Below are 72,089 nucleotides of genomic sequence, written 5' to 3'. Positions count from 1 at the left end.
TTCTTGAATGGTGAACAAGCTATCAAAGTTGTGAAGTATAAAACCAAGAAGAATTGAAGATTAAACATAGATTTGTAATTTGCAAGAGAAGTTGTAAATTGTATTAGATCAAAGCCTTACTATTACTCTCTAACAATTGTATCAGTCTAGGGTAAATCCTTTGGATTAAGGTTGACCTAAAAGTCATTTGTAGATAATTTTATTGGGTGACATTCCAATTGAATCATCTAAAGTCCTCTAACAAGGCTTACTCCTATAGGTTGATTGAAATCCTTTAACAGGGTCACATTTAGTAGTGTGTATTTTAACCTTTAATAGGATTGGCCTTTCATAGGGTATCACTTTAGAAGAGTGAAAAGAGTAGCATGTTACTAGTGGGCTTTTCCAAATTGGGTTTTCATGTATATCATTATGTCAAGTGTGCTAATGAGTCTATTATGTTTCATGCTTTACATTACTAAAAGTTGATTTAGTAGTAACCTACAAGTTTTAAGTGATTACATAATATTATGGATGCATGCATGAGCATAAATATTTTATTGGTTCACTAAGCTCTGAAAAGTTTTATTTATACATCTAGACCTTGAATAACTGATTATGCCCTCCTCTTAATTATTCTAAAAGTATTCCAACAATTGGTATCAAAGCTTCATTTCTTGAGAAAACTAGTTTAAAGGTACTAGAAGCATAAAGATCAAGACGTCAAAAAGAGAAGTACCCAAGCTCAATAGAGATAACTTTCCTGCATGAAAAAGTTTGATGAAGCTACACCTTGGAGGACTTGGAGATCATGCACAATCTACCATTTCTTTGGAGCATGTGGATCTTGTTGGTGCCTCTACTGTTGAAGATATGTGAAAGAATAAATAACATAACCAGGCAATGCTAGATATTCCCTCTAGCCTAAGTTATGTTGAATTTGATGATATCAAAGGTCTTGATAGTGCAAAGAAAATGTGGGATGCCCTAACCACTATCTATGAATGAGATGAAAATGTTGTAAGAGCCAAAGTTGAAAGTCTTAGAGGTAAGTTTGATGATATGAGAATGGAAGAAGATGAGAATATTGCTCAATATGTTGAAAGGATAAAAGAAGTTGTCAATGTAGTACGAGGAGCTACTATTAATATAGATGATGAAACTATTTTAAGCAATTTTTTGAGAACATTATTACCTATATATGCTATTAGAGCTTTTGTAATTTAAGAGTTGAGATTTATACTAGGGAATAAGCTAATACTTGAAGGTCTAGTAGGTAGACTCACTACTTTTGAGCTATCAAACTTTGATAATTACAAGCCTAAAAAGATTGAATCTTCTTTCAAAGAAAAGGTATCATTGGAAGAACCTAATGAGAAGAAGAAGAAAAAAAGGAAGTATGTGTCCAGTGACAATGATATAAATGAGGAGGATGTTGAACAACTTGAAGCACTACTGGCCAAAAGGTTCCATAAAGGTAAAGGCAAGTTCAAAGTTAAGTTACCCATCATTTTTTTCAATTGCAATGTAGTAGGTCATGTTGTTGCTAGATGCCAAGAGAAGAAGACAATAAGGATTACAAATAAAAAGGAATAAAGTCTTGCTATATTGATGAAAAGCAAATAAAGCATGATTCTGATGAAGATGAGGCAACTGCACTTGTGACTTGTGTGAAGAAGAATGATAGATGGATTATTGATAGTAGATGTCCACATCACATGACTAGAAAAAAAATTAAGTTCATTACCCTAAATTGTTATGATGAAAATATTGTATGATTTGGCAATGATGCACCATGGTTGTAAAAGGAAAAGCTTCTATTAAACTCATAGACAAGATTTTGTGTGACAATGCTTACTATGTTGAAGGACTTAACTATAATTTGTTGAGTGTATTCACAACTAAATAATTTGAAATGTAAGTTTGAGTTTGAAAATAATATTGCTAAGACATATGACATAAAAGGGAAACTGATTGGAAAGGGTGATCAAACTAGAAGTAATCTATTCTATCATGACATAGAGGATGCTACTTGTCTTGTTGTAAAATTTGATGATGCATGGCTATGGCACAAGAGGTTATGTCATGTTAATTTTGATAACTTGGTTAGTATTAGTAACATGAGGAAAGTCAAAGCTTTTCCTAAGTTGAAGAAACCTAATAATGTAATGTGCAAACAATGTTAGTTAGGAAAAATGACAATGTCAAGTTTTAAGAGTAGAACTTATACCTCTAAGGGAATACTAGAGATTGTTCATATTAACTTGTGTGGACCAATTGATGTGAAAATCTACAAAGGAGCTAAGTACATAATGCTATTTGTTGATGACTATTCTAGGATGATGATAGTTATATTTCAAAAATAGAAATCTAATGCTTTCCAAATGTTTGAGTGGTACTTGGCAAGAGTTGAAAAGGAGAAATGTAAAATCTGAAGTATTTGAGATCTAACAAAGCAAGAGAATTAACATCAAATGAGTTTGAGATGTTCTATAATGATAGAAGAATCAAAAGATAGACATCTACCCCTAGAACACATCCACAAAATGGAATAGTTGAAATAAGAAATAGATGTATAATGGATTGTGCTAGAACACTCGTGATGGAGAAGAATGTTTTTCTAAAATACTAGAGAGAAGCTAGAAGCAAGACTATCTATACCATGAACTATGTGCAAATCAAAAAATCTATTCATTCAACACCTTTTAAAATATGGTATGGATATCTACCCAATGTAAAATACTTTAAGGTTTTTGGAAATAAATGTTTTATTCTTAAAGATGTTAGGAATGACAAGCTTGATGCAAAAAGTGAAGAAGGTATATTGCTAAGATACTTCACAAGAAATAAAGATAATAACTGCTTAAATACTATCACTAACAAAATTGTGGAAAGTGAAAATGTGAACTTCGATGAAAATATAGTAGTTTATGATGTTGAACCTATGAAAAAGATAGAAGAATATAAATCATTTGTATACTTTTATGAAGGAATGCCTATTGAAGAAGATGTTATAAATTAGGTTACAAATCAACAACAAGTTTTAGTGACTACCAAGTCACACCTTATAAATGCTAGGTTGTATTTAGGAACCAAGCTACATTCAGATGTTGAGTTATAGAATGAATTAAATGCACATTTTGATTATGATATTGGTGTACACAGAAGAGATGCTAAGATACCTATCAAAGATATAGATAATGATTCTAAAGTTGAAAGACAAAGTGACGAAATAAGAGCTAAGCCAAGATTGTTCAAATATGTCAAAAGACATCATCCTGTTACTCAAATTATTGGAGATGAAGATGCAAAACTAATGATAAGAAATAGATTGAGAAGTGAAACATGTTTTTTGAGCATGAAGGAACCTAAATCAGTAAGAGATTCACAAGAAGATGTTGAATAGTATAAAGCCATGGAAGAAGAGATTGTACAAATAGAGAAGAACAAAACATGGAGTCTAGTTCCTAGACCAGAAGACAAAAATGTGATTGCTACGAAGTGGGTATTTACAAACAAGATAGATGAAAATAGTGAAGTCATAAGGAAAAAGTAAAGATTAGTTTGCAAGGGATATGCATAAGAAGAAGGAATTGACTATGAAGAGACATTTTCCCCTATTTCTAGATTGGAAAGAGTAGGATCTCTACTTGCTTATGTTGCATACACTGGTTTCAATGTTTATTAGATCGATGTTAAATCTGCATTTGTAAATGGTATATTAGAGGATGAAGTTTACATAGAATAGCAAAAAGGTTTTTTTGATGTTAATAATAAGAATATGGCATGTAGGTCAAAAGGCTCTATATGGTTTGAAACAAGAACCAAGAGCATGGTATGAGAGACTTCATAATTATCTTGCAAAGATTGGATTTGAAAAGATTGATAATAAAAACATTCTATACATAAACATAGATAAAGGAAAAGGTATTTTGTTCTGTAAAATATTTGTTGATAATATCATATTAAGAGGTTAAGATTCTTTATGTAAGGACTTTGAAAATTAGATGAAGCAAGAATTTGAGATTTCTATGTTTGGGGAAATCAATTTTTTTTGGGCTTACAAGTATATTATATGAAATATGGTATATACATCACTTAGTAAAAGTATGTCAAAGAAATATTGAGAACTTTTGGATTAGAGGATTCCAAACTAGTAAGTACACCTATGGTGATAGGATAAAAGTTGTCAAAGAAAGATGATTTAGTTGAGGTGAATCAAATATTGTATAGGTCTATGATTAGAAAATTGCAATATGTAGTAGAAAGCAGACCCATTATTGCATTATCTATAGGGATAGTTGCAAGGTTCTATGCTAATACTAGGGAGAATCACTTAATGGCTATGAAGAAAATAATGAGATATCTGAAAGGAACAAAAGAGTTTGGTCTATACTACAAGAAAAATGAAAATTTTGAATTGATAGCCTACACTGATGTTGATTGGGATAGAAATATTGATGGTAGAAAGAGAACTAGTGGAGGAGCATTTTTCTTAGCCAAGAGACTAGTTACATGGACTAGGAAGCAACAAAGTTGTACTTCACAATATACTGCTAAAGCTAAATATGTTGCTACTATTGTAAATTGTACAAACATTGTGTGGTACAAACAAATACTCAAAAGAATGAAGTAAGAAATCACAAAGCCAGTGATACTTTTGTTGACATATTAGTCAAGTATGTTATTATTGACATACACTCATTCAAATTGTATATAGCTACCAAGCTCATTGTACAATTCTCAGTATTTTCATGTAATTTAGTTGTTCACCGAGTTCTATAGCTACTACCAAGTCCTTTGTACACATCCGAGTGGTTATCAAGTAGATTTTGTTAATGTGAAGACTAGTGGTGTAAATTGTACATTTTAGTTGATGCCGAGTTTATCAATGGTTATGGAGTAGTATAGTGTTCACCAAGTTTGTAATGTATTTGATTAAAGTCTAGTGTTAATCAAGCTTCCCAATATTAACCAAGAGACTTAGTTTATACTGATCTCAAGGTGAGAATGTTTACTAAGTCATACATCATAAATCAAGAGACTCGGTATATATGATGAGGTTTACAATGTCTACCAAGTCACCAGTGTAGACCAAGTTTAGGACTACTTAGAAGTGATCAATATGGATTGAGCTTCTATCTATTGAGTGCATGATGATGCCAAGTATCGATAGTGGATGCTGTGTATTAGAACCTCACTAAGTCCATTTTCAAAATCTGTATGTCTTCATGTGGGCAAACTTTGTAACATTTTTGGTAACTAGTATGATGGCCAACTTTTTAATCTATAGAATTGGATTGATATATATGTAATGCATTGTATCATATCCAATGCATGAATGCATGAATGCATGCATGTAATCTAATTTAATGTGTCAAAATATGAAGACGTGAATGCAAATTACATTACAGAAAAGTATATGGAGAAAATTGTAAAGGCCATAATAGTAGAAGGAGTAGAAAAGACATATCTATGACAGGAAGGTGATCAGTATACAAAGGAATCTCATTTGACAAACTATTTTGTAGATCAGAGATCTACTACTATTTCATCCTAATAGGTGGATCAGTCAAATCCTTTCACAAGGTAGACCTAACAATCTTTTGTAAACATCTTTATTTAGTGCATACTTAATTATATGTTAGTAAATTCTTTCACAAGGTGGACCTAGCAGTCCTTATTGCTCCTAATAGGGCAGATCATCAAAAGTGGTCAATGTAAGCTTTAATAGGCTAACTTTATACTATAGTACTAAAGTTGTGGGTATCATCCCCACCCCAATTTTACTTTCTATTTGGAAGGTTTTTAGGTCACCAAATCTTTTTTTCTTAGTTTTATGAATGTTTTGAGTTTCTTATGCATGCAATTAGATCAGAATTTATATGTTGGATAAATGTTAACTGAATGGTTTGTTTAAACATTTAAATTGTTGAAATTTTAGAAGTTATTAATTCACCCCTCCTCTCCCAGTAACTTAGCTTAGTCTTGAATATTTCCAACAATTAGTATCAGAGCTTTTTGGTTCTTAGGAGAAAGCTTAATAGCTTGAGAAAAGATTAAGGCCATGGAGATATTCTGACTTGAAAAAGCCATTGAGAATGAAAAGTTGGATTTAGAAATGGTCATTGCCCAACTCAAGAAAGTAAAGGAGCAACTCTCTCAATCCTTGAAAAGAAGAAAAGAACTTGCAATTCAAATGAATGATCAACTCTAAATTGAAGAAAGAATTGAAGACCTTCATTCAAGCAATTCAGATGAAGCCAATGAAGGAATTAAGGAACTCCAAGAAAAGAATGGTACCTTGCAAGAAGAAGTAAGAAAACTAAGAAGAGAAAAATAAATTTAGTTAGTATGGTTATGTGAAGTCTTGGAGTAGAGAAATGAGATAAAAGAACAGATAGATGGAAGGAACAATGAAATCTAGCACAAATCCCTTTAGCAAGCAGACCTTATTGATCAACTCTCCAATGAAAATGAAGAAATCATGAGCCTAAGATTTGAAAATGAAAGAATGAGGAATGATCTAAATTTTGAAAGGCAAATCAATGAAAGAATGAAAAATTATCTAAAATCTAAAATACAAATTAATGAAAGATTGACGAATGATCTAAACTCTCAAAAGCAAATCAATCAAAGAATGATGAAATCTCAAGAAGATATGAATCAATTAAATAAGAAAAACCTCTATAGGAAAAAAGGAAAACTAGGAATTAGATATACAGAAGAAGGGGAATAATCCAAGCAAGGAGCTCAAAAGAACCATAGACCTACTTCCAATCACTATGGTAAGACAGGTGATACATCAAAGAAGTGTTGGAGTAATGGAAAAGAAAAATTCAATGGAAAATGCTACAATTGTAATCAGTATGGTCATAAGACTAATGAATGCAAAGAGAAACCAAGATTTGAAAGAAAATGACACAAATTCAACAAACATGGACACAAGTCATTAGAATGCAAAACCAAGGTATTGAATCCAGTAGTGTAGATTATGAAAACAATATTTGGATGAGACTACAACACCTAGTGTAGACATCATTACTATCGAGAATTTGGAGATATTGGTATGAATTGTGTTAAACATCATATGAGGAAAAGAGATACTACTAAAAGATATTTCATTTGTATAGAACTTGGTCGTTGTGCCAAGAACTGCATGAATACTGGTAGAATTAAAGATGAAAAGAAGGAAAATGTTGATAACATCCAAAGGTAGATGAGATAACAATGGGTTCCTAAGTCTACCAAGGATACAAGTCTAAGAAATGATGGTCAAGTCACTCAAAAATCAAGTGACTCTACCATTTCTAATTAAGTTCTCATAAGAGAATTGAAACTAGGCTATCAAGGATAGCATCTAAATCAGTTCTAGTTTAAAGGTGGCAAATATCTAAATCTATATTCAAGATACAAAGGGATCATTGAGTGAGATCAATATTAGTTACTACCAAGTTACTTCTCTACTAAGTGAGGTCAAGAGTAATAAAGATCCATATGGATACCAACTCATGAAGACTTCAATGATTGTTCAATGCCAAGTAGTAGATGATAGTTTGTCAACATATCTACTTTCATACTAAGCATTAATGGAAAAATTTCAACAAAAGGCATGGAATCAAAATCATTTCTTACTGTAAAATTTCATGTGCTATTGCAAAGAGTATTTTTAGTGCAATCAAAGTTATTTGAGTGAATTTCCAGCAAAAGTCTTTCAAATTATCTGAAACCCTACTGAGTGAAATGGTATCTAGTAGTAGCAAGGTTAAGTGAGGGTCTGACATGTTGGTTTGTGGAGTTTAGTGGAAGGTGCCAAATTTCAAGCTCACTCTTATGGTTGCTAAAACCCTAGATCCAAGTGGTGCACAGTCCCAAATTCCTCCCAAGGTACTTCTTATCAATGATATGCACACTCATTTCAAATGCACTATCCAAAAAATTGGTACACTAGAAATGGATGATGCCCTAGGTGAGCTATGTGTGAATGGATTCCTAAAACCTGAGAATCAACATCTAGAAACCAAAGGGTTGACACACATCCCTCACATACACTGAGAATTTCAAATCAAATGGATTAGGTTTATTCTCAATTAGGTGCATAGTGGGAAGCTATGGCTAGAACAACCAATTATGATAAATAAGAAGATGATTCATCAAGTCACTAGCCTCCCTATACTAGCCAAAGCCAAAATGACAAAAACCCTAGGTCAGGCAAAACTGGAAATGAAAATCTTAACTAAATGGGATAGTAGTGGAATGAAAATCAACAGTGTCATAGATGTAGAATTTAAGTTTTTTATTCATGTCATTGCACACAAGATATATAGTTTGAGCAAACTAAATAGTTTTTCATGCAAAGCCATGCACTTAGCTTAGAAGGTTGTCAAGAACAATCTATCATATGACCTTGCTAAGCTATTATTGAGGCAATTCAACAAGAACATAGAAAGCATAATAACTTCAAAGAACAATCCATGTAAGTTTGGTTCCTTGTTGACTTGTCTATTCTTTTATGTACATAAATTCTTTCCTTCTAAAAGTGCTATAGTATGGAGAAAATATGTGCTTGTTCTCTATCAAATCAATGAGTATATTGCAAAGATGGGTGAGAACTACAATAGTATCATGGACAACTACTTCGATGTATTTAAGGAGAAAATGAACAATAGGTTTAGAATTCCCAAGAAGCTAGTTAACAACTACAAAGATGATATATGTTTCATGGTGAATAGCGATAAGGTGTATATTCAAGCAACTAAGCCTAGAATTATGTGGTTTAAACCTCTTGGTTATGAGGTAAACATTGATGAAGCAAAGGATATCATTGAAGCACTTATCAATGAACTAGTTGATCCTAAGGCTACATACTTTAGAATGTATGATGAAGAAAATGTTAAGATTTGACTTCAAATAAAGCTCCCTTAAGTGCTCAAAAAAGGGAAAAGAAGGATTGCAAAACTAAAATCAAGTTCACCCTTTTTGTTAACTGAGGGAAAAGGTAAGGATGAGCAAGATGAAGATGTAGAGGATGAGGAAGAGTCTGAGGAAGAAGAACCTTTAAAGAAGAAATGCAAGGTGATCATCACTAGGCCAAAAAAACCATCCATTGCAGTATTCACCAGGGGGTCAAGAAAGAAAGCTAACAAAAAAGGAGGAGACATCATATTTAGAAACCCTCCACCCACCTTCCAAGATAGATTAAAGAAATCAGAAGAAGAAGAAGGCATAACAAATATTAAATAATTAAAATATAAGATTAGGATAGTAGAGGAGTAAAAGAAAGTTGAAGACTTGGTATTACATAAAATGGGTAAGTGGAAATACTCACTAGATCAACTTGCTTCTCAAGTTCCTAGTGAATTATTAGAAAAGATAAAGCCAAGATGTGATTTTTCTATGAAAACTATCAGGGAAATATATGGACAAACCTTGAGGTAGTTGTTACTGAGCATATCAGATGTTGAGGTAAAAGAGTCATTGAAGAAAAATGAAGAAAAGTTGAATCCGAAGTTTAACACTTGTCTAGTTTTGATCAAGGACATTGAGCATGTTGTTTTGAATGCAACAAACACTTGGAAGAATATATATTTGTTACATAAAAAAAGTGATTTTATAGTCAATGTCAAAGATGATGATAAAGAAGAAGATAAGGAGAAAGATGATGAAGAAAATGTTGAAGAAGTAACTCAGTTTGACAATGAAGAAGATGAAGAGGATCAAGGACAAGAAGCTGTTGACAAAGAAAAGAAAGTTGATTAGGAGATTGATCCACTCATGATAGTTATAGTAGTGATTGCCTCACTTCCTCACTATCCAAGCAAGTTAGTGTCAACATCAAGTGTGAAGACATCATTAGCAATTTTGTTTGTGACCACCAAGGTAAACTTTCAGAAACCCCCTGCCAAGAAAAGATATAAATTATTAGCGAATCATTCATTATTTTGAAAAACCAAATTATTTTTATCAATGAATCTCTCAATTTTTTAATTTTAAATATTATTAACATTCACAATTATTTTGGAATCATAATTTTTGAGTATAAAATATTGATGAATTTCAATAATAATAGGAAGTTTACTAATCATCATGGAATATTACAAAACAAAATTGAACATGTTTTATCTCATGAAAATTAAGAGGATAGTTACATTATATTTTAAATCAATAGTTAAAACTAAATATTGGTAATATATCGCTAAAGTAACTAATAATTATGATAATTATTGGTGAATTAATTATAATTTCTTTGATGATATATAATATTTAGGTCAATCAAATCTTATCATGTATTGAATATTGTGGTGAACCTTTGAGTTTAATTTTTTTGATAAAATTAGTTGTTGAGCAATTTTAAATATTTTAGAACAAAATTTAATAAAAATGTGGTGATTAAGGTTGCATTAAATCTTAAATGATTAGCCAAATTAGTAGCACAATTTTTTTTAAATTGACAAAATTATGAATATTCACCACTAAAAGGCACCTTAGTGACCACTAGCGATATATCAAATGTCTAATCACTCTTTGTTCCCACACAACTCAGAACATCACTAATAGAAGTAACTATCACTTCATCCACCAAACTGCAGATTCTTCCTTCATCTACCATGTTAAGTACTTCAATTTTGACTTCTCCAATTTTGACTTCTTTAGTTGTAAGCACACCAATTTTGGGTTCCTCAAGTATTTTTGTAAGTATTTCTTTAGTTAGTACATTATTAGTTTTTGCTACAAGCCCTAGTATCTCTACCATTATTTCTATTCCATATATAAAAGCAATAAGTGCAATGACAGTTGAGCCCAAGGTTTAACCAAGCACAAAAATTTTGGGAAAAGGAAAGGAGATAGAAGAAGACATTGATTTAGATGAGGCAATAGTATTCCCCAATTGGGATATTTACAAGCTTACTCTAGACCAAATATAGACATTTGGTGAACTCCTCCAAAAGAAGGCTAAACATCAAAAGCTAAGAGAGGATAGAGATAAAGTGTATAAGATAATTGAAGATGCTAAAACCATTTTGGCAAAGGCTATAGGAATTGAGATTTATTCTTCTCAACCTATTTTGTATCAGCTAGTAGAAGTAGTCCAAAAATTCAACGAAGACATTGATGGACAAGATAAGCTAGTGGAGAAGGCTAAAAAGAAGTTTAACAATAAAGTGCTAGAGCACATTTCTTAGCATATTACCATTCACCAATTACAACTCTCTACAATTTTGGGCAATTTAGAAACATCATGTTTAAATGTGTCATCACTTTTTGGAATGGTATGTGATGTTTCTAGTTTTACAAAGGAAATAAAGGATAAATTGTCCAAAATAGATGAAGATCTAAAGGCTAGTGCTCAAGAGCTACAACTTGACCCCAATTCAAGCTCTACACACTTCAAGAAAATAGGTTTCTTGTCAAAAATGCAAGCAAAATTGCTAAGGGAAGAATTAAGGATTAGATCCACATTGATTGACATACAAAACATGATCCCAACATAGATGCACTACAAAAACATATTGCATATTCAAGAACTATAATCCATGAAAATAACTTCTCTATTGCGGACCATATGATAGAACTGTCATTATAAGTACAAATTGCACTTCATACATGTAAGGTCCTACAAGAAAATTGAGATAAAACTTTGGCAATAATTCTTAATGTATATTCTAAATTTTTGTCTCATTTTGATGTTTCTATGTAAAAAAAAGAATAAAGCTTTAGCATTAACGTGAAAAAAGGGAAGAAAAGATATATAGGAGAAAGCCATATGTTATGCATAGAGACATACATAGTATGAGGAGAAATATGCTATGGGGGAGAACTTGCAATAAGTAAGACATTTTGTATATAGTAGGAAGATGTATAGTATATTGTGTATACCTTACAAAATCAATTTTGAAAAATCCCAAAATAGTATACTCTACCGAGCCAGTATCACATGGTGATTGATATAAAGTATTAAGTTTTGGCTAATAAGTGTTTTTGTCACTAATGCCAAAGAGGGAGATTGTTGACATATCAATCAAGTTTTTTTATTAGTGACACACACTCATTCAGATTATATATAGCTACGGAGCTCATTGTATAGTTCTCAGTATTTGTCATGTAATTCAATTGTTCACTGAGTTCTACAGTTGCTACTGAGTCCTTTGGACACATCCTAGTGGTTATCAAGTAGATTCAGTTAATGTGAAGACCAGCAGTGTAAACCATGCATTTTAGTTGATAATAATATTATTAGTGGTTACAGAGCAGTGCAATGTTCACCAAGTTTGTAGTGTATGTGATGAGAATCCAGTGTTAACTGAGCTTCCAAATATTAAACAAGAGACTTAGTTTATACCAAGCTCGAGGTGAGAATGTTTACCAAGTCATATAGTGTAAATCAAGAGACTCAATTTATATGACAAGTTTCACAATGTCTTCTAAGTCACCAGTGCAAACTAAGTTCAGAACTACATAAAATTGATTAGTATGGATCAAGCTTCTATGTCTACCAAGTGCATGGTGATGTTGAGTATTGACCATAGATGCTAAGTATTAGAACCTCACCGAGTCAGTCTTCAGAACCTAAATGTCTTCATGTAGGCTAACTTTGTAACATTTGCGATAACTTGTATGATGGCTGACTTTATAATCTATATAATTGGATTGATATATATGTAATGCATTATATCATATCCAATGCATGAATGCATGGATGAAATGTAATGTGTAAAAATATGAAGATGTGAATGCAAATTATATCAAAGAAAAGTAAAAAGAGCAAGTTGTAAAGGCCATAGTAGCAGAGACATATCTATCATAGAAAGGTGGTTAGTACACAAGGGAATCTCATTCAACAAGCCAAGTTGTAGATCAAAGATCTACTATTGTTTCATCCTAATAGGTGGACCAGTCAAATCCTTTCATAAGCTAGACCTAATAGTCTTTTGTAAATCTCTTTACTGAGTGCATACTTAATTGTATGTTTGTAAATCATTTTAGAAGGTGGACCTTTTAGTCTTTATTTCTCCTAATAGGGTAGATCATTAGAAGTGGCCAATGTAAGCTTTAATAGGCTAACTTTATATTGTAGTACTAAATTTGTGGGTATTATCCCAACCCTAGTTTTACTTTCTATTTGGAAAGTTTTTGGGTCACCAAATCCGTGCCTAAGTGTTATGAATGCTTTTAGTTTCTTATACATGCAATTAGAGAAAAATTTATATGATGGATAAATGTTAATTGAATGGTTAATTTAAAGATTGAAATTGTTAAAGTTTTAGAAGTTACTAATTCACCCCTCCCCTCTCAATAACCTAGCTTAGTCTTGTATATTTCCAACAACTTTATTGTGATAATACTAGTGCTATCAATATATCAAAGAATCTAGTGATGTACACAAAGACAAAACACATTGCAATCAATTATCATGACTTGAGAGATCTAGTTCAAGATAAAGAGGTGAAGATGGAATATGTCAATACAAAAGAAAAAATTGTTGATATCTTCACAAAACCACTACCTAAGGATGCTCATGAGTATCTAATAGATAAATTAGGGGTGATACCCCTATCAAAGGCTATTTATGTAACAAGAGGAATGCCCTACATCAAACAAGCTAAAGTTCATATGTTACGCATTAGTGCAAAGGATAATACTTTAGGAGCTACCTAAAATAATCATAGAGTTGAAACTCAAAATCAATCACAAGCAAGGTAACAAAGGAAGAAACTAAGAGAACCTAACAAGGTATATATCTGCATGTTAAGATGACAAGTTTTTGGTATATATCTTTGGCATTGTTGTCAAATGTTGAGAGTTTTCTGATAAGAGGAGAATCAAAAGAGATATCAAGAGATTGTTGTGAAAGAGATAGAGAAGAATATAAGAAAGAGGGAGAAATCCTAATCAACCTAGTCAGAGGGAGATATAGTAAGAGTGGGTTATAATAAAGAATTTTGTAACCTAATTAGAAGATGGAAGCTATTGATGGAGGGAGAGGTTTCAATAAAAGTTTTCTTTTTGGTATTGTCTTACTATTTTAATATAGTTTTGGTTGAACAAAGGTGTTTACCATTAGGTTGATTTGGTTGATCAGTTTGGTTTGCCATCAAATCCAAAGAGGAAGATTATTGAAAATAGATTGAAAAGATCATTTTTGAGAGAGATTATTAAAATAGGGACATTGTTGAAGAAGACTATGTATTTCAATCATTGTTTTGTCATCAATGTCATACCTGCTATTTGATGGTAATACATCTTCTACAAGATTCAAGCACTATCACTTATTTGATTGATGAAGAGGATTTGAAGATGTAGAAATAGCACCTAGAGGAAAGGTTGAATTATGATTATGTAGAGAAGTACAAGGATCAGTTGAGACAAACATGACATGATCTATTGATAATCTACTTAAGGTTACAAAGGCTAGTTACACTTAGAAAGATTAGAAGAACAAATTACACAAAGTTCATCTACTAAGCTTGATTTAATGGATAGTAGGTGCTAGGTAAAGTCAGCACAAACCAAGTAGAAAATTAGTTGGAGCCAAGTAAAAGTTCATTCTAGTGTATTTTGAGAAAAATAGTTGATGCCAAGTAAAGTTTTGTTGATGTTGAGCACTAGTAAACTTTAGTTCGTGCTAAGTAATTTCATAGTAGATGCCAAGAAACATAGTATGTGCTAAGCATTAGAAGGTTGATAATGCTAAGTTAATGCATTATTAAAAGGATCATGAATTTGATGAATCTAAGTTTACAAGTTTTCTTTCTTGGCTTGTGCAAACCAAGTGGAAGATAAGATTGATGAGCTCATGGAATAGAATTCAAGGTAAATCATTTATAGGTGAATTCAAATGGATTCTAGGAGAATATACTAGAAGAGATATGAGTTATGAGGTGGATACATTATATCCTACCTAATTCATCTAAACCCTAAATTGGATGATGGAAAATGAGTGGGAAAATATCTTAATTTCCATTCTATAGGGATGGATGGTCATCAAGAAAGGTTGTCATGTGTGAGAACCTAAGGGAGACAATGATTCAAGAGTTTTGCTTCATCTAGTGACCTAAGAGAAGAGTCTACAATGGCATGCTAAGAAATAAGGCTTAAAGAGATAAATGATTTAAGGCTAAACAAGCTATTAGAGCTATGAAGTACGAAGGCCAAGATGAATTGAAGACTTAATAGAGATTTGTAATTTGCAAGAGAATTTGTAAGTTATTTTGGATCAAGGCCTTACTGATACTATCTAACAATTGTATCAATCTAGGGTAAATCCTTTGAATTAAGGTTGACCTAATAATCATCTATAAATCCTCTAACTAGATGGCATTCCAAGTGAATGGTCTTAATTTTTCTAATAAGACTCACTCCTAATAGGGTGATTGAAACAATTTAATAGGGTCACATTTAACAGTGTTTATTGTAACAATAGGGTTGGCCTTTCACATGGCATCATTAATAAGAGTGAAAAGACTAGCATGTTACTGATAATTTTTTCCAAATTGGGTTTCCATGTAAACCATTGTGTTAAGTGTGTTCATGAATCTATTATGTTTCATGCTTTATATTTTTGCAAGTTGATTTAATAGTAACCTATAAGTTTTAAGTGATTGCATAATATTATGGATGCATGCATGAGTATAACTATTTTATGGGTTGACTAGGCTATGAAATTTTTTATTGATACATCTGGACCTTGAATAACTAATTCACCCACCCCCTTCTTAGTTATTCTAAAAGTATTCCAAAAATTATAAATACACTTATGTATATCTTATGGCTTGTGTTCATTGAGCTCTTCATGTAATCTAACCTAAGTATCTAGTTCAGTAGGAACTTGCCTAAGGAAAATAATAAACTTCCAAGATCTAGAAGCTCAAGTCATTCATTGATGACCATACTCTAATATATGTTTGAGAATTATATTTAACTTTAATCTCTATGTATGTGCATTAGAGATTCACTTTTCCTTTGAATTGTAAATATCTAAGCTTTGTGTATGTGCAATAGATATTTGGCTTTATTTGATAATTGAATCATAAATATTTATATGCATCTTCTTTAATAATAAATTTTTAAGTAAAATCCAAGAAATTAGAACCAAAGTATAGTTATTTTAGACATAAATTAACTTACTATGAAGAATTTAATAGGTTATTTATAGTATCTAAGAAAAAAAAATGGTAGTCATGATGACATCCTTCTTATTCCTATCACTTTCTTAGGGAAGACTTCAATTTATTTTACAAAGTATGGTACACCAAGCATGATATGGCCACTAGTAATAATAAGAAGTAAGGTCATTAGTACTATGTCAAAATTAGTTGCTGAATAATCAGATCCAACTACAATAAAAGGACATTTCATACCCTAACTCCTAAGGAATAGATCTATAGAATGAATACACATGATGGACCTTAAAGATTTTACCTTAGCAGGAATGACAATCAATAATTAATAAAAATTTTAAACCTCAGGAGGAATTGGATCAATAGTCCCCACCAATATATTAAATCCTTAAAAGAATTCAAAAATTTTGATAGAAATCTAGAATATAAATTAATTTTCAATAGATATAGGAGACAATAAATTCATCTAGGGGCTAAGAATATTCACTAATCTAAGATAATTACGTTGATATAGATGGATTAGACTTATACACTCCTTTCAATAAGTTAATATTGTTAAAAGAATTCCTTTCATGACATAATTTTTGGAGACCCTTAGTAAGGCTATAATAAGAGATATGTAGGCAATGTTATCCTAAGGAAGTAGCGTCTCTATTTCCCAAATGGGAAGGGTGCCATTCAGGAAAACCTAACCTTGTAATAAGGGATCACTCCCCTATAATATCAGGCATCATTTTACCTTTGGTCACCCTATCTATGTTAATTTTAAACCAAATCATAGGAATATATTTCAACATCACATTATCTCTAAAAATTATATAAATTATAGTAAGGGGAAAAGATCACACAAAATATGCCAATTTATATGCCTCAATTTCTCACATTCCAAAATGATAAATTTGGGGATAGATTGAGGTGAGAAAGGGGTACCAAGTATAAAAAATTCCTTTAGAACAAGGGACCAATAGATGTAAAGAGAGTGATCTCAACTGAAAACCATCCACTACACACAACCTTTATAATAGTAATTTTTGAAAAGAAACTATAAATTATTGATGACAAAAGAGTGCAAAACCTATGACATATACTTGCTACCAAAAATCTTAATGAAAAACATTGTTATCCTTATCTTCAAACAAGAAGAATATTTTTTGGTATGATGAATACACTTTTGAAAATCTAATCAATCATAAAAATTTCACAAGGAGCATGGATATAGAAGAAATAATAATTTTGAAAACTAGATTTTGGTTCTAGATTAGAGACCATGAAGGAAAAGGTGACAACATGCTATAAATTGAAAAAAATTGAAATAGAACAATCACCATTTGAGGACCAAATCCAAATTACCATAGCCTATAGTTTTCCTCAAATTATTGTCAATAGGTTGAAAAAATTATATCATGAATGATATGAATGGTTATAGTCCCAGTGTTTGGACTTTCTTTAGATGTTATTATTTTTAGGTGTGGGGAGTATTTCTTTGATGGGGATCATTGTCTTTGCATTTTTTATTAAATATAATAAATTATTTCATAGATTAAAAAAAAAAGTTATCCTACCATATATAAGTCATTTAATAATATGTACATAAATTATTACATAATAAGTTGTATAATTTTACAAGATTGATCAATAATATTAAGTTTTATAAATTATTGCATAAAATTATTAATAAATCAATAATTTATAAGCATCCTATAAAAATATTTATTTAGATCGTAACTCATAAAAAAATGTCACCCTCAACTTTTGTCACCTTCAACTTTGATGCCCTCCACCTCCTTCCTAGCTCCATGCCCTCTTAGCATTGGGATGGATGCAAACCCCATCGACCTCTCCCCCCATTGGAACCAACCTCTGGTTGCCCAGATTTAGAGCTAGTCATGAAATTTGAAAATAGTTGTTTCCTTCTTTAGGAGGACACTACTCTTCTAATAGAACATATTGTTGTTTCTCATGACTATGCTTTTTTGGGTCCCAAACCCCTAGGTGGTCCCATGATAATGGTAGCTCCAAAGTAGAACTAGTTGCATGATGTTGTTGGATCTAAGACTCTTGTAGACTCTAAAGCAAAACCCACATTCTACTTAGGACCTACTGGACCTCTAATTTCCTTAATTTTGTGGTGGATTAAACTTCCTTGAGGTTAACCTTGAGCCTTTATGGAAAGTTGGTCACTTTCTGACCTATGGTAGATATGGTCAACAAATGATGCTTGAAAAAGAGGAAACTAATGAGTTGTGTATCCATATATGTGATGGTTTATGTCCTCTTCTTTTTTAACATGATGGTTGAAAAGGATTGAGATTCAATCATGGCTTGGTCTTGGAACTTTGGTAAAAACCACTTGATGCTGGTGAAAAGGAAACTGGGTTTTAACACAAAGAGTGACCTTTATAGGTCCACTGAAATCTAGATATGTTTGCCTAAGCTCCCCTTGGAATTTTAGGATGAGTGTTTTTTCATATGGATTAGTAGCTCCTTTGGGTATTTCGTAAAAATGGACTCAATGACTAGCTCAAAGATTAAACTAGCTTTTGCTAGGATTTGTGTCAATGTGGAAATGAATAAACCCCTAGAAACTATAGTGGATCTAAAGTCCAAATGGGGAACCTAGTCATAATTGTTGGTTTATGTGAATGCTGCTACTTTCTACCAAAAATGTAATAGCTTTGGCCATCTATTTCTGGAGTGCTTGAGCAGTGAGAAATTCAAGAACAAGGTCTCATCCCTAGGTATGGAGGTGGTTAAAAGTTTTTAAATAGTTGAAAGGGCTATTGTACCCAAAACGCATGAAAACATAGAACTGATTGGTTCCACCAAAACTTATATGGGGGATGCTCAAGTGAATGGAATCCCTTGCATTGATAAGAGCACTAGAACCCCTAAGAAAGAGAAGGTTGTAGTACAAGATGAGGGGATGAATTTTTTAATAGATGATACTACTTAGGAAGAGGAGGAGATTGTTGACATGCAGATCCTAGAAAATCTGCATCTAGATGATGGTTTATTGGACAAAGAAATGGTTCAAGAGGGGGTTATGAATTACTCCAACTATTAGGATTAAACCATGTATAGAAATAAAAATTGCATGCAAATATAAATAATATCAGAAAATAATAGATCACACAAAAAATAACATGAGACACTAATATTTAATGTGGTTTACCGAATCCCTGGGCTACATCCACCAAGTAACAAGTCTGATATTATTATGATCCAATGATTACAACTTGATTATAATACATAATCCACTTACATCTCAATATCATTTCAAGAACCAATTTTCACATTGCAACAATAAAAAATATCCCTAACCCTAAGCCCTTTTATACAAGTATTTTTACCACTTTAGGGTTATAATTAATAATTACATGTTAGCCCAAAATCCCAGTAAAATATGGCCCAATTTTTAAAAAGAATTTATGAAGTATGTATAGTACTTTCTTAATCAGTCACCATAAACTAAAAATGTCCCACTTGGGGAAAAATTAGGCTCCACACTAAATAACAATCTCCCACTTGGAGACTAATCTTGCAGCTATGTCGCTACTCCATGAGGCTACCACTAGATCAAACCACCCTACACTTTGTTGTTCTCTTATTCATGGTTAGTTTAGAAGACCAACCAAAGCTGAAGAGTAATTCATCTTCTCCCTTGTCACTACCTTTGTAAACATATCTATTGGATTGTCATTTGTATGTATCTTGTCTAGCATTAACTATCCATCATCTAAAACTGACCGAATGAAATGGTACTACAACTGGATGTGTTTTGTCTTTGAATGAAAAGCTGAATTCTTTATGTTGACTTGATTTTTTGCATCGTAAAATTTCCCTAAGCCTAGTTACAAAAAAAAAAATTGAATCCATTAATAGACATAGGGTTTCTAGTTTTTTAGTCTTCTAGATTTTGTTTTCCTTTGAAAACATTTAAAACCCTATGTCTCAACCCTTTTAAAACTTTCAAGTGTGAAATCCTTTTAAAAGTTTTGTGAATATTCTATTTTCATTTAAAAAATTTCGTGCCCCCAAGTGGTCTTTTTCTCTTGTGTCCCTCACTGTCCGATTCTGATGAGATCTACGGTAATCGCTACTTTGCTATGGTGTGTTGCACACTTCTTATGTATAGTGAGGTAGCGAACACTGCAAAATTAAAGAATGGTGCCATAAAATGGAGATGCAGTGGTCAAAAAATATGTTGTGTCTAAAGTTTTGAGTGACATGCATTTTTTCAAAGTTGTCAGAAGCTAGAAAGGAACCCAATAAAAGGTGGGTAGAAATAATCACTAGAATAATGGTTTCTCCAATGATTTGATACTTCATTATTAGAAAGTTTAGGCATCTCACGATTAGCAACATAGTGAATAACTAGGAAATATATGACCCAATGGCCTCCAAACTTCTCGATGACCATAAAGATTTCTAAGTCGTAATGGTGAGTAATGACTATTATGTCAAAAGCATTTAATGAAGGAAATTATGTCTTAACTTGCTTTTTTTCTTCTAGCACCAAGTTTTCAATAGTCATTAGAGCTCATTACTTCGCTATCAGAAAAATTATGCATCTCATCATTAGTGACATAGCAAGCTACCATGAAATGAACACATGGTGATACCCAAGCAACATAGAAAGGTGACTAGGATTAGAATATGATTTTAATATGCCAGCTGTGTAGGATTTCTCATGTCATCAGTATCTTGGATCCATGACCCATTCATAAAACACATGAGGGATTTTGATCATTAGATCAAGCAGGGATCAACAATGATTGCTATCTCGCTATAGAAAGATGTGCACTTATTACTCTATGTGACAAAGTGAATATGGGACCCACCACATCTTAAGAAGCTTATGTAGTTTCCACACCATCATATCAAGTTCAAATCTATAGCCACTGGTATCTCACTATAAACTGTTGCACGATGTTTATGTATAGCAAGGTAGTGAATGAGGGACCCACAAATTTTCTCTTAAGAGTTGTATCAAATGTCTTCCACATGATCAAAGTAGGATCAATGGTTGTCACTACTTTGCTATAGCAAGATGCTTGAAAGTTAGGTATAGCAAGGTAGCAACTTAGTGACACATGTCCCCAGTCATCAGTGGGTCTAGATTGAAATGTAAATAGTGAAGGAAAGGTATAGATGGAAGTGTCTCATTGGTTTGACTGCCAACATGTTAAGAGGAAAGATGAGTTAGCTTTTTTTTTATCCCTGGATTGTAGGATTTTTAAAAGATCAATGGCGTAAATTTAAAAGGAAAGATGATGCCACACTATTTTTTCCACTCTGTGCATTTATGAACCTTGAAAGCTTTGCATGCAAAAGAAAATAGAGAGTATAATACTAAAGATTTTCTCAATCTCATCACATGCAAACAAAGATTTCAAGCTTTTCCTGAGCATAAGCCATTACTAAGAAGGTTGTCAACTAGACAAGAACGTGAAATAGATTTCTAGTGTTTGTGAAGACATTGCAGAGTTACAGAGAAAAATAAGCAAAGAATCAAGTAAGTATATAAACTATAATATTTTTAGTGTCTCAGTTCTACAAATTACAATTCAAAATTCCTCCAAAGAAGGGATTTTCTGGTCTAGAAAATTACTTGGACAAGAATGTCCATGATGATTTACTAGAGCTACTTCCCAATTCCACTACTGAAACTGTGTAAGTCAAAAAGCTTACTACATTAAACCCTAGGTTGAACATAGCAGATGGATTGTATGACAAGGGTAATTGGGTCAGGGATGCCAGTACCTCTAAAACTAGTTTAGATTTTTTTTTAAAATGGTTTTCAAAGAGGAACCTTTTTACCCCACATGCCAATATCTAGAATTTTGATCTAGGGAAACTAGTGGTTCCTATTATTTTCATGGATTATGATCTCCTCAAAGTTTTGGCCAAGAACTATGACCTAGAAATGGGAAGAACAGATGGCCAGGTCTTAATTACAAGCAACCTAGATGAGATTAGGGAAGTTTTTGGTTTATGTCCTCTCACTGATTACCATGTGCCCATTGATTTGGAAGGATTAGAAAAGGAATATAAATCCAAGAAAGATACCATTGGGCAAGGTGCATTGAAGGCACATATAGGTAAAATTGGAACCCTACCAGCAATAACAATAGCCTCCAAGGAACCTTTCAAAAGGGCATATTTCAATTCTAGGGCTATAGAGATATATAGGACCCTGTGCAGAGTTTTTAGGATAGATGAAGAAGAGTTTATGCCTATGTATTTTACGTATATGGTTGTTCAGACTTCATAATTGTGTGTGGACATCTTTCTTTAGTTTGCTTCTTAGTAGCTGAGGAAATTCACAGTGGACTGGTTGGGATTGCCAAGAACAAGGTGGAAAAAACTTTTGGTCATTAGTTTTTGTTGATGCACATGTTTTTGTTTAAAGGAGCTACATATTTTGGTAAAGAAATGAAATTAAATAGAGAGAAGAATGGGGAAGCACTGCTAGTCCAATTATGGAGTACAAATATGACTTGGGATGTAGAGAATGCTAGTTCTATCAGGTTTGATAGGTATTTCACTTCCAAGCTAAGATGCCTTTTATTGAGTGATAATCCTAGAATCCCCAAGGCACTAACGGGTCTCATTAGGCCTATGGATAACCCAAGTGGTTTGAAAGTTTCACATAATTGGGGGGATATCATCCCATACTCTATTTCTACTATTTTTAGAATTAATTTTTTTAAGAGAATTCCTCATGTACTACCTTATCAAGTACCCTTGAAGGTAGGAATAGCTGAATTTTTGTGGCAATTGGGAGGAGTAGAGGAAACATTTTTGTTGAAAAGCTCAAGAAGGTCAATTTTTCCAACTTGCATAGTAACCCATCATTTTGTAATCAAAAAAGGGGGTTGGCTTTCTTTGAACAAAATTTTTGATCGATGCAAAATGGCTATTTCTCACCCTCATTTTTATGATTCTGAGGGATTTTTTTGTTTTTCTCTAAGGTGTAGAATTAAGCTTGGACAAATTGAGCATGAATTTTATTTCCCAAAACATATAATAAGGAATTAGTACTCCTTGTAAGAGTTGGAGACAAGAAAAGAAAAGTGGAGAGTCTTCTCTGAAATTTTGGATTTTATTCATTGTTGTGATCCAGATTATAGTCCTTTGGATGATTCAATCACAAATGTAAATAAGACAAGGAAACTTTTGAATACTTTTCTTGAAATAATAGAGACAATGAATGAAAAGAAACAATTCTTTATTGGATTTAACCTAAATAAGGCCAGGGAAGTAATGAGAAGATTGGATTTTACTACCAATATAGGGGTAGGTCAATAACCTATCTAGAAAAGACTAGGGTACACTCTTATTTAGAATAAAGGGGTGATTGTAGACAAAGGAAATCAAAAAATGGCATCCAGTATTGTTGCTGTGGAAGAGAGGCATTCTGAACCCTCTCTAAAGAGGAAAAAGATAATAAGGGAAGAGGATCCTCATGTTGAAGAATACTCACCCCCAAAAACCCCTTTGAGAATTGAAGAGGAGCAGCTCACTAAAGATAAAATTGAACAGATGGGATCACAAGGGGATGTTTTTGTCACACAATAAAAAATAAATGAAGGAGACCCTGAAGAACTTCCAGTACCAAGTTTTCAACTAACAGTTCCAAATTACAGAGTGAGAAAATTGGGCCTTGTGCTAGAATAGACAAGTCATAAATTTTTGTCTAATGTTAGTTTTGTAAAATCAAGGGCTTTCCATCAATTTGCATGGAGGGCAAATATGAGAAATTTTGAGGAAAGATGCAAAAGATTGACAATAGAGCATCCAAAAATGGATGAAGCTTCTATACAAAACCAAATAAAGGAAAAAAATATTCAAGAGTTTAAGATAATAACCGCTGAAGAGGGTAGGAAAATGGTAAAGGCTTCTAATATACTATTCTTGCCCAATTGGGATATTGTAGATGCATTGATTTTAATTTTATTTCTAATAAATTGGAATTAGAAGAATGCAATAAAAAGGAGTTTGTAGGGACTTCATTTAGTGGAGATCAAGTTGCTTTGGTCATGTGGTCATTGAGAAGGGGATCTAGGGCTATTTCATCATAGCCAGATGAATCAAGACTGATAGGAAACATCATTGTGAGGAGGGTGGTTGATACCTCTCATGTATAGGCAACACATTGGAATGTGGATTCATCCCAATTTGTTTTGGCCACTGCTAAGAAGGAAGAATAGGCCATGTTTGAACTACAGAGTAAATATGAAATAATTATGGAGGCCTACAATAAAGAGGTAAAAAATAGAATTGAGTTAAACAACAAGTTGATGGGGAGGTCCACAAGGCCAAGAATAACATACCCTCACCCCCTAGTTGAACATTTCAAATCGACCCCCCTTGAAAAAATACCAAATACACCCCAAATGCTAGAATACTACATAGAAAAAGATTTTGAAGAAGAAAAAAGCAAGGTGTGGGCATTACATGTGGAGTTGGAGGCAATATATGAAGATAATTTAAGAAAGGCTCTCACATATTTGGGGGAAAAAATTGAATGGGCACTAGTTTATGATCAATTGGCTAGGGTGATCATTATTTGGGAGGAACTAAAAGGAAGTGATGAGGTTTTAAAGCGTATTGTGGCTAAGTGGGTAAGTAGGAGTAAAGAAATGAAATTTTTATGCTATTCTATCATAAAAACCTTCTATGATCAAATTGAGAAAACTTTTGATATTGTTTCTAATCTTTCTTATTTTGACAATAATAGAATTCATTCACAAAGAATAATAGTACACTAATTGAACAAGTACAAGAGCCAAAAGTTTAGTTTTTTTCCCTTGTGCCCTAGATAGGAGAAATCATTTGAAAATTAAAGATAAATGGGCCAAAGAGCTTGATGATTTATTTTTTTTAAAAATGAATAGAATTATCAATGAAACAGGCCATGCATGGTGGGCTACCACAACTAAAGAAATAGTAAAATCCCAAAAATTATTTTATTCTTTGAAACAATAATTTGTTGATATTATTAGGGAGGCAGAATATTTATCAAAAAACAATAGGATATTCTACAATTTGATTGGCTAGATGATGCACTTTTTGACAATTGGATGAAGGATATTGCTTCTATTGAGCAACAAGAAGAAGATGAAAGTGATGATGATGAAATGCATGAAGATGAATTATAAATCATCAATCCACCTCCATCAGTACCTATAAAAGAAGAAGGGAAATCATCTCATGTGAAGGATACAATGGATTAGTTAGATGAATCAACACATGTAGAATCAAGAGTAACTATCACCTTGATAACACATGATGACATGAGTAAAAATGCTAGAGTGGAGGTGAAGTTACATGAATCAAAGCCTAACACATCATTGGAAAGTCTAGCAGCTACATATGCCAATGATTCATAATGAATAAAGGACCAATCATCAGATTCTCAGCATGTGAGGATGTAATAGAAAAGGGGGCCTACCAAGAATAATATTATGTTACTTTCCTCTTACTTAAATTTTTTTCTTTTATGACATAGTGTATGTAAATATCCTTTAAGTACACTTGTCACTTCTCTAGGCCTGAAGCTTGTTGCATCTCACATGATATAATTGAGATTCCAAGGCTAGAGAATGATCTAATTTCTAATGCATCCTAGTTTTATACTTAGTTTCTTTTTGGTCCAATAATTTGAGCAAGTTTTATGATGTATCTTCTCTACAAGTTTTCTAATAATACATTAATATGGAATGATCTCTGTGTTTCTTTCTAAGGTCATTATGATTTTACTCCAAGTGTATATGATTTTCAAGGAAAATGAATACAAATTATGATCTGTCCCCATATTAGTTCTTTTTGAATTTTGTCTTCATTTAGTTACTTAGTCATCTTGACATTATATGAGTAAAGCTTGTGCAATTGAATGCAATCCATTTAGATTGTATGTCTTTTCATCACTGCTATTAGTTCAATGAATTAAGTAAAATCTTTGATGAATTTGATTGGGTTGCTATAGTAATAGGAAGGATGTTTTGAATGATAAATTCAAGCAAGAATTGCTAATGATATTGTTTGTAAGGGAACAAATTAGATCCATGGAATTATAGTAGACTCTCAACCCCAATGGATTAAGAACTGGTCAAATTAATTCAATTGGTAGATAAATGGATCATAAGATGAGCATCAAATGCAAAATTAAAATCAATTTTACTTTTCTTTTCCTGAAGATTTTCGAAGTTGGTCAATACTTTTTTTCCTATAATACTTTAACCTTAGTTAGCCACTATTGCTGATAATACTTGCAAATATACAAAACACTTTATGACCAAATCTACTATATGGGATGTATCTTGTTAAAAATATCAGAATTAGGTGTGTTTTTTGAGAATTGAAGATGAGAATCATAATGAAACTAATATAATTCACATACATTAGCAATCAAATTGAGTCATCCTTTAGGTATACCTACCTTAGTTTTTGAAAGCCTAAAGAGAAGGAGAACACTTTTTGTTTTGTTGATGTTGGATCCAAATGGTTTACATGTGTAAGTGATAATAGGAAATGGCTAATCCTTAGGTTGCATGAGTATTATCATTTTTGTATTGAATCATTCTATTATTCAATAGTTTTAAAACTCCAACAAAATGGTGACTCTACTAGGGAGTTATCCAACACGTCTATGAAAAGTACTGCATTTTCTTTGGTCCTATTGTGTACATGTGTGTCAGAATGTTTAGTATTGCTCATGGTTATAAAGAGATGTTTTAGTGACAAACCTTGAGAATTTAAAAAGAAAGAAAGAAAAACCCAAATACCATAGAGATACACTGATGTATCCAACCTTTGCAAGTGTCTTATCTAACAAGCAAGAGTTGTAGTCTTACAATCTCAGCAATTGGTCCATCCATGTTAGATATTTCTATTTCTATTTGTGTTTTCTCCTTGAAGTCAGGAATAATTTTAATTTTTTATTTTCCCAAGAAAAGGATGGCTACTCAGTCAAGGTTTTGAAGCTAGTGCTTATTTGACATATAGCAAAATGGATGACAAAAGCAAAACCACAAGTGCTTACACTAGAGCCCATCTAAATGTACCAATGTATAATGATTTACCTAAAGGTGGTAGGAAGAACCTAAATAAGAAAAGGACAGATCAAAATCACACCTAGAAACTTAGAGGTAGTGTATCAGTCAATTCCTAGTATCAACTAGTGATAGGGAGGGAGTCTTCTTCACTCACCTTTGAATTAGAAACCACTAGACTCCTAGGAGGGATATTTATTACCCTAGTACGAGATGAAAGAATAGATCAAGATAAGGATATGTCACTAGTAGGGAATATATCCCCTAGACTAGGTCTCATAGCCAAAATGCATCATAGGATAGGAATCAAGTGTTCTTTTAGAGATCCTTCTAATCCTAAAACAACCCATATACAAAACCAAATCTTATATATCTGGATGACCCTATTGATTTGGAAGCTACTTTTATAGATCCTACAAAAGTATAATCAAAGATAAAATTTCTAAAGAAGTGGGTTGTTGAGGAAGAAGCTAAGCACATTTGTATTGAAAAAGAGAAGAAGCAAGCCACCTTGGATGCTATAAGAGAAAGGGATACTCTGCTTAGAAGGATGGCTACCTTGAAGGAATAAAATAAAAAGTAAGAAGAAAAAACCACAACCCTTCATACTGATGTTTTTGGAGATGTAGATAGTCTGAGAGCTAAAGTTCAAGAAGAAGAAAAACTCTTGAATCAAAAGCAAGAACCAGTTATTTCTCAAGTCCAAGATTATAGACCTATCCAAGTAAATTGTATAGAACCCATTGTGAAAGTTGTAGACAAAGGAAAAGGTAAAGCTATAGGAGTCAAAATAAATGAACCTCAAGCTCAAACAAGAAAACCCATAAAATTTCCCATGTCAAAATTAGATCTAGATCTAGAGGAGGCTAGAAAAGAGAAGGAAGATCTTGTAAAAGAGCATGAGAAGTTGGAGAATGAAGCTCAAGCTACAAGAACTAGAAGAAAATTTCAGTTCATTAAGTCTAATTTTGCATTAGCTTCATGGCCAATTTTATCCACCCCAAATTTAGTTTTTGTACCTCCTTGTAGACTAGTAGTTTTAGTTTAGGGAATATCTCAATTTTCTCCTACCTCATCATCCACCACTTATATTCAAGCCCCTATTGTCCAACCCCAACAATCGCAAAGTGTTCCTCTTAACCAAGCTAATATAGCAAGCACTTCAAATATTCCTGGTTTCTAGAAGAAACCCATATACATGGAAAAGTATAGACAAATATCATCTGTAGGTATTCCTAGTGCTCTACATCCCATATCTTTTGATTTAAGAGATAAATGGTTATGTCTTTTGGAAATAATGCTACTACTAGTGAAGAACATTTGATAGTTTTCATAGACATGTTAAATGATTATGAATTTAAACATGAGGATGTGGTCATGAATTTGTTTGTTCATTTACTAACTGAGGATGTAAGGGATTGGTTCAAAACATTACCTGATGACAGTATTACCTGTTAGAGTGACTTGGAAAAATTGTTTTAGGATCAATATGGAGACAACACTAATGCAAGATTCATGTTAAATGAATTCAACAACATCAAGAAGAATCCTAATGATCCCACATTTGACTTCAATGTAAGATTCTAGAAATGTATGTACAAACTATTTCAATTTATGGGGCTGAATGAGGATGTTTGTCTCACAACATATTTTAATGCTTTTGATAGAAAAATGGCTTATCAATTGAGGGATAAGAATCCTAAAACTTTAAGGGATGCCTATAAGGTTGTATTAAATATAGAGAATAATAGGAAGGTATCTAGAAAATTAGGTAGGAGAGATGATCCAAAGCTTTTCAATCCCAAGAATAATAAAAAAAGAGAGGTTGATAAAACTCATGTAGGAAAGAAGCCAGAAGAACCTACAATAAGCTAGGGGTTGGAATTGCTAGAAAAGATGAACCCTACTAGTTTTAATAATCCAAATGTTGTTGATAAAACCCCTATGAACAATAACAATTTCAATAGACAACCTAGCTTGCAAAATTACCCTTATACCACCCAATGGAAGAATGACAAGCCAATCCCTAACCAGACTCAAAATGTAAAAGATAAGGGTACACTAGATCCTCTACAAAGAAGTTTAGTAAATATGAATGATAATGTGCCATGGTGTATTATTTTTTAATCACCTCACTTTGTAAAATATTGTGTAGTTTCTTAGTCATTTGTTTCTAATCATAGTTTACAAACTAAGGATGAGGAAGAAGAAAAGAGTCATGATGATGTAAGTTGTAATATGGTAAGCATGTGTAGTTATTGTGTTGATTTTTATTTAGAAGAAACAAAAAGTGATCTAGAGAATAAGAAAATTTCTTATCAATTACATCATCAACAAGTTTTCTTAGACAATGAAGGCTATGATGAAGATTAGGTATGTGTTACATCTTCTAAAGTTGGTCATGTAAGTTGAAGAATGCCTTACAAAGAAGAAATTGATAGGATCACTGCAAAAATGATCTCCCAAGTACATAGCAATTATAATTTGAGAAACAAAATAGTTAACAATGAAATTGGGAAGCCCTCTGGTATATTCATAAAAGACATCACACATAAGATGAAAGATGAAGACAAGAAGGTTAGTGTTGAGATAGTCAAGGTTAAAGATGTTAAAACTAAGAAGTGGGAAGCCAAGAAGAAAATGCAATTCCAAGCTAGTGAGACAACAAAAGAAATTATGCAAGAGAAGGGATTAAGATCTGGTAATTCCAAGCAAATAGTAATCCTTGCTATTCAGAAGGTTCCTACTCTAGGTATGATTGTGAAACCCATTGAATCTAATCCTATTGACATGATATCTATGTTGTCAGAAATTACTATTAAGGTACCTTTGTCTGAACTTTTTAGAATCGAAGAGCATCAGAGTAAAGCCTTGTCATAGTTGGGAGCAATAGGAAATAGTAACAATAATATAGAACAAAATGCTACACAATTGTCCCACTTAGTAATAGAAGATAATGGCATCATGTCCCAAATTCCCCAAATGTTCCTCGATGATTCATCAGTAGCATACATAGAAGATATTGACTCATTTTTTATTAGTCTGATTATAAAAGGAAAGACCCTAAAAAATTGCATGATAGACTCAGGAGCCTCTAACACCATAATACCTTTCAAAGTAATGGAAGCCTTAGGGTTGAAAGTAGATACTAAGTAGGGTAGATGTAAAGGTATGGATGCTAGAGAAGTCCAAGTCATAGGTACTATAAGTGCTTTGCCATTTAAGCTAGCTGCATATCCTGAGGTAGAGTTGACCATGTCAGTCCTTATAGTTGACATACCTCCACACTATGGAATGTTGCTTTCTAGAAAATGGAATGCTACTATGGGAGGTAGCCTGTAGTGTGATTTGACTTATGCAACCTTTCATTTAGGTGTTAAGGCTATTAAAGTAGACAGAGATCCAAGGGTTAGTCATATCTTGGGTGAATAAATTGACAAAGATGCTACTTGCTTTTTAGATACTGGTGTGAATGCATTTAGAGCTGAATTGATTATTCAAGAAGTTAAGAAATTTCCTACTATTATTAAACACTAAGTTGAGTGTTGTACAGACTCACTGATATTATGGACAATGTTCTTTGATGGCGCTAGTTCTAAAGAAGGTGCAGGGGTATGGGCAGTTTTTGTTTCTCAAGAGAAAAACACTTTCAGATATTCTTTTACCTTGAATTTTTCATGTACTAATAATATAGCTAAATATGAAGCCTTTTCGTTAGGGTTGAAAGTTGCTGCCCATCACTAGATCAAGAAGTTGCATGTCATAGTGATTCAAAATTGATTATCTCACAGATAAAGGGAACATATGCTTCTAAGAATAGAAGGTTGAAATAGTATAGAAATGTTGTTTGGGATCAAATTGAATTTTTTGATGCATTTGGTATATCATGGAGAGATAGGACTTAGAATAAGATGGTTGACTTATTAGAAAATGTAGCAATTAAGCCACAAGAGATATCATTTGCAAGGATATCACAAATTGAAGTTCAAAATAGGCCATCAATACTTGACAATGTTGAACATTGGCAAGTCTTTGAAGATGACAAAGACATTGTGAATTTCTTGCTAAATGAGGATAAATACCATGGACAAGAGTTAGATTGTAGTGATTTGGTGCAAACCATAGATGGGAAGGAAACAACTTTTGGTCAAGAGGTTATATAGTTAAAAACTTATAAAGTACCTAAAGGTTTGGTTGTTTTGGAGAACATGTTTGATAACCAAGATAGGGTAAGACCTAGTGCTAAAGACTGTAAACCTCAAGAACTAGAAGAGATAAATTTGGGTATTATTGAATCCCCTAAGAAAGTTTACAATGGCAAAAACTTGTTAGCTAAAATTAGAAAGCCTCTAATTGACCTATTGAGAAAATCTAGACATGTCTTTGTTTGCTCATATGATGATTTAAAATCTTATAGAGAAGGCCTTTTTCACAAGGTCATACCTTTGAAGGATAATGTAAAACCCTTTAGACAAAAATAAAGACCAGTTAATCTCACCCTGGCCCCTAAAATGCAAGAGGAACTAATGTAGTTAAGAGATGGGGGAATAATCAAACCTATCACACATTCCACTTGGGTCTCTAATTTAGTACCTGTTAGAAAAAAGAATGGAGATATCATACTCTATGTAGATTTCATAAATTTGAACATTACTTCCCTAAAAGATAATTATGGGTTACCCAATATGGAAGCTATGTTGCAATAGGTAACAGGGTCTGAACTTATGTCAATGATGGATGGATTCTCAGTATATAACTAGGTCCTAGTAAAAGAAGAAGAACAATTCAAGACAAAATTTACAACTCCTTGGGGGACTTATGTATATGTGAGGATTCCTTTTGGATTTATTAATGCTGGTGCCACTTTTCAAAGAGCCATGGATTGGCTTTCCATGAGTACATAAATAAATTAATGGTTGTGTATCAAGATGACCTCACAATTTATTCCAAATAGGCTGAAGACCATTGTAGGCATTTGGAAAAGATTTTTATCAAAGCATTGGAATATGGAATGTCATTAAACCCTAAGAAATATGCATTTGGGGTAACTGAAGGAAAGTTATTGGGACATATAGTATCAAAGGATGGGGTAAAGATAGACCTCAAAAGAGTAGTAGCCATTGATAAGCTCTCTAAGCAAAAGAATGTAAAAGGAATTCAATCTTTCTTTGGGAAAGTTAATTTTGTAAGAAGATTTGTTACAAATTTTGCTAAAATCAGTAGACCTATTTCTAAAATGCTCAAGAAAGGGGCTAGTATCAACTGGGATGGTGAACCTTCATAGGATTTTCAAGATATTAAGACTACTATAAAGAATTCCCTAGTCTTGAGGACCCCTGATTAAACTAAGCCAATGCACATATTTTCTTGTGCATCTTTCCACACTGTAGTTGTAGTTTTGTTGCAAAAGAGTGAGGGATATGAACAACCCATTGCTTTCTTCAGTAAGTCACTATAGCTTGCTGAATTAAAATATGAGATGAATTGAAAATAAGCATATCCTATAGTAAAGGTTGTTAAGGCATTCAGATGTTATTTGATAGGAGCTATTGTCATTGCATTTGTTTCTAGTGCTGTTGTAAAAGATATTTTTTTCTCAACAAGAAGTATTAGGAAGAAGGTGTAGTTGGATCAATAGGATCCAAGAGCTCAAAATTGAGATACAAATAACAAAGTTGGTAAGAGGTCAAGGTTTAGACAAACTCATGGGTCAATCTAATTTGGATGCTAATAAGATAAATATGGCTATAGAAAACCTTAGATCTAATTTATGTGACATGGATCATTGTGACTAGTATGCTAATGTTATCCACTATCTACAACATATGGAAGCCCCATCTCATTTGACTAAAAATGAGAAGAGGAGCACTAAATTACAATCTATTAGGTACATAATTATCCAAGGTAGCTTATGGTGGAGAAATTTTGAAGGGATATTACTTAAATGTGTTGATCAAAAAATGGCTAAAGAAGTCCTGACTAAAATGCATATTGGAGTGTGTGGGGGACATTATATGGCCAAAACCATTGCACACAAAGTGATGAGAGCTAGCTTTTGGTGGCCCTCCCTTTTAAAGATACTCAAATCATGGTTAGGAAGTGTGACTCTTGTCAAAGGTTTACTAGAAAATTAAAATTTTTAGGTAATACTCCTTTAAAGCTAGTTGAGGTTCAAGCACCATTTTAGTAGTGGGGTATGGATTTCAAAGGTGATATCTCTCCTAAATCTAGTACTAGCTATTCTTGGAATCTAGGTACTATTGACTACTTTACAAAGTGGGTAGAAGCTATCCCCACAAGAATGCAACAAGTAAAGTTGTCAACAATTTATTGCTTAGTAATGTTATTTCCAAATTTCATTGCCCTCAAAGAATTGTGATAGATAATGCCATGTGCTTTAGGTATGAGGAACTTATAAAGTTCTATGACAAATATAGAATAACTATATCAACATCTTGCCCATATCATCCACAAGGGAATGGATAGGATAAATCCACAAATAAAAGATTGTTAAAGGTCATTAAAAGGACCTTGGATGATAACAAGAAGGCATGGGACTCTAAGTTGCAACTTGCAATATGGGTTGACAAAGTGACTATAAAGAAGGCTATTGGAGTAGCCCCATTTGATCTAGCATATGGAATTTAGGCTAGGATGCCTTAGAATAACTTAGTAGGACTCTATAATTACATCCAATTATATGATGAAGATATTACAAATGATATGCAAGAAAGGATGGATGATCTTGTAGGGTTAACAAAAACTAGAAAAGAAACATCTCTTAGGAATCAAAAAATGCAACTACAAGTTAAGACATTATATGATAAAAGGACCATGAATAAAAATTTTGAAAATGGAGATTTAGTCCTACTATGGAATGCCATAATTGAGGATTAAGGAAAACATGGGAAGTTTGATCCCATATGGTTAGGTCACTATTTGATTGAAAATACATGGGGAGAAGATTCATATGTTCTCAAGGATTTATCAGACAACATTCTTGAACTGCCAGTTCATGGACAGTTCTTGAAGAGGTATTTTTGCTGAAATACTTGTTTCTTCCATGAATAGTATTTTAGGGTTTCTTGTACACATTTGTAAATCCTTTGCCTTTGTTCAATTTCCTTTATATAGCCTTTCTATGTTTAGTTGTTCTCCTAGTAGTGGTTAGTTCGTAGGGATTCTGGATGGTTTGCTTCTCCCAAAAATTCTAAGCCCTCATTTGAATCTTCATGATTCAATGTCCCCAAATAGAGCCATTGTTGGCCTAATTTTTTGCATGGTAAAATTTCACTAAGCCTAGGTACAAAAAATTAGATTGAATCTATTAGTAGACATAGGGTTTTTGGTTTTTTAGTCTTCCAGATTTTGTTTGCCTTTGAAAACATTTAAATCCCTATGTCTTAGTCTTTCTAAAATTTTTGGGCACGAAATCCTTTTAAAAGTTTTGTGAATATTCTATTTTCATTTTAAATTTTATGTGCCCCCAAGTGGTCTTTTTCTCTTATGTCCCTCACCATCTAATTATAATGAGATCTATGGCAATTGCTACTTCGCTATGGTGAGGTGCACACTTCTTATGTATAGAAAGGTAGAAATACCACAAAATTAAAGAATGGTGTCATAAAATGGAGATACAATGGTCAAAAAATATGTTGTGTCCAAAGTTTTTAGTCATGTGCATTTTGTCAGAGTTGTCAAAAGCTAGAAAGGAACCCAGTAAAAGGCAAGCAGAAATAATCATTGGAATAATGGTTTCTCTGATGATTTGCTACTTTGCTATCAGAAAGTTTAGGCATCTTTCCATTAGCAACATGGAAAATAACTAGGAAATATATGAAATGATGGCCTCCAAACATTCTGATGACCATAAATATTTCCAAGTTCTAATGGTGAGTAATGACTATTATGTTAGAAGCATTTAATGAAGGTGATTGTGACTTGACTTGCCTTTATTCTTCCAGTGTCAAGTTTTGAATAGTCATCGGAGCTTGCTACTTCACTACCAAAAAAATTATGCATCTTGCCATTAGCAACATAGCAAGCTACCATGAAATGAACACATGGTGGGACCCAAGCAACATGGAAAGGTGACTAGGATTAGAATATGATTTTATTATGCCAGATGTGTAGGATTTCTCATGTCATTAGTATCGTAGACCCATGCCCCATTCATAAAACACTTGAAGGATTTTGATCATTAGATCAAGCTAAGATCAATGATTCTTGCTATCTTGGTATAGAAAGATTTGCACCTTTTACTCTATGCGACATAGTGAATATGAGACCCACCACATCTTAAGAAGTTAATACAGTTTCCACACCAACAGATCAAGTTCAAATCTATAGTAGTTGCTATCTTGCTATAAAGACTTGCACAAAGTTTGTGTATAGCAAGGTAGCGAATGAGGGAGCCACCATATTTCTCTTAAGAGTTGTATCAAATGTCTTCCACATGATCAAAGTAGGATCAATGGTTGTCGCTACTTTGCTAGAGCAAGATGCTCAAAAGTTATGTATAGCAAGGTAGTAGCTTGATGACATGTGTCCCTAGTCATTAGTAGATCTAGACTAAAGTGCTAGCAGTGAAGGGAAGGTATAGATGGAAGTGTTTCATTAGTTTGACTACCAACATGTTAAGAGGAAAGATGAGTGAGCTTTATTTTTATCCCTGGATCATAAGATTTTTCAAAGGTCAACGGTGAAAATTTTAAAGGAAAGATGATGCCACACTATTTTTTCCATTTTGTGCATTTATGAAGCTTGAAAGCTTCATGTGCATAAGAAAATAAAGAGTATAATATAGAAGATTTTCTTAGACTCATCCCATGTGAACAAAAATTTCAAGCTTTTCTTGAGCAAAAGCCATTACTAAGAAGGTTGTCTGCTAGACAAGAATGTGAAATAGATTTTCAGTGTTTGCAAAGACATTGTAGAGTTACAGAGAGAAATAAGCAACGAATCAAGTAAGTATATACACTATAATCTCGGTAGTGTCTCTATTCTGCAAATTACAATTGAAAATGCTTGCAAAAAAAAGGATTTTATAGTTAGGAGAATTACTTGGACAAGAATGTCCATGATGATTTACTAGAGCTGCTTCCCAATTCCACTACTAAAATTGTGCAAGTAAAAAAACATACTACATTAAACCCTAGGTTGAAAATAGTTGATGGATTTTATGACAAGGGTAACTGGGTCAGGGATGCTAGTACCTCTAAAACTAGTCTAGATTTGTTTAAAAAATGGTTTTTAGAGAGGAACCTGTTTGCCCCACATGCCAATATCTCAAATTTTGATCTAGGGAAATTGGTGGTTGCTAGTGTTTTCATGGATTATGATCTTCTCAAAGCTATGGCCAAGAACTATGACCAAGCTATTAGAGTTATGGGAAGAGTGGATGGCTAGGTCCTAATTACAGTCAGCTTAGATGAGATTAGGGAAGATTTTTTTTTAGGGTCTCTCACTGATTACCATGTGCCCATTGATTTGGAAGGATTAGAAAAGGAATATAAATCCAAGAAAGATATCATTAGGTAAGTTGCATTGAAGGCACATCTAGGTAAAATAACAACAGCCTCTAGGGAACCTTTCAAAAGGGCATATTTTAATTCCAGGGCTATATAGATATATAGGACCCTGTGTAGAGGTTTTGGGAGAGATGAAGAAGATTTTACGCCTATGGATTTTATGTATATGGTTGTTTAGATTTCATCTCTTGGTGTGGACATCATTTTCTATTTTTCTTCTTTTTTAGCCGAGGAAATTCATAGTGGACTGATTGGGATTGCCAAGAGCAAGGTGGAAAAAACTTTTGGTCATTATTCTTGGTTCATGCACATGTTTTGGTTTAAAGGAGCTACATATTTTGGTAAAGAAATGAAATTAAAGAGAGAGGAGAATGAGGAAACACTACCAGTACAATTATGGAGTGCAAATATGACTTCAGATGTAGAGAATGCTAGTTTTGTTAAGTTTGATAGGTATTTCACTTCCAAGATGAGATGCCTTTTATTGAGTGATAATCCCAAAATCCCCAAGGCACTAATGGGTCTCATTAGGCCTATGGATAACCATAGTAGTTTGAAAGTTTAACATAATTGGGGGGATATCATTCCATACTCTATTTCTACTATTTTCAAAATTTATGGTTTTAAGAGAAGTGTTCATGTACTACCTTATCAAGTGCCCTTAAAGGTAGGAATAGCTGAATTTTTCTGGCAGTTGGGAGTAGTAGAGGAAACATTTTTGTTAAAAAGATCAATAGGGTCAATTTTCCCAACTTGTACAGTAGCCCATCATTTTATAATCACAAAAGGGGGTTGGCTTTCTTCGAACAAAATTTTGGATCCATAAAAAATGGCTATTTCTCTCCCTCATTTTTGTGATTCTGAGGGATTTTTGAATTTGGCTCTGAGGCATAGAATTAAGCTTGGATAAATTGAGCATGAATTTTATTTCCATGAATATATAATAAGGAATGAGTACTCCTTGCAAGAGTAGGAGACTAGAAAAGAAAAGTCATCTCATGTGAAGGATATAATGGATCAGTTAGATGACTTAGCACACACAAAATTAAGAGTAACTGTCACCTTGATAACACATGATGACATGAGTGAAAATGTTTGAGTGGAGGTGAAGTTACATGAATCAAAGCCTAACACATCATTGGCAAGTCTAGCAGCCACATATCCTAAGGTTTCAAAATGAATAAAGGACCAATCATGGGATTCTCTACATGCGAGGATGTAATAGAAAAGAAGGCCTACCAAGAATAATATGATGTTACTTTCCCATTACTTAAAATTTTGTCTTTTATGACATGGTGTATGTAAATATCTTTCAAGGAAACCTATCACTTCTCTACACCTAAAGTTTGTTGCATCTCACATTATATAAGTGAGATTCTAGGGCTAGAGAACAGTCCAATTTTTAATGCATCCTAGTTTTATACTTATTTTTCTTTTTGGTCCAGTAATTTGAGCAAGTTTTATGATGTATCTTCACTATAATTTTTTTGAGAATATATTAGTATGGAATGATCTCTATTTTTCTTTCTCAGGTCATTTTGAGTTTACTACAACTATATATGATTTTCAAGGAAAATGAATACAAATTATGAGCTATCCCCATATTAGTTCTTTCTAAACTACTTAGTGTTCTTGATATTGTATGAGTAAAGCTTGTGCAATTGAATGCAATCGATTTAGGTTGTATGTCTTTTCATCACTGCTATTAGTTCAATGAATTAAGTTAAAGCTTTGATGAATTTGATGAGGTTGCTATAGTAATAGGAAGGATGTTTTGAATGATAAATTCTAGCAAGAATTGCTGATGATATTTGTTGTAAGGCAACATATCACATCCATGGAATTGTAGTAGACTCTTAACCCCAATGGATTAAGAACTGGTCAAATTAATTTAATTGGTATATAGATGGATCATAAGATGAGCATCAAATGCAAAATTACAATCAATTTTACTTTTCTTTCCTGAAGATTTTCAAAGTTGGTTAATACTTGTTTGCCTGGAATACTTTGGCCTTAGTTAGCCACTATTTCTAATAATGCCTACAAATCTACAAAATACTTTATGACCAAATTTTCTATATGGGATCTATCTTTTTTAAAATATCATAATTAGGTGTTTTTCTTGAGAATTGAAGATGAGAATTAGAATGAATCTAATATAATTCTCACACAATAGCAATCAAATTGAGTCATCCGTTAGGTATACTTACCTTGGTTTTGTAGAGCCTAAAGAGAAGGAGAGCATTTTTTGGTTTTTTTGATGTTGAATCCAAATGGTTTACATGTGTAAGTGATAATAGGAAATAGCTAATCCTTAGGTTGCATGAGTATTATCATTTTGGTATTGAAGCATTTTTTTATTTAGTAGTTTCAAAACTCCAACACTTTACAAGATGAATGACACTCTTACTATCTATAAACAAATAATTATCCTTTTGAGGGTGTCCCAATTCTTCCAAGAAGAACTAAAGCCATATCATCTCCTTGGTTTCCTCAATAGTAGCAACATACTCTGCCTTTGTAGTGGATAAACCATTAACCTTCTATAACCTAGAAACCCAACTAATGACTACCCCACCAATAGTTAAGACATAACTTGTAGTACTGTATGTAGTATCAATATTCCCTTCCAAATCAAAGTCAACATACCCCTGTAAATTAGTAGTAGAGCCCCCAAAGTGTAAACACTTATTGGATGTTCCTCTCAAATATTTAGCAAACTATTTGATTGCATTTCAATTCACAATTCTTTGATGACTCATATACTGGCCTTGTACATAGCATAACATACATCAAGCTTCCTACAACTATAGCACATGGTACCTTTGACATCTTTTCCTCCTCTTCTTTTGTCTTGGGACACATCTCCTTAGTCAACTTCAAATGACTAGGTAAAGGTGTGCTGACAACTTTAGTGTTCTCCATAAAGAAATATTGTAACATGTTCTCAACATAATCAACCTGAGATAGCATCAATTTCCTATTCTTCCTACCTCTACAATTCTTCGTACCAATGATTTGTTGCTTCAAAATCCTTCATAGCAAATGCATGTGCTAATTGACATTTCAGCCCCTTAATGTGGTCCATGTTATACCCAACTAAAATCATATCATCAATATATAAATATAAAATAATGTAGCTATCATCATCCAACGTCTTAAAGTAAACACAATGATCCAAATGAAACCTACTATATCCATGCTCATGCAAAAAAATGTCAAATTTCAGATACCATTGCTGAGGTGCTTGCTTCAAGCCTCTTCAATTTGCACACTAAGTTCTCCTTACCTTTGACCTTAAATCCCTATGGCTGAGCCATATATATCTCTTCATCCAAATCACCATGAAGGAAGGTTATTTTAACATTAAGATGCTCTAAATGCAAATCTTCAGTAGTCACAATACTTAAAACAATATTGATATTAACAATAGGAGAAAATATCTCATCAAAATCAATGCCCATTTTCTTTGCAAATCCTTTTACAACTAACTTGGCCTTAAATCTTTGCTTACCTCCATCCTCTTCTTTTAACTTGTAAACCCACTTATTTTTTACAAAGCCCGTTTACCCGCAGGCAACTTGCATAAATCCTATGTCTTATTTTTCAGCAAAGAGCCCATTTCATCTTTCGTTGTAGACTACCAATGAATCTTAGTATGCACCTGCACAACTTCATCATAGAATTTAGGTTCAACAACATCTATTAGTAAAATAGAATACAAAGATTGGGAAAATATTTATGGAGATCTAATTTTCCTTCTTGATCATCTAGCATTCACTAATGTGTGTGGTATTTGTTGTTGTGGTTGTTGCACATCATGAGGAATGGCTAGAACATCATCTTTTGGAGTATCATCCAACACTACATAATCATCTTCTTTCTTCTCATGTTGCTACAATAGATCTTTGCAAAACACTTTCTCATTGAATATGACATCCCTACTTCTTACAATTTTATGATTTTAAAAATCCCAAAGCCTATAAAAAAATTCATTAATGCCATATCTAACAAATACACATTTCTTTGACTTAGCTTCCAGCTTGGTTCTATTTTTAGAATCTATGTGAGCAAATGCTTCATAATAGAAGGTTTTGAGAAAAGAATAACTCACCTTCTTACTAGTCCATGCTTCCTCTAGAATACCACAACTCAAAGGAGTAGAGAGACCTCTATTAATCAAATATATAGCAGTATTGATAGCCTCTACCCACATGTGTAAGGACAACCTACCATGAAACCTCATGCCCCTTGTATGCTCCGTTCATGTATTTAGCCACTCAAATTTCCTATGGAATCCTTGGAACTATTTTTTGTCTACGAATACCATTAGATGAGAAATAATATTCAAATTCATGACTATAATACTCACCACCATTATCAGATCAGAGACATTTTAATTTCTTACCAATCTCATTTTCAACTAAGCATTTCCATTTCTTAAAATTTTGAAATACATTAGATTTCTGTCTAAGGAAATAAACCCATACTTTTCTAGTTGCATCATAAATGAATGTAACATAATAATGAGAGCAACCAAGGGAAGATTCCTAAGCTGATCCCCATACATTGGTATGCACAAGCTATAATTTCTCCTTTTTATTTTCCTTCCTAGTTTTCACAAAACTCACTCTCTTTGGTTTTTCATCACATCTTTCATAGAAATCCATACTAACACATTCCAAATTTGGGAAACCTTTCTTTGAGTGAATTACTTTCATACCTTTCTCACTCATGTGCCCAAGTCTATTGTGCCACAATGTTGTATCAGAATCTAAAGTAGTTATTCATTCTCCCTACTCAACTATAGCAACTATTCCTAAACATTCTTTTTTCTTTGGAACAATTAAAGTAGAAGGAAAAATATGACCTGTACAAATATATAAGGCACCCACTTTCACATCTTTTTCTACTAGAAGGGAACCTTTTGAAATGTTCCAATTTTTATCATTAAAAGGTAACTACACAACCCTCATCACTGAGTTGTTCTATTAAAATTAAATTCTTACTCAGCCTTGGAACATGTCTTACCTTGTATAGTAGCCAATGATTTCCATTCTCCAACTTAATCTTAACTTTTCCCTTTCCAACAATCTAACAAGGTTCATTATTCTGAAATAAACAAGTCCAAAATCCCCTTGGACATAATAAATAAAATAACCTCTATGAGATGTACCATGAAATGAAGCACCAGAATCTAAAACCCATGAATTGTGAATACTTTCTACAGATAGAAGCAAAGCATCCTTTTTGGATTTGTTACTTACTACATTTTCTTTCTTGTCTCAATCTAGTTTAACTCCTTCATTTTTCTTTCAAGGCCAACAATCTTTCTTTTTATGCCCTAGTTTCCCATAGTACCAATAGTCATTCGGTCCTCTCAATTGAGACCTCTTCCTTTTGACTTTCCTCTTGATTTCTCATGATCTCTGAATTTACTTCCACTCTCAGTTGTTCTACCTCAACTTTGTGCATTCAAAGAACTTCCTAATGTAGATCCGCCTGATGTTTTCCTAGAAGTTTCCTCACTCAAAATAACACTAATCACATCATCACATTTTAGGGTACTAGATCCAAGAAAAAAATTACTCATAGCCATTACCAATCCATTCCAACTTTCAAACAAATAACACAAAATCAAGAGAGCCCTAATTTCTTCATCAAAATTGATACCCATGGAAGATATCTAGCTAGTAATAGTATTGAGCTCATTTAAATGATCTGCAACGAATCCACCTTCTATCATTTTGATATTAAATAAACACTCCATGAAAAATACCTTGTTTGAAGTGGAATGCTTTTCATAAAGTTTTACTAAGGTTTGCATCAACTCTTTTGTTGTCTTTTCTTTTGTAATATTAAATGCCACTGATGGTTCTAGAAATAATCAAATGCTTCCAAGTTCCTTTCTTTCTAAAAGATCCTAGTCATCATTTGAAATAGATCCCTAATTCTTTTTTTTTTTCTTCCAATAGCTACCATAAATCTTTCATATAAAGATAGTCTTCCATTTGCATCTTCCATAATTGAAAGTTCTACCCATTAAACATGTCAATCCTCAGCTTACCCTCATCTACCATCGCTCCCACTTAACCATGAGATGCCCACTGAACTGTGAGACTTTCCTTAGAGGATAACTAAAAGAACAACCTAGCTCAGATACTACTTGTTAGGAGTGAACCAAATATAGAAATGGCAATTACATGCAAATATAAAAAATATCAAAAAATAATAGATCACACAAAAAAGAACACAAGACAACAAGATTTAACATGTTTCACCCAATCCCTAGCCTACATTCACCAAACACCAAGTTTGATATTATTATGATCTAATGATTACAACCTAATTACAATCTACAACCTACTGCAAGAACCAATTTTTTCATCACAATATTAAAATAATCCCTAACACTAAGTCCTTTTAACAAGTATTTGTACAGCTTTAGGGTTATAATTAATAATTACATGTTGGCCCAAAATTTTGATAAAATAGGGCCCAAATTTTTTTAAAGAATTTATGAAGTATGTATCATACTTTCCTGATCAGTCACCATAAACTAATAGTAGCCCACCCCTCAAGTTGGGGGTTGGCTTGCCACTTGCAAATGGAACCCTTGTGGTTTCCATTCTAGACATTATTGAAGTCTTTTCCCCTAATTTTAAGGGCCCAAGCCTTGCTTTTGTTAGTAATGAAATTGAGTGGACAATCCCAAAGAGAAAGATCAAAGGAGGGAATAATGAAGATGCTAGATCAATTGTGAGGACTGGGAGACCCTCAATCAGGAACATTCTACCAAAAGGAAATAGAAAGGGATATTTTACAGGGAAACAAAAAACCCTAAAGGAAATCAAGAACCATATAATATGAAGATCATATCCTAGAATGTGAGAGGGTTGAATAGCCCTAGGAAGTAGCACAAAATCAAATAGAACATTATTAATCTTAACATTGATATGATTCTTTTGCAGGAAGTGAAAATGACTAAGAAATTATTTTTAAGGAGTGTCACTTATATTTGGCTAAGTGCTAAATATACCAATAGCGATGCTAATGGATCTTCTAGTGGTATTGTTATGATGTGGAATCCCAATAGGGTTGTGGATATGGATATCTCTATTAGCATAAATTATTTTACAAAGTTAATCTCACCACCCAAACTAGTAGCTGGACTATTTTTAATTTCTATTCCCCCAACACTTGCAATGGTAGTCTATGGGTGACTTTAACAACTTGTTGTACCCTTTAGAGAAATTAGGGAGATTGGATGATTTTTCAAGGATAATATGTAGGACTTGAAGGATTTTTTAAGAAGAAACAATCTGATAGATATTGATCTCTAGGGCTCTACCTTCTCCTAGTCTAATAATAGACTAGCGAACAACTTGATTAAATTTTTTCTAGATAGGGATCTAATCTCCTTTGGATGGGATATTCTCAAGTACACATCCCTAAAGGTGTATCTAAGGACCATTTTAGATCATTCTATTCTACTTCTATCCTAGACACCAGGTTCTACTAGTCAAAGACCTTGTAGGTATGAGATCATGTGGCATTTGCATAATGAATTTAGAGACTATATTTCATGGTGGTGAAAGGGTTTGGTGGAAGGCATGGTCATGTTCCATATTGCTAGAAAACTCAATAGAATTAGAAGAAGGTGAGAGAATGGAGAAAATCCTCATTTGGGAATTTATCCAAAGAAAAGAAGGTTATTCAAAAGAAGTTGGAAGCTCTTCAAAATTAACTTGCACAAAGAAATGCATAGATTGAGTAGCACTAGGAGGAGAGGGAGTGTAGAAAAAAATGGGAAACACTCCTACATAGGAGGAATTCTTATGTAAAAAAAGGTTTAAAATCCAATGGTTGAAGGAGGGAGATAGAAGTACAATGTTTTTTTCATAGATCAGCCTCAAGAAGGAAAAAGAGAAACACTATCAGCATATTGATTGATGATAATAACCATGAGGTCACTAAAATGGAACATATAGAAGATGAAGTCAATTCCTATTTCAAGGAAATGTAAAATACCCCAGCTACCTAGTGTATATATGAAATGTAGGCCTCAAATCCTCACACACTTCAACATGGTCATTACCTAATAGATCATCCTGAAATGAATATGAGATTGTTCAGCTGAGTAACCTAACATATAGCACTAGCTTCCTTATAGCTTGACCATTTAAAATTATGATATTATTTGATCTGAAATTGATTTTAGCATCAGTGGTGGCTAACCAAGGTCTTCCTAATATGATAGGATTTGCAAAAAAAATTTCTTTAGGTGATAGGATAAGAAAATTAGTAGGGTATTCCCATGAATCTAAAGTCACTGTCACATCTTCTATGAGACCATATGGAGGGATAGTTGAACTATCACCAAGTTGTAACACTGTGGGAGTTCTCCTTAAGCCTTCTATGCATAACCTATGCATTGTATCTTTACATATCACATTTATTTCTACTCCTAAATCAACTAAATAAATTTTTATAGCCTTTCCATTTATGATCAAATTAACTACTGGAATACTAAGGTTTGAATACTTTGGTATCACTACCTTTCCTAATATGATATCTACTAATTGACCAACAACATGAACTATTTGAGGATCTTTCTTCTTCTGTCCTAGCTTCTTAAGGCATACTTCCTTAATAGCCTTTCCATAAAGAGGGATGTTCTTAATAGTTGATATTCTTTATAGTTCTGAATAGAGGGATTTGGATGTGCACGATTTTTAGCTAATCAATAATATCAAGTGTCTTTTACTCTTGGGATATAGATTTATCTTTATTTAGCCTATGTGAAAAGTGAGGATTCATTGAGGTGTGGTCAATAGTCCTATTGGGTACATTAGTTAGCAGGTTGGTAATTGATAGTGTTGTACTATAGGAGTGTCTATAAATTCTATGATAATAGGATATTCTGGTGTAGGTAGAGTTGTACCAAATCTCAAATTGATATAAGATATCTCTAGTGAATAAGTAGGACACTATTGAGTATTGGTAGTGTATGTTTGTTGTTGTTTTTCTTGTTGTTTGGATTTGGTTGAGATTGAGTAGTCAATTGGGTTGGCTTAGGATTAACATTATTTGGTGTAGGAAATGGCATTATTGTAGGTGGTTGCACTGGAGGTGGTAATTGTGCATTACTAGAATTTTGTTTAGGCCATTGTGGAGGCCCCCTCCATTGGTTCTTTTATTGCCAATTTCCTTGTGGTGGTTGCCATTGATTTTGCTAATTTTTCCACTAGTTATTTTGTTAATTAGGCCATAGGTTGTTTTGTTAGTTTTTCCATTAATTATTTTACTGAATAGGCCATTGGTTGTTTTGTTAGTTTTTCTAGGGAGGTTGGGAGTACTGAGAAGGATTCTAATGACTCCTTTTGCATTAGCTCCTAAGCCCATGAGCCATTGTACGGTTGATTCTTTAGTGTTGTTGGAAGTAACTTGATCTTTTGGGCATCAATGTTATAGTCAAAGCTATGATAGAGTATGTCAAAATCATATAAGAAAGTATTAAGATCCTCAATTAGAATGCCATAAAACTTTATAAGAGAAGTTGTGGGCATATTTTTGACATTAGCATTGTTTATGAGGCTCGAGAGAGGAAATGGAAAAGTAGTATGTGCCATTACTAGAGGTATTTGATTATAGGGTTGTTGCTAAAAAGGAGCATTGGCTATGGGATTGTTAACAATAGGTGGATTTGGACCAAAACTATTGAGAGAGCTAGCCAAGATTTCAGCAAAAGGCTAAAGACCGCTTATATCCAAAGATTTTTCTCTAGAGGAAGATGTCTTAGGAAAATTAGGACTTGCATCCTCAAAAGGAAACTTAACTTCTTCAACTTCATCATTCAAATTTACAAACCCTCATGGAAGTAATCTACCATATTCATCTTGTCATCTTCCTCTTCGATGCATGCAACTGAATTCTCCATGCTTGTGAAACATTTTTTAGGACTACAAATCTAAATTGAAAAAAAAAAGCTATATTGAAAAAATTATGACTCAAAAATATGTTCCTAGCTTGACACCATCCTAGACAATAGTGCCAAAAATGGTTTGGATCACAATAGGTGTGTCATAATCATGCCCAAAGCTATTCTTAGGAATAGTTAATTCAATCCAAGGATTACTTCTACCACCATGAGGTGCATTTAATTTTTCAACCTAGGGATGTATACTTAAAATGGTTGGCATGACATGTGCACTAGGTTCCTTAAAGATTCATTATGCTTATGTTGTAGGAAAGTAAAATGCATACAAAGACCATACACTAGTACTATAGGAAAGTAGCACACTTAAATCCTTACTAAAATGAATGCTAGAAATGTAACTCTATGCTAACTTATATTTCAATCTAGATCTTCCACTATAACTACTCTTGCAAATGTTCTAGGAACATTCACAAAGTACGGTGTTGTAGGAAGAAACTATAACTTCTATCTAAAATACTTGAAATGTTAGAAGTAAATCTACACTAGTCTAATATAATCTACCTCCCAAGTGGGCCCCTTAGTAGGCTTCTGCTAATCTAATAACATAGTATGCAAACCAAGAATTACTTCATTATTTTCAAAACTCCTTACATAAGAAAAATACATAGAACTATAGATAACTTGCTACAAGATACAACAATGATTTTCCATAAATTTTTTCCAACCTCTTTAAAATATTGATACAATCATTATAAATAGAGAATTGAAACTTATAAAATAGAAAAGAAAACAAGCTAATTGAAGATCTGGCAGAGAAGAAGAGGGAAATATAATAGGCTGTGAAATAAGTAATAAATTTTGGGCAACCAATTCAGCACATACTAAATGCAAAGGGAATATAGCAACACTTCATCCCTATATTCCTAGAATAATGGCTTCTCCTTTGTAGTATTCATCTCTTCTGGTAGCATAATGATTCCTCTATTGTAGATGGGCCTTGATGCTCCTTCTTGAATGCTATTGACCACTCTCCAGCTTCTTCCTTTCCTAGCAAGATAGTTATGATGCAAAAATATTTATGCAAATAAGCATAATCAAACTAAATCCAAATATTAGAACACATATTCAAATGGTTATATGAAATACTACGTTCTACATATAATATTGGCAAAATATGACATAACTATCTACCCATGGCTTAATAGTTCTATCTAGACTTTATCATAAGTTCAATAGGTTATGAGTTCACAAATGTCTTGGCAGTATTAAAAATAGAGTATTAAAACTAATATAAAATAGAGGGAATAATTGGCCTCATTAGGAATGTTGGTGGTTAGTCTAAGAAGAAGATGGAGTGGGCTAGTTATTTTGCTCCATCACTCAACACATATTGATTACACCTCTTTAAAGAAGGTTTATTTAGGGTCTTGCTCCTTTGCATTTATGATAGATCTCATATTCTCAATCATTGAGTCCATTCCATCATAAACCTCCTCCAAGCATGGCTTATCCATGTCAATAAAGTGTATCATACCTAGGATGGACTTTCAAAAACTAACAAAAAGTGGGCAAGCAGACCTCTAGTATGAAGGATTTTATAAAAGCTATATGAAATTGCAGTTAATTTATATGAAGTGCATTTTAATCTAAGAACAAACAAAGCAAGTCACACTATATGATTGCATCTTAAGCTAATATGAGATTGTAATGCAAGAAAATAAACTAACTATGAATATAGAAAATGAGTAGATATTCCAACATAAATTCAATACACAAATTATTCAACCTTTGTAATAAGGAATTGAAAGCTCCTTAAATAGAATCCCGTGATTGATTGATGATCAAGATCAATTGGAATAAATGGTTAGGATTGAAGATGAGATTCAGTTGAAACAGAACTTCCTTGTGTAGATCAAGTTAACTGTTTTAGATTTGAATGTGATGAAGAGTTAACTGTGTTTCACATGAGTGTGAGAATGAGTTAACTAAGTTAATTCCAATTCAAGAGATAGTTCACTCAGAAAATTTGGAGAGATTAATTAATTTAATAAAATATTATATAACCTCATGAATGCATAAATTTTAATTAATTGAATAAATAAATTCAATAATTAAAATGAGGACATTATTAAATTAAATACATTTAATTCCTTTGCATTATTAGCTAAAGAAGTAATTAAATTAAATTAAAGTATAAACACTTATCATTAAATTTAATTTAATCAATAGGTTTAATGTAGTTAATTTGAGTCAATACTTAGGAATTAAATGAAGAGTGTGATTGATGTAGATTAGGGTATTCTACATCTGACACTTAGGTCAAGTAGCAAGTACCAAAATTAGAATTTCCTTGTGAAATAGGACTTTAAAATGATTGAATGGACTAGAATTGGCTAGCATGGCAATGTGCCAATTTTGGGGTATTACATTTTCCCCTCTTTGAATGAATGTGTGAGCAACACATTTGATTCAAAGAAATCAAAAGTATGAAGCATAGATCAAGAAATGAGATTGGTTCCAAAATTGATGGCATGGAGACCAATCAATGATCTTTTAAAGGTTATCTCTAGAATGAAGCTTAACATTAGTGGATCTAGATAGAACACCTAGATATCAAGATTAATAAAATTTTTAAGGTTATCGCTATAATGAAGCCTAACCTTAAGGGATCTAGTTAGAACACCTAGATACCAAAGTTGATAGGCTTTTAAAGGTTATCTTTAGAATGAAGCTTAACCTTAGTGGATCTAGATAGAACACCTAGATACTGAGATTAATAATCATTTAAAGGTTATCCCTAGAATGAAGCTTAACCTTAGGGGATCCAGGTAGAACACCTAGATACCAAGATTGATAAGCTTTGAAAGGTTATGTCCAAAATAAAGCTTAACCTTAGGGGACCTAGATAGAACACCTAGATACCAAGATTGATAAGCTTTTAAAGGTTATTTCTAGAACAATTCTTAACCTTAAGGGATCTAGATAGGACACCTACATACTGAGATTGATAAGCTTTTGAAGGCTATCTCTAAAATGAAGATTAACCTTAGGGCATCTAGATAGAACACCTAGATACCAAAGTTGATAAGCTTTTAAAGGTTATATTTAGAATGAAGCTTAACCTTAAGGGATCTAAATGGAACACCTAGATACTAAGATCGATACAACAAAGATTGTCAAGTTTCATAGAATTGTTCTTAGAATACGACCCAATCCTCAAGAGTCAGGTTTTAGCTAGTCTGAATACCTATCCATTAAAATATGACAAGATTAATCATAATTCATAGAACTATCCCTAGAATGAGGCTTAATTCTCAACATAAGTTAGGATTATATCTAGAATGAAGCTTAATCCTTTGAAAGAATTTTGAATTATATCCATAATAGAGCTCAACCCCCTAGAGTTGAGATAGAACATCTAAATACTAGTCTATGAAAGATAACAAGACCTATCATGAGTTGTATAATCATCCCTGTAATGAGGCTTGATCCTTAGGAGTCAAGGTTTAGACTGTCCCAATACCTATCCATCAAACTTTGACAAGGATTGGTATAAGATGTGATCAACTGAACAAAGATGATATAGATGACATAAATGCCAGATAGAGCAGAATAGGATACCTTGAGTGATAAGTACTTAACACTTATATTGAGTAGAAATTTAGATTCAATGATGTAATCATTCATCCCCCTTAGAAGTGAAATCAAAAAATGACACACCAGAATAGTGATGTAGAGTAGTACATTGAAAGATATTGAAGAAATATAAGGTTTGAAAGAATATAGAAGAGATCAGTTAGATCAAAAGAAATTTTGAAGTCAATTAAAGTAATTTTGAGGTCTAAAAAACCAAGTTTGACCAAAGTTTGACTAGAGTTTACTTGAGTTGAATTTTTCAAAAAAAAAAAAAAAAATGTCAAGAAATGTGATTTGAAAGCATTCATAAAGATTCAAAAAGTATCAGAAAGTTGGATTGCACAAGCATTCAATCATGTTAGTTCCAAAATTTAAAAATATGATTTTGAGTTGTTTTAAGTTGTCAAATTTTGAATTTGATCCCAAAAATGAGTTTAGAAAAGCCAAATTACCTAAGAGGGTGCTTAATTGATCATTTTTGTAGTCATGAAGAAACATGATACTTTGAAGAAGCCAACAATTCCTCATCATGAGTGATGTAAGTAAATCAATGAATGAACCATATGCTTATGCAATGCAGCCCTACACTAGATGCAACCCTAGGTCTGATTACCAAGCTTCAAAAATTATCATCACTAAGCATATAGAGAAACCTCAGTTGTCATACAATTCCCACTAACATTGAAATCATAGGAATATGAATAGGACATATGTTCTAGTTTTGTCAGGATTAAATGTAAGCATTTGAGGCACAAGAAGCTAGAATGATCAAAATATTTATCCCTTTTGATGTAGCAAGTGAACATAACATTAGAGAAAAAATGCTAGGATGACCAAAATGTTTCTTGCATGCAAACAAACCAAAAACATGAGAGATCCTTCTTATTCTAAGTAATCAAAAAGTATTATGTCCCCAACTACCCTTGCATTTGTAACCTGAGATAGAAGTGTAGTAGGTATACTCATAGTGACCCAAATATTAACTTAGCAGGACATGCACTAGTACTTACTATAGCATTAAGAGTTCAGTCCAACAAGCAAGGAGAAGAATGAACATCACTAATTTATCCATATAAAAGGAGTCAATATACACATGACCATCGAATACAAGATGGAGGGTCTTATAGTGGACACCCCTTTTATATGGATGCTTTATATCATTGGAACTAAACCACAAATAGAAAGAAAAGAAAAGATCATGCTCCCAATCCTTGCTTCTCTAGTTGAAAATGACATCATTGAGTTGCTTAAAGATAAATGATAAGACAAAAGCAAAGAAAACAAAGAAAAGCTCAACATATCCCAAAAAAATTCATCATTTTGAGTTTAGTTTTAGTTTCATAGGGTTGATGTCAGGTGTCCATATTCAGAACATATATAAAAGAAGTCTCCTCAGTAGGGTGAAAAAAGTAGACAAACATAGCTATAAAAACTAGTGACTGATGTAAGAGAGATCTTCCATGAGAGGAATCTCAAAATGACACAAGTAATTGTAGGTAGACATAGTTAGAACAACTAGTGACTGGCATGAGAAATTTTTTGTAAGTGGAATCTCAAAGTGATAGTAAGAAAACATAGTTAGAACAACTAGTGATTGATGCAAGAGATTTTACATAAAAGAAATCTCAAAGTGACATGAGAAATAGTAGGTAGACATAGTTAGAATGACTGGTGACTGATGTGAGAGAGATTCCTATGACACTGTAGGGGTTTCCCCAAAGTTATAACAATATTCAATCCATGGATACATGTGCAAAAACCAATAAAGAAACTATATATGAGCTATAAGATGCATTGTGAGATATACCATTTTAAACAAGAGGTGCTTGTTTACAAGGTTTTGTAGGTTTTCACCAAGGTAATGATTTTTAAAGGACTTTAAAGAAAATTTTAAAACTTTTTTTGAAAATACGAGATCTTAAGAAGGATCATATCATTCTATTCTAGTGTCTAGCAAGGTGTAGGACAAGATGTAGTAGTAAGCTAGTGAATAAGTAGAGATGGATAGGCAAGGATTATGAAGTGAGTGATCCTAAAGAACTAGCTCTCCAAGAGCACCCAAGCTAGCGAAACTGTAAGATAGCAATCTAGAGTGGTTTTTGGATAATCAATGAAAGTCAATGATTGTGATAAGATGATGTCAAAGAAGAAAGTAATCCAAAAGAGTCGATATGTCAAGAGGCCTCTACAAACCATTTTCCTTTTTCTTTCGATCAAGACCAAGGGGTCAATTGGATAGGATAGTGATAAGGAATCATAGTAAGGTAAAATCTTATTCTGGAGGCTATAAGTGAGTGACTTGGGATATGAAGGATCATGATAGGAATCCCGGTGGATAAGATAACCAATGCTCACAAATAACTCAATTGTGTCAAGATCAAAGAGGAAAGATGGAATAGATGGATTCTGGAAGAATCATGCATGACATCTATGTGCCAATTTTTCATCATGGCACTTGTCCAAGGTGGCATAAGACGTGGTTTTCACCATAAGATATATTTATTTACCTTTAATTCTGCTACCAAGGTGCCTTTTCCCAAGTTTTCACCAAGGAATTTTATTTATTTATTTATTTTAGAGTTTTTGGAAGACTTTTTTCAATTTGAATTGTGCTCCTATTGGAAGGAGAAATTATGATAAGCCAAGACCATAGAAAGGTATGCTCAAAGATGTTGATAGGATAATGTAAGGGAGATAGTAGAAGAGATATATGGAGGATAAGGTTTTAGGCTATGGATGAGATAAATGGGATGGAAGGATAAAAGGTGGGAGGATAGAAGGTGGAGTGGATAGGGTATTGAAAGGGAAGCACATGGGTAGAAGAAAAAGTGGGCAAGATCAACATTGACACACACTATGAAGGATAGTGGAATGATGGAGGAAATATGGACAAAATAGTTCAAGGTTTAGATGTATGATATAGTAGAATAATTTTGGAGGAAAATGGAGTAGAAGGCTTCAAAATCCTTTGAGGAAGATGTCTAGAAGAAGATTAAGTGAAAGCCTTTGGAATTTGGAATGTCAACTTTGATTTTTTTCAATGTTTGAGTCTTTCTAGAGAGACTTGGGAATCCATATGGATTTAGATTTTTCTTCACTTTTGGATGCTATAGAACATATTTCTTCAATGATATATTTAGGAACCCTTTTTTTTTAAATTTTTTTCTCTTGCTATTGGACCATTCTGGTCTCTTGAGTAGTTCTATTTTTGGATCCACATATCAATTAGAGGAGACATGACAATCATTTTAAAATGAATTCTCATGTTTATTTTTAAGTTGATCATCCAAATTTCTTCCAAAATGCATGGGACTTGTCAATGAAGAAGGTTGATACAAAAGGTCTATATGGAAAGCTTTATATGAAGGAATCAAGGATTTGTGCCTTTGTTGATCTTGAGGTAGGGTAGGAGAAGTATGTAATGAGTTAATAGTGGAACTAGGAGATGAAGGAACATAAGGTCCCAAAATAGATGGAACATTTGAAGGTTTTAGCTTAGATGGATAAGGACCAAGAATAGATTTAGAAGATACAAATGGATAGTGGATGGGGTTATCATCATCCTTAGAGTGAGCAACATGATCTAGGCCATTTATAGACTCATGAATAAATTTAATAGGAGCAACACCTTTGATAGGAAAACATAAAGATTGAGTATAATTTTGAAGTGGATGTGGAGAAGTAGAACAAGATGGGATACTTTGATCTTAAAAAGGATTTTTGGATAGCATAGAAAAATTATTTTTCTCATGATCTTTAGTAGTCTTATTAGGGATAGTGGAAGGAATATCATGATCTTTCCTAGTAGAGAGGTATGGCATTGGAGATGGAGGACTATGTGGCTCTTGAGATGGAGGGATGCCAACTTGAGGGATATATGAGAGTTATTGATATTAATATTAATATTTTTTTTAATCCTCTTGATATGGTTCCACTTCTAAGGACAAGGTAGAATGTGGAATTTTCATGGTAGGCACTTGAAGAGATATCAAAGGGATAGTTGGAGTGAGAATAATAGGAGTAGTAGCACATGAAAATTTTGGATCTTTAGTTTGACTAGTATGGGAGAGGTTTGTAGGTAAGTCAAAATGAGCTTGGGTTTCTTTTAGAGGCAACCCTTGAAAGTACACATAGTCAATAGAAAATTCATTATGTGCTTTTTTTGGTGGAGGTATGTTGGAAAGCTTAAACACTTTAGAAGGTGATTGCATGTTGGAAGAAGTAGAAGTTGCATTTGAACCATTACTAGACATGGTTTCATGATGTTGGTCAAGCTTTATAATAGAATCATTGATAGATAAGTTCTTAAGCTTTTGAATTATGCCAACATCAAATAGATGTTCAATTTTATTTTGCAACTCCATGCAATGTGAATTTTCTTGTAGATTATATCTATGATAGGCACAATAACTACTCATAAAGAAGTCTCCAACCAAAGCGACTTTAGGTAAAATAATAAGTTGATCGAGGTATGTTGGAAAGCTTAGACACTTTAGAAGGTGATTGCATGTTGGAAGAAGTAGAAGTTGAATTTGAACCATTATTAGACATCATTTCATGATGTTGATCAAAATTTAGAATAGAATCATTGATAGATAAGTTCTTAAGCTTTTGAATTATGCGAACATCAAATAGATGTTCAATTTTATTTTGAAACTCCATGCAATGTGAAGTTTCTTGTAGATTATGTATATGATAGGCACAATAATTACTCATAAAGAAGTCTCCAAAAAAAGAAACTTTAGGTAAAATACTAAGTTTCTTTTAAGTAATTTCTTCCAAAATTCATTCATAAGATATTCTCAAAGGGGTGAAATCATGATTTGGTTTAGGTTCCCAAGGTTTTTCTTGATAGATATTTCTAAATTTCTTGGGTGTTTGTGGATTTTTTTGAGATGGCTTGAACTCAACATTGTATTAAGTTGACCATTTCTTTTCATCAAAGAAACATAGATAATATCACAAGGACAATTTTTTCAATGATGTGTCATCTTCCTCCTTTAGTCTTTGAAGTTGTGTGCTCATTGATTGGATTTGTTTCTTCATGTTTGCAATAAGTATCTCTTCTTATTTAATACAAATGTTCAATTTAGTGCATTTTTTGTTAGCCATTTGTGATGTCCTAGGTTTGTTTGAACAACTAGACTTAATAGGTTTGATAGGTTTAGACTAAGACCACACTTATAACATCATCTCAAAGTAGGTGTAAGTGATAAAGAGGGTGATGTTTTCCAAGGTAAAAATAGTTAGAAAATTAATGGCTAGAAAAACCAAGAGGTTGACTATCATGAAAATAATGGATACCAACATAATAGAACATGCAGAATAGTCAAGCAAAGAGACTAGTTTAGATGTGGGTCACAAGTGTTCAACCGAGATATTGTGTATGGAGTTTTCTTAAGATAGACCAATGAAAATTCATGAAGATAGTAGAGTTATCATTTTCAAGAAATTTCTCATTATACATTTAACTCACCATTTCAAGAGTTTTGACTTTTTTGATGTTTATGCAAATTTTGGACTTTGAATACTCATGCATGTTGATCACAAATCAACAATCTTATCAAGGCTTTCAACTAAGATATAAAAAGATCAACTATAGGGTGTCCTAAATATACACAAGGTACATAAGGCCCAAATCTATAGATGAAAGAAAGAAATGCCACACAACCAAGTGGATACGGTAACCCAAATGTCCACCTTCACTTCCCAAAGGTATAAAGTTCTTTGGGGCTTAACCAAGCGTGACAAGATTATAGTTCCAAGAGAGGTGTTTTTTGATTCACCTCCCAATATTTATACTTTTTTAGAATAGGGGACTTGAGATTATCCCAAGGGGTGATGACATCCCCAAGTAGGCCTCCTAAAAAGAAAAAGGTACTGTTATTTCTTGTGCACTCAAGATTACACAAAGGTGTAAGAGGGGTGAATACATAAGTGTCCTTGAGATTTAAAAGACACTCATTCTTTTCCAATGAATCTTTATATTTTTTGTTCTACTATTTAAGACACTCATGTTGAGCATGCAAGGTTCTTTCCAACTTATAGTGTCATCAACATTGTAAATCAAGAGTTCCCCAACAAAAGTGAATCAAGCATTGTCAACATAAGAAATTGATATTGAAAATAGCCAATTTCTTTATGCATTCAAGATTGAATGTATTCATTTTAAGAACCAATATCCATATATTTCATTGAAATGGTTCTTTGATTCTTAAGCACTCAAGAGTGTGTTGACTAACATGCATTCCAATGAAAATATGTTCTCTTTAAGGCACTCAAGAGTGTGTTTTAGCATTCATTTCAATGAAAAACACATAGATTTTAATCCGTGACATTCAAGATTGATTTTTTAGTGCATTCATTCAAATGAAAGATTTGTCAATTTATTAAAACACTTAAGATTGAATTTGATTGTTTTAGATTTCAAGGCATTCAAGAGTGCATTTGGATTTTAAATTTAATCGCAACATGCATTGAAAGACAAATGATTAATCAATCAAGTTCATTCCTTTCTAATTTAAAATCCTCCAATGTGATTCCTTGCTTCTTTCATTACAACCATAAAAAAAAATAATAATAAAAAAATAAAAAATAAAATAAAAAAATCATTAAAATTCAATGATTTGCATCATTAAATAATTTTTTATCAAAAAATATAAAAAATAATTAGAAAAAGGATTTTTTAAGAAAAAAAAATCTTAAATTTTTATTGAAAGCTCTTGAAAGTGTCCCAAATATACAATAAAAATTTCAGATCTAAATTATGTCATTTTTCTCATAATTTATTTTTTTTATGCAAAACCATAAAAAAAAATTATTAAAAATATATTTTCAATCAAAAAAATATGAATTTTTTATTGGAATCTCCTGACATCTTCTTAAACTTGTAGTAAATTTTTTAGATTTTCATTCAATGACTTGGGTAATAAATTGAGTTTTTTATGAAAAAATCCTTAAAATGTTTATTAAAAATCCCATTTTGATTTGCAAAATCTGCAATTTTTATTGTGAGATCTTCAAAGCATCCCAAACCTAAAATAAGAAATTTAGATTAAAATTATATAATTTGGGATGCACAATAATATTTTTATGAAAAATCATAAAAATATTATATAAAATAGATTTTGATCAAAAATCTAATTTCTTTTTTTTTTTGCAAGTTAGGTATATTAATGTTATCTTACCATAAAATTTTCATGAATGTTTTTTTTTTTTAATAAAATGAAAACCCACATGAGAACTATTAGGAAGACAAGAGGACAAGGAGGAGAAGGAAGAGGAGAAGGAGAAAAGGACAAGAAGGAGAAGGAGAAGGAGAAGGAGAAGGATAAGATGAGGAAGAAGAAGGGGAAGAGGAAGAGGAAGAGGAGGAAGAAGAAAAGGAGGAAGAAGAAGAGGAAGAAGAAGAAGAAGAGGAAGAAGGAGAGTAAGAAGAAGAAGAAGAGGAAGAAGAAGAAGAGGAGGAGGAGGAGGAGGAGGAAGAAGAAGAATCAATTTATAGCATTTTTGAAGTCTCTTCAAAGCTGCAACTAATCAAACCTGCAAAACAAGATATTTAAAAAAACAAAAATGTAAAACATGAAGAATGAGGCTTTGAGACCCACTGTGGGTGCCAAAAATCTATATGTGAAATGCGGGCCTCAAATCCTCACACACTTCAACAAGATCATTATCTGAGAGAACATCCTAGAATGGATATGAGATAATTCATCAAAGTAACCCAATGGTTAAACTTGTTGCCTTCTAACTAGAATAATTTTTCCTTTTCTCTTAAAATGAGAAGCAGGCAACCAGACCTATGGTACAATGGATTTTATAAAAGTTATATGATAATGCAATTAATATATATGAAGTGCTTTTTAATATAAGAAAAAAGAAAGCAAGTTACACTAGATGAATGCATTTTAAGCTAATATGAGATTGCAATGCAACAAAATAGAATAGCTATGAATGTATGAAAATGATTAGATATTCCAACATAAATTTGATACACAAAATATTCAACCTTTGCAATGAGCAATTGAAGGCTCCTTAAATAGAATCCCAAGATTAATCGATAGTCGAGATCAATTGGAAGGAATAGTTAGGATCGAAGATGAGATTAAGTTGAAATGGAAGCTTCCTTATCCAAATGAAGTTGACTATTTCAGATCTAAATGTGATGAAGAGTTAACTAAGTTTCACATGAGTGTGAGAATGAGTTAACTAAGTTAATTCTAATTCGAGACATAGTTCACTCAAAGTTTCCATTACAGAACTAAAGAGAAGATCTAGAGAGATTATTTAATTTAATAAAATAAGATATGACCTCATAAATGCATAAACTTTAATTAATTGGATAATTAAATTCAATAATTAAAATGAGGACATTATTAAATTAGATACATTTAATTCCTTTTCATTATGAGCTAAAGAAGTAATTTAATTTAATTAAAGTATAAACACTTATAATTAAAGTAAATCTAATCAATAGGTTTAATGTAGCTAATTTAAGTCAATACTTAGGAATTAAATAAAGAGTGTGATTAATGTAGATTAGGGTTTTTTGTATCTGACACTTAGGTCAAGTAGCAAGTATCAATATCAAATTGTCTAGTGAAATAGAAATTTAAAATGATTAAATAGACTAGAATTGGTTAACATGGCAATTTGGCAAGGTCTCCAAATAGAGAAGACAAAGATGAAAAGAAACACAAGAAGTACGAAGGCAACAAGAATTTTAATAACTTCAAGGACTACAAGGACAAAGGTAAGAAATATTGTTTTATAGATAAAGATTCAGATAATAGTGAAGATGAGGAAATGGTTTATATTAATTCAAAAGATGAATCTGATGATGAAGGAGATAAAATGGAACTTATCACTCATGTTAGAAAAAATGATACATGGATTATTGATAGCGGTTGCTTACATTATATGACTGGTGATATAGAAAATTTTGGACACATGGAACATTATGATGGTGGTAGTGTGAGATTTGGAAATAACAAACCTTGTTGCTTAAAAAGAGAATCTTGTATGTCACTAACCAATGAACTTTGATGTGATAATTCTTATTTGGTTGAAGGATGAAAGAATAATCTACTGAGTGTGGCATAGCTGAATAACATTAGATTCAAGGTGGAATTCATTAATGGGAAGGCCAAGCTACTAGATGGAAAAGGTAAATTTCTTGGGTCTAGCAAACAAACAAAAGGTAACCTATTCTACCTTGATCTTAGTGAAAGTTCATGTTTTATTGCTAAAGAAAAAGATATCTAGTTATGGCATAAAAGGTTGTGTCATGTGAACTTTGATAATCTGGTCAAGATAAGAAAAAACATAAGAGTAAGAGGTATTTATAAGAATTCAGTATAGCTCTAATACCATGTAAGAATTTTCCTTAGGGAAAAATAACACCAAGATCAAGAAGTTCAAACACTAGCACAATATGGACCAATAATGGATGATTAGAATAACAATAATGAGAATATCATATGTACATACACACTAGAAGTGCCTTTATATAAAGGTATCTAGAATGACAAGGAGTTAGTAAAGTGATAAGTCTCACAGCTAAGCACATGTCCACAAAGAGTGCCCTATAAGAAGTTGAGCTAAAAATCTCGCTAGATTTGACTCTTTCAAAGTGATAAACCTTACAACTAAGTAATAGGATGGGAAGTTGATCAAAATTTTGATACCATGTAAGAATTTTGTATGAATCCTTGAGGCTACTCCATATAAATCTCCTCAAGAAGATCACCATTTAAGAATGTACTCTTCACATCCATCTAATGAACAACCTAACCATGAGCTATAGCAATAGCTACTGTCAAATGAATGGAGTTCATCTTAGCTACTAGTGTAAAGGTCTCAATGTAATCAATACCAAGAACCTATGAGAAACGTTTAGCAACAAGTGTACCCTTATACTTATCTACACTTTCATTTGCTGCAAACTTAGTCTAATAGATCCACTTACACCAAACAAACTCTCTTCCCTTAGGAAGAGGAACTAAGTCCCAAGTGTTGTTTTTCATTAAAGAGTTATATTCTTCCTCCATAGCCTTGTCCCATTTAGGAATCCCTGATGCTTCCTTAAATGATTATGGATCAAAAGAAATGGAAATATAAGCATGTGTAAATAATTTGTGTTGTAACTTTTTCATCCTAATATCTAAAGGATTTCCCACCAATGAACCTACTGAATCAAGTGTTTGTCATGTCTAACAAAGTCTAGTAGAAGAAGAAGAAGGAATTTCCTCAACTATTTGTGGACCCTATAAATGTGATGTCCTATGAGTCAAAGTTGAAGGAATATCATGTTCCAAGTCACTATCATCACTTTCCATGAAGGAGGAAGGAGGAGTTGAAGGAACCAAACTTGGACACGTTTCTTCAAAGTGAACACTCCTCTCAAATAAAATTTTGTGTGTTTCTAGATCCATAAGTTTGCATGCCTTAATCTGGTAAAGATATCCAAAAAATATACAATTTTTTCTTTGAGGTTCCAATGCCTTCCATTTTTGTGGAGGTATCCTTTCCCATGCCAGAAAACCAAAAACTTTAAAGTGTTTTATGCCTGGTTTGCTTCCACACTAAGCTTCAAAAGGTGTAACTCCATCTAAGGCCTCATGGGAACTTCTATTTTGGATGTAATTAGCACAACGCATGGTTTCTACCAAAAAATATTGATCTAGAGACTAATGTTGTAGCATACAAGTGGTCATCTCCTTAATGGTTTTTTTCTTTCATTTAGAAAGACCATTTTGTTCTAGAGTGTATGCAACTAAATGTTGAAGATCAATACTCTCATGAGTACAAAAGTCTATAAGACTTGAGTTCACATATTCCCTTCCATTATCTATTCATAGAATCTTGATGGCTTTCCTTGATTGCTTCTCAACTTGAGCTTTGAAGGTGATAAACTTATCAAATAGTTCACTCTTATGAGCAAGAAAAAAGACCCAAGTGTAGAGGAAAAATTCATCAATGAAGGTAAGAACATAGTGAGCCTTTCCAAAAGATGGTATTGGAAATGGGCCAGCTACATCACTATGAACTAATTTAAGAACAACAATAGCTCTCTAAGACTTCCCCCTATCAAATTTCTCTTTGGGATGCTTTCCTACTTCACAACCTGTACATGCACCCTCTAAATACTTGACTTGAGGTAGACCTATGACCATATCCTTGTTCCCAAGTTGTTGAAGGTAGCAATAATTGAGATGTCAAAATCTCTCATCCCATAGTTTACTTTTTGAATTTGAGTGGGTCAACAAGACAAGGGAAGTGGACTTAGGCACAAAATAAGAAAAAGAATAAAGTCTTGTATCATGATTAGCCTTTCCAATTGCAACCATAGAATCATCATTTAGATTTTTCACCACAACTAAATCAAGAAGGAACTCCACTTTGTTTCCACATCCATAGTGAGTTATTTGGTAGATTGAATTAAGGTTGGTGCTAGGGTTAGGAACATGAAAAATATCCTTGAAGACTCCATTGTCCAACTCATCATTCCCTTGTCCTTCAACTCCCGCTTGTGTTTCATTTCCCACATAGATGTAAGATACATGTGATGATTTCAAAGGGGGAAAATGATCCCTTGAAGCACCCATTTGATTTGTAGCTCTTGAATCAAGAACCCATTCCTCAAAATTGTTTTTACTTGCTATCAAAGCTTGTCCATTACCCTTTGAAGTGGTTAAAGAACCCTTATCCTTATAGGCATTTAGTACATCAACTTGATGTTTCCTCATTAGGCTTTCTTCTCTCTTTTATTGAAGTTTTTTCCCTTCTTAGTATTTTTGGAAAAAGACTTGCTTGTTTTGAGGAATATTTTTGTGTAGAGGAAGATTGATGTGAGGAGGGAGATTGTTGTGTGTCATCTTGTGGCTTAGCCTTCCACTTCTTTTGCTTCTTGTTGGAATTTTTACCACCTAGATTCCCTTGATTAGATACTAAGGCTTTGGTCTTGGAAGATTGGATAATTCCCATACTAAATTTTCATGTTCTACGACCAAATTTCCTAAAATTGACTCAAATGAAGGCTTAGTGAAGGCACTATCTATTGTTAACTTGTGAGTATTATAACTGAAAACAAAAGTGCCATATTCAAAAGGAAGATGAGTCATCACATGTTTGATCAACTTTCCATCCTTGATGGGTTTACCACAATCCTTAAATCATTCCCTATACATGTCTACTTGGGTAAGATAATCTTTGATGGTGTCAACATTCCTAGGATCCAATTCGAGAAGATTGTCCTCAATTGTGTAGGCCATATCTTCATTTACTATCCCATAGAATGCTTCAAGTTTATTCTAGACTTCTATTAGATTATTAAGGTTCCTGATGTGATACCTAATAGAATCTAAGATATTCTTTAATAAGGTTCCTAAGGCCATTTCTTGTTTTAATGCAAAGTCTTCTTTACGAGACTCATTGGCATCATCATCAGGTTTCTTTTCTACACTAGTTACATAATGCAGTAAACCTTTTTCAACTAATGGATCCTTTATCTTTTCTTTCCAGGCAGCATAATTATGTGGTGTTAACTTAGAAAAAGAACCCATAATGCAAAAGACAGAGCACAATATGAAGGAGACACAAGAACACAAGATACACCGCCCACTTTTCACTTGATCAAAGAACCCCCTCAAATGAATACTTTAGGCACTTTATACTTAGTGCAATTACAATAGGCCACTTGTCAAAATAGACAAAAGTGGACTTTTGATTTTTTTGTTTACAACCTCCTCTTGGAGTTCAAATCTGGTACTTAGCAATGTAGCTCAGATATACAAAAAATTTGAAGTTTGATCAAAGCAATATAATGCAAACAAGGATCTATTTCTTAAAATGGTGTTTCTATCCACACAAGCCTAAAATCTAATTATAGGTCTAGCAAGTAGATGAAAAATTATACACTTTCAAAAAAATGGAACCTAAAAATGTGTCCAAATGAGCACATATGGAGCATTTGAAGTTGCAAAAAGTAGGATTGGATACTTATAGTCACCAGAAACTGAAGTTTTTGATAAATTTGTCCACCGAAACTAGAAAATGATAACACCACTAAAATATTTAGAAAATTTTAGCCTAAAAGAAAAAAAGAACACCTAATTTAGAGTTTGGATAAATAAGATATGGCCTCCCAAAGTTGGACTATCAAATCAAAACTGCATAAGGTGAGGGTTTTGCTTAGGAAAACACTATGTTAAAATTGATGTCCAAATGCCTATCATGATAGTACAGTTTGGCCAGCTTGTTATGGTTAAATGACCATCAATTTTAAGATAGTAAATAGATGATGTCAATAAAAAAAAAGCCCACCTAGCTTATGTGGTAGTACAGTTAGTACTAACTATGCAAGTCATATGGCTAAGATGGACAAACACATGACCATGATAGGGATCCAACTTTGCATTGGAGGTAGATGTTGTAGACTATTTTGGGGTCTAAAATACTAGTGCCATGTGTCTATAGATGTGGTAAATTGTACTGTAATGGAAGCTAACTCACCTAATGTGGTAGATCCTCATTAGAGCTGATTTGGCATTGGAGTCATTAGACATGGCACTGGCAGGAGGTTGCATATCATCACTAGTAGAGTTCAATGTTGGTGGGAGGTTAGAATAGCAGTGCCAAAAGTTCTAACTAGTGATTGGAGAAGCTAGTAGGGTATGTTCTTGATGGCTGTGTTGGGGATTAATCTTGCATGCACCATGTTTTGGCGCCTATGATTGTTTAAAAAATAATGAGCCAAATATAGTGAAGTGGCTTGAAGGCCATCAAAGCTTATGAAGCCCACCACAATGCATTGTGAACATCAATTGAAGGAAGATGTCATCGATTATGTGGAATATTTTGGTTGGAGAATGAGTTGTATCTATAGAGAATTAATGCTAACCACGGGATAATAGGGTTTGATTGTCTAGTTTTCCTACACAATAAATGCTCCTCTATAGGCTTGATAGGTCAAAAAAATTCATAGATACAAATCCAAAAAAGTTATAGAGAAATTACAAAGATGTAAATAAAGAAATGTAGATTTGAAAATTAATTGCATAGATCTAAAAGTGTTTGTATTATGTTATGTTTGTCATTAGTGACAACACTTATTCAATTCTATATGGTTACTGAGAAATCTAGTGATAACTAGGTTTCACAATTCACATCAGGCATTCTAGAAGCTATTGAGTGAATATAGATAGTGTGTAGTCTAGTAGTTATCACTAAGAAGATCATTGTCACTAAGCTTCACAGTGTCTACTATGTCATCAATTTACGTGATGAGAAGCCGGTGTCTACCAAATGATTGGATGAGCAGTGTTTACCAAGTGCAAGCAAGGTAAACAAAGTATTCAGTATCTATCAAGTGACACTATATCTATTGATTCTCTAATTGTCACTGAGTTCAAAGCTACATTGTGCGATTAGTATGGACTGAGCCTCTACTTCTACCTAGTGCATGATGATGTCGAGTAATGCAATGGATGTCAAGTATCAAAAGTTCACCAAGTTAGCTTAGAGAACCTGAGTTTCTACCATTTGGCTGACTCAGTAATATTTTGTTTACTTGTGTTTTCGTCGACCTTGTAATTGTAAATATTGGAATGGTATATATGTAATGTATTATATCATTTGCAATGTATGTATAAATGAGTGAGTATATGGATGTATGGATATGTAATGTTTTGAGAAGAGTGAATTTGAATCAGCAATAGAGTAGAGTATTTAGTAAGGTCTACAAGGAGTAGTAACGTTATATCTATCACAAGAGGTGATCTATACTTCAAGGATCTAATTAGAAATCAAGTTGTAAGTTAGATCTACTATTTCATCCTAACAAGTGAATCAGTTTTCTAAATCTTTTAATAGGATAGACTTAATAGTCTTTCTTTAAATCTCTTAACAGAGTGCATACTTCATTATATGCTTGTAAAACCTCTAACAAGGTGGATCTAGTAGTCCAAACTACTCTTAATAGGTAAAATCATCAAAAGTGGTCAATGTAAGCCTTAATAGGCCAACTTTATACTGTAGTAGTGAAGTTTTTTGGGTATCATCCCCACCCCAGTTTTACTTTCTATTTTGAAGGTCTCTAGGTCACCAAATATTGTGTTCATGTGTCATGATTGTTTATCTTTTAGTTTCTCATGCATGCAGTAGATTAGATGAATTAATGATGAACGGATTAAGTACTAAATTAATTTAAAGCTTTTGAAGTTACTAATTCACCCCTCCCCTCTTAGTAACCTAGCCAGTCTTGATTATTTCCAACAATTTGTATTAGAGCTTCATGGTTCTCAGGATAAAGTTTGATAGCTTGAGCAAAGATCAAGGATAATGGAGGTATTTAGACTTGACAATGTTATTGACAATGAAAAGCTAGATTTGGAGATGGCCATAGCTCAACTCAAGGAAGCAAAGGAGCACCTTTCCCAATCCTTGAACTTGCCAAACAAATGAATGACCATTAGTATGTTAAAGAAAAGATTGAAGATTTTTTCCCCTCTAGCAGTTTAGATGAAGCAAATGAGGAAATCAAAGAACTCCTAGAAAAGAATGGCTCTTTGCAAGAAGAGGTAAGAAAATTGAAAAGAGAAGAGGAGGGTAAAAACACAAACATGTGTCACCTTTTATAAAGAAATGTGATATCAGAATGTGACAGTTCAACATTAATGACAAAAAAAATGGTATTTGCATTTAAAATATGAAGATGATGTAAACTAATAAAATGTGTAGAATTGTATGAATTTTATGCCTATGATTTTTATTATTTTTTGGACTAAGAATTTATTCATTTTATTTTATTTTGAAGTCCCTTTTTTAACTGTAAAAAAATATAGGATGTAGTTCCTGTCAAACAAGTATGTGCAAATCATCTTTTTTTGTTATGATTTGAAAATATTTTATAGATGACATGTATAGCTAGTGCACAAAAAAATAAATAATTATTTTTGATGTATATTTTCTTTGTTATAAGTACTCAAGTTTGACCTTGTCAGAATCCAACATTTTTTTCCTCCTGTCAAAACTTCCCTATCAAATCTATACCTTCTTGAAAAAAAATTACATATTCGTGAAGAGGATTCTCTCCTCTAGTGATAAATTTATTTTTTTAATTTTTTTGATATGATTTACTATTTTTTTCATTTTTTGAGAGAGCATCTTCTGAAATGTTGAAATATCGACTTATAATATTTTTAGATTATAACATATGATAACTAATCAAAACACTCAAAAATTTATATAATGATCATATTGAATCTAAAATCTATAAAAGGGTATTTTTTGTTTTTTTTTAAAATTGAGTTTTGATAGAGAAATGAGATTTGACCAAAATAGGTTTTTGTATCACAAACGGTGACACAGATCTATGCTTTTACCCAGGAAATATAGTCAATAAGATTGTGTGAAATCTTGGAACAAAGGAATAAGGCAAATTATGACTTGGAGATAAGAAATAATGAAACTAAAAGTCAATCCCTTCAGCAAGAAAGTCTTATCAATTAGCTCTCCAATGCAAATGAGAAAATCATGAGTCTGAGATCTGAAAATGAAAGTTTAAAGAATGATTTAATCACTAAAAGAAAAATCAATGAAAAATTGAAAATTGGTCTAGTTTTTAAAAAATAACTCAATGAAAGGATAATGAAATATCAAGTAGACATGGATCAATTGAATTAGCAAAGTGAACAGAATCTTTTTAGGCAAAAAGGTAAAGAAAGACTTTGATACAAAAAAAGAAGGTGAATCTTCCAAACAAGGTGCCCAAAGGAATCAAAGACCTACTTGCAATCACTGTGGTGAGTTATGTCATACATCAAACAAATTTTGGAGCAATGGAAAGGAAAAATTCAATGGAATATGCTACAATTGTAGTCAACATGGTAATAAAGCTAATGAATGCAAGGATAAACCAAAATTTGAAGGTAAATGTCACAAATGCAAGAAACAAGGTCATAAGGCATCTAAATGTAGGTCTAAACCATTCAATCCAGCTGAACAAATTGTAAAAGCAATATTTTGTTAGGACTACAATACTTGGTGTAGATGTTATTATTATGGAGAATATGGACACATTGACATAAACTGTGTAAGGAATCAATTGAGAAAGAAGGATACAATAGTAAGATGCCATACATGCACTAAACTTGGTCATATAGCTAAGAACTACTATTATAAAGGTTCCAACTCTCACAGTTCCATTATTAGTGTTCTGGGTTAAAGTTTTTAATCACCTTGGGATATGTGTAAATGTCAGAAAAATAGGAGTATGTAATTGAGCCATCATTTTTGTGAACTAGAAGGTATAAATTGGCTAGATAAATTTAATTATAATTTAGAGCATTCTAAAAAAAGAATCAGGTCAAAAGGCCCCACAGTTTGAAAGTTATCACAGTTTTTTTATTTTTGGAGACCTCCTAAGAATGCTTCAAAGTTAGGTTAGGGGCATTAAATGACCTTTAATAGGGCCCAAAAATGGGAGACATGTGAACTTGGTCCATAGGGCTATAGAGAACTTCAAGAGCTTTCCAAAAATGTAAATGGTTCGTCAATCGGAGCTACGACTCAAAAGTTATGCCTCCCGGTAGTTTGGTTACCATTTATGGATTCTTCTAATTTTGTGCCAACTTCTAATGCAACTTCTAGAACCTTCTATTTGGTTGGTGGATGCCAACTAGCACTTTATAGAATGTATTCCTAATCCTTAACCCTTTGGGGTCTATTTAAGAACATTTTTCGCATTGTAAAAGGTAGTTCAGAGTGGAGTCTGAGAGAAGGTACTAGGAGAAGAATTTATCTCTAGATTTATGCTATTGTAAGCCCATAGGGCATGTTTTGGAGTCTGTTTCTTTGCACAAAGTGTACTAGCATATTTTTACAATTAATAAAATTTTCCCTTTCCTGTTGTGTCCATTCTGTGCTTGGGTTGTGTCCCCATCAATTGTGATATAGTGTATATCTAGGTAGTTAGGTGTAGAATTGTATGGGTGAAACCTCTTCCATATGAGGTTAACATTGATGAGGCAAAATATATTATTGAAGCCCCAGTAAATGAGCTAGTAGACCCAAAGCTACCTATATTTGGAACTTATGAAGAAGCCAAAGCCATATTTGAGCTTGAAATCAAGTTACCTCAGGTTATAAGAAAAGGTAAGATGAAGGTAGCCAAGTTAAAAACTACAAGTTCCCCTCTCATGCTTACCGAGGGAAAAGGAGAGGATGAAGAAGAATCAAAAGAAGAAGAGCAAGAATCTAAAAAGGAGGTAGAGCCTGTGAAAAGGAAGGGTAGGTTAATTATTACCAATTTACCCAAGGCTTCTAAGACTATATTTACAAGGAGATCAAAGAATAAAGGTGTTAGTGAAGTTGTGTTCAACAAGCCCCCACTCACCTTCCAAGAAAGGTTGAAACAAATAGTAGAAGGTGCAGGCATCACAAACTTTAAGGCACTAAAATTTGAAACTAGAACAGATGCTGAGAAGAAGAAAATTAAGGAGCTAGTACTCAATAAAATGGGAAAATGGAAATATTCCCTTGATCAAATTGCCTCTTAAATATCTGATGAATTATTGGCAAGATTGAAGCCAAGGTGGGAATCAACTATACAAAAAGAAAAAGTCATATATGAGCAATCACTAAAGCAATTGCTACCGAGTCTTTCAAATACAAAGGTTAAGGAAGCCATGAAAGCCAACGAAGATAAAATGATGATTAGATTCTATACATGTTTAATTTTGATCAAAGACATTGAGCATGTGGTTAGAGATTCTATAAGCATGTGGAAAAACATCTATCATTTGCATAAGCCTAGTGAAGATCTAGTAGAGATCAAGGATGATGATGATGGTAGTGACAATGAGGAAGAAGATAACACACCTTGTGTTACCATTGATGTTGAGGAATGTCAAGAGTTGATCAAGGATGATGAAGAAGAGAAAGAGGAAGAAGATAATGAGAAAGATAAGGAAGATGTAGAGAATGATCAAGTGAGAATAGCTGCACAAGTTATAGCCTCCCTTTGTCATTCTCCACCAAAGACTACTACATCATCTAGGTTGTAGATAGCTTCAACAAATGTGATCACAACTACAATAGACACATCATCTATTCAGTCACTATTTTCTCCCTCTTAGCTCTACCTATTAATAATGGAAGTGTCTACCACTTCATCTATCAAGTTACAACCCTCCTCTTCATCAGCTCCTGAGTCAACTACATCAATAGTATGTAAAGCATCCAGTTCTACAATTTTGTCAACTTCAATTTTGCATATCCTTGTAAGTACATCACTTGTAAATATTTCTACTAGTGCTCCTATTGTATGTGCTCTAGTAAGTGGTTCACCTATTATCACTTCAATTGTGGGTAACACATTACTTTTAGATTCTTTTAGCACACCTACAAATTTTCCTTCAGTTGGTCCTATTCAAGCTTTTACTGCAAGTCCAACTATCTCTGCAATTGTTTCTATTTCTAAGTCCAAGGCAGTTATGTCAGAAGTAGAACCAAGGACACCTCTAAAACTTCTACTTATCAGAAAAGAAATTGATGATGATATTGATTTGGACAAAGAAATTGTAATTCCTAAGCTAGATCTGGATAAGTTGCTATAGTTGAAGAAATAAGACTGGTTAGTCAGCTTTTGGAACAGAAATAACTTAGAGAGGAAAGAGATAGAGAGTCTAAAATAATTGAGACTGTAAAGAATATAATAACAAAGGCTATACGTGTTGATGTGGATTCATCTTAACACATTTTTCTACAATTGGAAGAAGTATTCAATAAGTTCAATGGGGACACATCTGGTAAAGAAAAGCTAATTGAAAAGGCAAAGAAAAGGTTTGGTAATAAAGTGCTTGAGCACATTGCTTAGCACATTGCCATAAACCAAGTAGAGCTATCCTTAATTTTTAGAAAACTTGAACATTCTTTCACCAATGTGACATCACCTTTTGCTAAGTTTTGTGATGTTACCAAGTTTACCAAGGAGATAAAAGAGAAACTAAATAAGATTGATGTAGATATGAAAGCAAGTGCTCAAATGTTGCAACTTGACGCTAGCTCTAGCTTAGCACATCAAATTAAGGTTATATTTTTGTCAGATATGCAAGTAGAACTACTAAGAGAAGAATCAAGGATCAGGTCCACATTGATAGATATAAAAAATATGATCCTTCCAATCATGGACACAATGCAGAAACATATTGCATATTCAAATTCATTGGTCCAAGATAATAATTTTTCTATTGCAAATAATATGATTGAAATTTTAGCAGAAGTTCAAGTGGCACTCTCCACCTACAAAATTTTTCAAGACAACTAGGATAAGACATTATCTCTTATTCTCAAGGTACATTCCAAGTTTCTCTCACATTTTGGTGTCTCTATTTGAATATATTGCATAATTCTTTGGCATTATTGTCAAAAAGGAGGAGTAAGAGATATGTGGAGACAAAGGAGGAGAGAATAGATAGATATATGTACATAATGGAAGGGAGACTATGTATATATTATGTCTTATGTATGGGGGAGATATAAGAAAATATATATACACCAGCTTTACAAAGATAATTTTTGAAAAATCAAAAATTATTATGACAATGTACATAAGTCTTGGCTTATAAGTGTTTTTGTCACTAATTTCAAAGGGGGAGATTGTTGGAATTATGTTATTTTTGTCATTAGTGACAATACTTATTCAATTCTATCTGGTTACCAAGCCTTTCATTCAATCCCTAGTGTTTAGCAAGCATTCCAGAAGCTACCAAGTGAATATAGACAGTGTGCATTCCAATAGTTTTCGTTGAGTAGATAGTGGTCACAATGCTTCATAGTGTCTATTGAGTCATCAATTTGTGTGATGAGAAGCCAGTGTCTACCGAGTGATTGGATGAGCAGTGTTTACCAAGTGCAAGGAAGGTAAACAAAGTATTCAGTATCTACCAAGTAACACTATATTTACCAAGTCTCCAATGGTCATTGAGTTTGAAGCTATGTTGTGTGATTAGTATGGATTGAGCCTCTACTTCTACCAAGTGCATGATGATGTCGAGTAATGCAGTGGATTTCAAGTATCAAAAGTTCACCAAGTCAACTTATACAACCAAAGTTTTTACTATTTGGCTAACTCAGTAATATTTTGTTTACTTGTGTTTTAGCTGACCTTGTAATTGTAAATATTGGAATGGTATGTATGTAATGTATTGTATTATTTTCAATCTATGAATGAATGAATGAGTATATGGATGTATAGATATGTAATTTTTTGAGAAGAGTGAATGCGAATCAGTAGTAGAGAAAAGTACTTAGCAAGGTCTACAAGGAGCACTAAGGTTATATCTATCACAATAAATGATCGATACTTCAAGGATCTAATTAGCAATCAAGTTGTAAGTAAAATCTACTATTTAATCCTAATAGGTGAATTAGTTTTCAAAATCCTTTAATAGGGTAGACTTAATAGTTTTTCTTTAAATCTCTTAATAGAGTGCATACTTCATTGTATGTTTGTAAAACCTCTCACAAGGTAGATCTAGCAGTCCAAATTGCTCTTAATAGGGTAGATCATTAGAAGTGGTCAATGTAAGCCTTAATAGGCCGAATTTATACTCTAGTAGTGAATTTTTTTGGGTATCATCCCCACCCTATTTTTACTTTCTATTTGAAAGGTTTTTGGGTCACCAAATATTGTGTTCATATGACATGAATGTTTATCTTTCAGTTTCTCATGCATGCAGTAGATTTGATGAATTAATTCATCCCTCCCCTCTCATTAACCTAGTTAGTCTTGATTATTTCCAACAAAAAGATCATACCAATTTTGCAA

This window comes from Cupressus sempervirens, chromosome 10, assembly GCF_028749045.1.
Source record: "Cupressus sempervirens isolate cs-2001-9-10 chromosome 10, ASM2874904v1, whole genome shotgun sequence".
Classification (NCBI taxonomy): domain Eukaryota; kingdom Viridiplantae; phylum Streptophyta; class Pinopsida; order Cupressales; family Cupressaceae; genus Cupressus; species Cupressus sempervirens.
Note: the sequence above shows the minus strand (reverse complement) of the source record.